The sequence below is a fragment of the Aythya marila genome (genome assembly GCF_965140915.1).
Source record: "Aythya marila genome assembly, chromosome: 5".
Lineage (NCBI taxonomy): Eukaryota > Metazoa > Chordata > Aves > Anseriformes > Anatidae > Aythya > Aythya marila.
The window spans coordinates 10,589,540-10,659,094 of NC_139046.1; the positions used below are offsets into that span (position 1 = coordinate 10,589,540).

General features: G+C 49.8%; 2 protein-coding genes across 5 annotated transcripts; both read right to left on the reverse strand.

Moving 5' to 3' along the window:
- Positions 1-6,414: 6,414 nt before the first annotated feature.
- On the reverse strand, positions 6,415-24,177 carry LOC309878734 (tumor necrosis factor alpha-induced protein 2-like). 2 transcript variants are annotated; one of them, XM_082761614.1, is made up of 12 exons: positions 23,943-24,177; positions 18,296-18,647; positions 15,589-16,216; positions 14,011-14,125; positions 12,640-12,765; positions 12,083-12,183; positions 11,897-11,995; positions 11,584-11,707; positions 10,509-10,631; positions 9,588-9,743; positions 8,859-8,980; positions 6,415-8,349 (listed from the first exon to the last, which is right to left on the reverse strand). In XM_082761614.1, exons 2-12 carry the CDS (start codon positions 18,633-18,635, stop codon positions 8,208-8,210), a joined length of 2,076 nt encoding a protein of 691 aa, XP_082617740.1. In that variant the 5' UTR covers positions 18,636-18,647; positions 23,943-24,177; the 3' UTR covers positions 6,415-8,207. The 2 variants fall into 2 exon arrangements, with proteins under 2 accessions (XP_082617740.1, XP_082617741.1); XM_082761615.1 differs by having other exon boundaries at positions 18,296-18,606; positions 23,943-24,175.
- Positions 24,178-31,882: 7,705 nt separating this feature from the next.
- EXOC3L4 (exocyst complex component 3 like 4) lies at positions 31,883-57,238 on the reverse strand. Of its 3 annotated transcripts, none has more exons than XM_082760453.1 (12): positions 56,877-57,238; positions 55,050-55,446; positions 50,812-51,457; positions 48,466-48,583; positions 47,101-47,226; positions 45,929-46,029; positions 44,273-44,368; positions 42,293-42,407; positions 40,911-41,033; positions 40,125-40,277; positions 39,409-39,530; positions 31,883-37,701 (listed from the first exon to the last, which is right to left on the reverse strand). In XM_082760453.1, exons 2-12 carry the CDS (start codon positions 55,399-55,401, stop codon positions 37,536-37,538), a joined length of 2,118 nt encoding a protein of 705 aa, XP_082616579.1. In that variant the 5' UTR covers positions 55,402-55,446; positions 56,877-57,238; the 3' UTR covers positions 31,883-37,535. The 3 variants fall into 3 exon arrangements, with proteins under 3 accessions (XP_082616579.1, XP_082616581.1, XP_082616580.1); XM_082760455.1 differs by lacking the exon at positions 56,877-57,238 and adding an exon at positions 55,604-55,838; XM_082760454.1 differs by lacking the exon at positions 56,877-57,238 and adding an exon at positions 55,542-55,838.
- Positions 57,239-69,555: the final 12,317 nt, after the last annotated feature.

Sequence of the window (69,555 nt, forward strand, 5' to 3'; positions counted from 1 at the left end):
AGGGCTGGGTAGGGATAAAAGTAGCTGCCCGTGGCTCCATCAGCTGGTGCTGCACATGCCTGATGGCCAACCCACGGATCAACACCCAGCTGGCCCCTGCTCAGTGCATTCCTGGCCTGGTGCAAGTCAGGGGCACTTCTGTCCCTTGGCTCCATCACTGTGCAAAGCTGGGTCAGCTCCCCATCCTCCCTGCCCTCCCTTTAACTGATCTGTGCGATACCCAGTATTTAGTCTGTCTACAGAAGACAACGAGTGATGTTTGATGACATTCAGTAATGGCATTTCTTGAGTTCAGCCGGATGAAGAAGGGGCAGTTAAGGGAGAGCAGACACAAGATAAGCAGCGCGCTCCCCTGCAAAACAACAGTGCCTCAATCTGGGCAGCTGGCAGCTGAAATAAGGGCTAGGAAAGAGCCCTGGCCATGCAGCTCAGGAAGGGCCTGTGTTTTCTGGAAGCTGTGGCTGAATGCAGGGTTGAGTTTAGGACAAGTTGCTGGTGCGTGTGAGACTGGTCATGCAGATTGGTCAAGGTGTGTCTGCAGGGCTTGACATAGTCCACTGTTGAAAGCTTCACTCCTGAAGGTGTTTTGGCCTCAGACAGCACCAAAGCTTCACAGATTGAGAAGGAAATTATAGCTGGAAAGAGTGTTTTTTTTTTTCCCTGTGGTGATTTTCCCCCCCCCTCAAGTGGTGGAAATACCGAAACATTCCTTGGCATGCTTGGTACTATACAGTGAAAGGGAAATTATCCGTTCTCTGCTCTTTTTTTCTTTTTTTTTTTTTTTTTTTTTTTTTTTCCAAGGGAGAAGTGAAACTACATTAAGAACTGTTGACTATGTGGAAACACAGGAGATTCATATGGTTGAACCTCCACAATGTACCATTTATCATTGACGGTGCTAATGTTACCTTTGGCAACGGTTGCCCTGCCTACAGATCAATGGAAAATGAGTATTTGCCTCTAGCTAATTGTGTCACTGACAAATACAGAGGCGGACGTGCAAAGCCAGTTGTCGTCTGACCTTGAAGGCTGTGTCTCGTGGGCTTTCAGCTGTGATGTCCGTCCCGTGTCCAAGTGCTTGCACCAGGCTTGTGCTGTGAACTAGAGAGCCCCTGAGACCACTGGGTCCCTGGAAGATGTCTCTGCTGTCCTTGCTAAATGCTTGCAGCTGGGATTGTTTGGGGGAGCCCTGTTATCGTGTCTCAGCCCCGGTTTATGGAACTGCTCTTTTTGGAGGAGGAGTGCTGTGGTCTGTTGGGGTGACCAGTTGTTGCCCGGTCACCTCACACAGCAGTTACCCCAAGCCAGGTTAAAGTAAGAGCACAAGCACAATGAGAGATGTGTCAGAGTCTCTGTTTGCACCGACACAACACCAGCGTGGCTCCTTGCCTCTTCCCACTCCTCTGCCCCATTAGGAGCCTCCAGCAGAGACTCATCTGCAGGAACATTTGAAGAGCTTTGCTTAGAGACCAGGTCGGGGTCCCTCCTTCTGGTGCCGATATCAGACCACCCGCCCCTCCCACAGCACAACCAGCATCCTCTGACATCGTCTCAAGGCATGTAGGCAGGTGTCATCTTCCTCCAGGGCTGCCAGGAGAGGTGAAACCCTAGTGAAACACAAAAACCCAACAGCTGCATATAGCTTGTCACTGGCCCTGAGACCAACCATACCTGGGGGCTGATGGCCACCTGTGTCCTTTTGGGCATACACCTTGTCTAACAAAAGCTTCAGAATTCAGGGAATTCAGAATTTGGGAACTCCAAAATTCCAGTCCTGAATGGTGGAAGTAGAGGTAAGATTGTAAAATTACACCTTATTTCGTGGTTATTAAATTATTTTGTACATTAGATGAGAATTGCATGACTGAAGTCTCACAAACCTACAGAAGATAGAGGAGTCCTCTAGATATTATTTGTGTTTGTTTCATAATGTGTCAATGCTCCTACAGTACTATCAACATGAATGGCCTGAAATTTCTGTTGTTTTCATTAAATAGAAAGTTACCAGAAGGAACAATGACCAAAACCCGGACTGACACTCATCTAAGCACACGCTGTGGCAGAGCATGGAAAGAGGAAGGAGGTTTTATGCTTCAATATGACCAATTCGTAGGTCCCACATGTTGTGACTTTGCCAAACTAAATACCCTGATTTGGCCCCTGTCCACGGAGAAAAAATGTTGAATTTCCAGAAGACAGTGTGATTTGGAGGGCTGAAACTGTGCAAAAGGCTGGATACTGAGTGTCTGTAAGAACAGCTCTTGTGGTAGCAGCATGTGTGGAGCACTGTGTGCAGAACCTCTCCTAACCCCCAGCCTGAACCTCCCCTGTCCCAGCTCCATGCCGTCCCCTCGGGTTCATCATACCTGGACAGAAATAGTGCTATTTTATACAGAAGTAGGTTTTTTTTGGTCAGAAATAGTGTTACACAGAGAGGTGAGCTGTTGCCTGTTGCCCACACTGGACGTGGACAAAGAGGTTTTGAGGCAGGTGGAAGGAGGGTGGAAAATTTTCTTTATTAAGCAGCAGTTTCTACCCAAGGAAAGGTGGCTTAAGACTTTGTTCTGGATGACAGATGAATCTTGTCTGTCTTTAAAAGCTGCTATTGATTTCATGCTGTACATGCTGATCTGACAAAATGTTCCCCAAGTAAATGCAATCTGAGCTCCTTGAGAGAGGCTTTATAGAGAAATCAAATCAAACAAAACTGAGAACATGGGTAGTTCATGCATTCCACAGTAATACTTTAGTCTTTATGATATTTTAATGGATCAGAAGGGGATCCTGAGCTGGACAGTTAAACAAAGGCCAACAAAAGACTTTTGAGCACAGCTAGAGACATGGCAGGTACTCGAAGGCTCCTCTCCCATCTTCACGTTCTCTATTTCTTGTTTCTCTAGGGCACCTCCTATGTTTTCCTTACTGCTATACAGCAAAGGTTATCTGGATTGCTGCTTGTGCTGGCTGTGGTTTGCCAGCTCCAGGATTAATGATTTTACCCATGAGATCTTTGAAAGCTGCCAAGGTTCCTCCAGGAGCAGGTCTAACCCTCCCAGAGTGTGTGAGAGTTACTCTGGTTCAGTTCCTCTCTATTTTCAATGACACTTATGGGTCTCTTTGCTCCTGTGAAATCTCAGGACCAGTCTGTGGGTCCTGCCTGCCTCTCCTGAGTTACTCTGAGCCCTGTGATCCCTTGGAGGTAGAGCAGGATGCCCCTTATGGAGCATCCTGGGCTGCCCAGATCTGTCTCTTTGTCCTTCCCCGCATGTTGAACACAGGGAGTGGGAAGCTGCAGCCGAGCTTTGAGGGTCTGCACAGCCCCATGTAGGTTATTGAAGGAGATGTGTGGCAACACACAACGTTGGGGCTGGGACCCTGTCATGAACAAGAGGTGAGTGAAGGCGACAGTCCCTGTGCCACATCTCAGGGGGCTGTCACTGCCTCTTGCGGCCATGGGGTAGGGTAGAGAGGATGGTAAGAAAACCAAAGGGCAGGAACAACCCTACATTAACTAGGACATTGCACCGTTACCCTTATCCTGACAGTTTATCTAATCTGTACACATGGTGTAGCTCTCAGGCTGTACCGCTCTTGCCAGGGGGGGCTTAGGGATTGGCTTCCAGCCTTTGGGATAGGACTCAAAAGCTCTTGAAGACTCCAGGACCAATATTGTTGTACCCGAGAGTTTGTTATCACCTCCTCCCTTTCAGAGTTAATATCTCCCCATCACAGCTGTTCCAACACTAATGAATACTTTTGAGGACTCAGCTTTTCTGCTAAATGATAACTTTTCCTCTTTTATTACTCCATTAGGAGAGTTACTACAGTTCAAGTGCTCTGTCCTGTTTGGATGAAAACTACTTAGATAAATAACAATGCATTCCTCCTTCTAAAATGATGGCCTTTCTGGGTGCTGTTACTTGACATGCCCTACTGGGTCCCAGCTGCTGAATTAAGGGTTGAAATGTTAGGAGGACGTGGTACCAGGCAGCATTTGGAGGGGAGCTGGGGGGGAAAATCTTCGACTCGTGGAGTGGTAAAGAAGTAAATGAAAACCTCCAAGGGGACAAGACACGGAGAAGAGACAAAAAATGGTTTTGTAGCAAAGGCTTTAAGCTGGTTAATTTAAAAGGACTTTATAAACTTGATTGCTAGAGAAGAAAGACCCAGGTAGCAAACAGAGATGGTGTCCAGCAGGTGGGAACACTCCACAGTAACATATTGCCTTAAAAAAATAAAGCAATTAACCCTCCTCCAGCAAGGTGCACCTGGACATCCTGATGTATGCAGCTGCTCCAGTGTATTCACTCTGGTTTTCCTGCAGGTGAGATGTGCTGGTCTCCGGGGTCATGTGGGGTTGCACCTTTGCTAAAGGGGAAATCTGTGGCTGCTGCACTGTTGAGTAATTCATAGAATTCTTCTGACATAAGCTGCTCTCTATTCCTGTGGCTACAGGAGAGCTATTTTGTGTTTTTAAGGTATCAGTGTGGGTGGTGTGGTCACATCCTCTTTTAAGTCATGCAGGAAGGCAGCAATTATTCTCATGGGTTTCAGCTTACAGTGTGACAGCGCTTTATGCAAGCAGGGTTTTGCTAGTGTCACACCCAAGCTTAACATCCAGCCTGCTTTTCAAATTTTCTTCCTCCTCGGAGCTTTCTTGTGCTTGTTCTTGCCCGTTTGCTCCCCAGTACTGGCTTTCGACCCAAGCTGCATGAAGCAGAGACAGGGTGATGGGCAGCTGTGCTGGGATGTGCCGGAGCCTGCAGCCTTTGTGCCCAAATTCACCTAGGGAAGGATGCTCAGCTGCTTACTGCAGCAGCTCCTTGCCTTCAGGAAGCTCTGTGCATTGCCAGCCTCCTCGGTCTGTTCCCTGTGGATTGCCATTCCCAGTTTTACTCCAATTAAAGTTCATACCAGCTAAGCTAAATACAAGGTTTTTAAATGGAGGTTGACAAATTGCTGCCAGATCCTTTGTAATTGCATTTACTCCTCCTGTTTTATGGATTACACTGTTACTCTGCAATTACCAAAGCATCAGGCACTTTGCTCTAGTGTCTCTCTTCAGACCTGTTGGTCAATGCATCCTACAGACTTTAGTCCAGTGCTGGCACCTCTCAGGGGACCCTGGGGAGAAGATCCAGCTCAAAGGGCAGGAACCGCAGGCTTTCTGGTTTCCTAACTCTCTCTCCAGGTCTGCAGCCCTCAAAGCTTCTTGGCTGGCTCTAGCAGGAGCTTTCGGCTTTATTTCACGATGTCAGCACTGCCTGCTTGGTTGCACGCTCCCACTCCTCTTTGCTTTCCCTTCAATGAAGGCCAAGGCGCCCTAACGGGGTCCCAGACAGCCCCTCAGTGCCGGGCTGGTGCTTGCTGCAGTGGTGGGTGATGCTGAGGGATGAAGGAAGCTTTCCCCCACTCCATGCCAGAGGGACAGGAGCTTTTTTGCTGTTTTGTCTTCCCTGCAGGATGGACGACGGTTTCCCAAGTGCCATCGGGGACCTTGCATGATACAGATGTAGAGGAGGAGCAATGACTTGGCCCACCCTTTGGTATGCTGTGGTGTGCATCCCTGGGTCCTTTGTGCTGCAAATTGCAAGCCTGCTGCCAGGTGATGGAAGTGCCTGCTGGGATGGAGGGACAGGGAGCAAGGAGCAGTGTGTGTCCCTGCCCGCTGCAGTGGCTGCTGCAGGCTGGTGTCCTGCATGGCACTGGTAACAAGTAAAATCACTGAGCTGAGACTGCCACAGCAACTCTGCTGAGGAACCAGCTGTTTTAGCTCTTTTATAAAGCTGATTTTATTTGCTTCATCCTGCCTATCTGCTCTGCCTCTAAAAAGGGGCAGAACAACATCAGCAGAGGCTGCATTGTAAAATCCAGCCACACTGACCACAGTCAATTTTGATTATTCAGTTCGCAGGAGTGCTATTTATCAGTATTAACCTCGCACTGTCATCAGAAGATGTTCCTGCAGCCCTCTGAAAGTACCTGGCCACGTGTAATGTGCCGCATACAAATAAATGCCATTGTAAATGTCGAGTCATACAGGAAGGTAAATAAATTGGCTTCCTGGGCTCATTAGAGCTGAAAGCTAAGGGTTTTGTAGCAGGATGAAGAGAATTGCACAACGTGGTTCCATATGGCTTATGAAATGTGTATGAAAACCATTTTCTCCTACCCATCCTAATTATGATATATAAATAGATTTACTATTTTCCTTTGAGTACTTACTTAGTTGAATTTATTTTTTTTAAAGGCCAATGTAATCACTTGTATGATGCATTTCTCTAGGCCCTTAATAGTTCTGTAAATCAAAATGTAATTATTTATAGCAATAACATGACCTTTCACTAATTGGGAAAGAAAATGTTGCACAATGGGTGACAGCTGTCATGAGTGCTCAGCACTGTTAGAAGTTATTTTGTCATTTGGCTTTAAGTCGTAGCTGGGATAGGTGTTTAAGTAATGTGTAATAAACTTTGAGATTGTTATGTATGTTTATGAGCTTTGGTGAGAATCTGAGTGTGCTCATGGAAGGAGAGCCATGCGTGTGGCTCGCACCTCAGCAGAAGGTCTGGCAGCAGACTGAAACCCAAGTGCTGTTTTAAATGATATATAAATAACAAGTGTTAAGAGAGCAGACATGGGCCAGCAGTGCCAGCTGGGGCCAAACTCTGTCTTTCCTAAAGTCTCATGCCAACAGGAGGAGAAACAGAGCTGGAGGAGGCAGTAAGGACAAGACACGTCTCAAATACAAATCTTTTTATTATTCAACATTGAGACCTCAGGGCTGATGTTTTGGACCTCCTTGTACCAGATACCACAGACGCAGCACATATGGCAGCCCTGGCTCTAGATAGTAAGAAGAGACAGGCCACAGGACCAACAGGCACCACAAACACAGGGTGCCCCTGCCCTCCCAACCTGCCAGCAGCAGGCTGGGAGCAGTGGAAGAACTGGAGTATGTGGGCCTACACGAGGCAACACAGTAAACAACAGCCAGAGACAGAATAAGTGAGTCACTCTCCTAGCGTATTTGAATACTGTTTAAATATAAACATTGCAAATGAATGTCTCTAACTGAGAAAAAAAAATAAAATTGGTTGCAAAAATACACCAATGGTATACTGTATATGCATATAAATACATCGCAGGGTCTGCACAGTCATTACATGTCTTCCTTCCAGACCGACTTTCTACAGGCTGATACAGAAGTTGAAATAAAGAAAAACAGAAGGGAAAGGTCTTCAATGAAACACATGTTGTTTTGGCAAATGATTAATTTCCGCCCCCCAAAATGGGCTGTAAAAACAGCGCACAGTTTCACAATAGACACATTTGTGTTTGCACATCTAAGCTACCCTACAGCAAGAGGGGAAAGAGCAAATGAGCACATGGTGATGCAGATGGGGACCCCAAGACATTTTGATGGCATTCAAGTCCAGATCCACCACCCACTCAGAGCTCACAATGTTAACAGGGTCTGGAGAAGTCCTTTCCTCCATAGGGAGGGCTTAAGCAATATCTAAAGTGCTTTACTAGAAGGTGGGACTCGGCCTACAAGCTCTACTGCAATGCAGTTTGATCCCAAGCCTCTGTTAGGGGGGTGCCACCCCAGCAGAGATGCACTGGATGGGGCCACTGAAAGGGACCAGTGGTTCCAAGTGCTCTCACCTCACGGAGGTGAATGAAGCCCGGGCCAGACTGCTGCTGTGGGGGCAGCTGGGGCTCCTAGGACTGGTTTGGAAACCCCGATGCCCCTGGGCAACACGGCTCCATGGGGCCAACCCAAACCTCTGGGGTTGCTGCAGCGTGGTGGGACGTCAGGAATCACAGACTGGGGGGAAACATGGGGCTCTCATGGGGCTTTTCCAACATCTCTGCATTTTAGCTTCAATTTTCCTTTCCTTCCCTTTCTTTAGCAGACAAGAAGCTAGATAGGAGGCACCTGCTCGGTGCGGGAAGTCAGCGACGTGGCCTTCACGGCGCCTGGTGAGGTAGGCAGAGGTCGGAGCACCAGGGCAATGTCCAGGCAGAGAATGTGGTGACACCAAGGAGACCTCGGAGAAGGTCCGTGTCTGGTGTGAGGAGCTTCCCTGGTGTTTTTTTTTGGGCACCTTGCCTTCCATGGCCATGCACGGTGGATGCTGCTTCCCACAGAGACGCTGAGCACCAGACCACTCAGTACATGCAGTGCTGAGGGGTGCCCCGGCCTAGGACAGGTTTATGCTGGAGAAGAGCAGGTTGCTTGGTGGTGTGGACACCGTGCTGTCTTCCAGGTAGCTCAGGATGCTTTTGAGCTCTCCACGCGACAAATTGGCTTTGATATACAGGAAAGCTTCCAGGTGCCTCCTCCTGTGGGAGAGAAACAGGCAGGTGTCAGCTCTGCACCAGGATGTGGCCCCAGCCCACGGCCAGGCACCCCCGGATGATGACAGCTTGGATCCTACATGGGACCCAGCACCACCAGGGAGGTTTGGGAAATCTCCAAAGCAAAGGAGGATATCACACCAGAATTTGGAATATATAAATAGTCCCTTTTTTTAATAGGTTCCTATTTTGTCCGATGGCATTGGGATGGCCACAACCTGGCAGCAACCTCCCACTATCTCTGCCCTGGGCAAGTTAGGGTTTTTGTAAAAAAACCTTCCGTTTAGGCAAGGAATATCTAGGGAAAATGCAGTTCAGGCTAGGTGAAAGGAGAGGTACCCAGCTAACCGGGCACCTTTTACCTGGATTATTTTTCTGATAGGGGTCAGCACTACCCAGGGCACATCAGCCTCACCCACGCTAATGTTTGGCTGCTTCATGGCTCAATTAAAATTCCACACGCACATCTGCAAACCTGTTTCAGCTTCTCTTACCGGATATCTGGGTATGCCGTGGCGAGCGTCGCAACTTCAATTTTAATAGCTCCTATATCCTGAAGTCGGATGATTTCAGCCAGTTTTGGGAGTGCCGAATTCAGCCAGGTGGCTTGAGAGCCCTGCAGAGAAGGAAGCAGTCAGCAGTGCGTGGCGGATGGCAGACCCCAGCCCAGACCCCCCCACACCGTGCCCCACAGTGAGCTGTGAGCAGCCCTGCCTCTACCTCCCCCAGGAACTGCCCAAATCCCTGCAAATGGAGAGATGTGGAAGGAGGGAGGTGACCCCAGAGGATGCAGAAGGGTGCTTCAGCCGTGCAGAAATTTGGCTGTGAAAGCCTGAGCATCTCTCAGTGGGAGCCCTCGTGCACCAGACCCCCTGGCTGCCCCTGCCAGCCCCTCCCTGACCCCATGGCAGGGGAGTGAGGGAGATCAGACTCCACGCAAGCCGTACTGCAGCCAGGGAAGCTCAGTGTTTAGCTCAATCTTTAGACCCTGTTGATATAAATCTTCAAAAGGAAACGATTGCTTGCAGTACAAAGGAGGGTGAGATCAGTGTTCTGATCTGGGGAGGGCAGGCTGGCACTTGGAAAGCTCTCCCTGCCTCAGGTCTTTCCAGAACTTTAAGCTGCCCTGGAAAGGCTAACAAGGGGCTGCAGAAAGGGCATGCTCCTGTTTCTCAGCGTGCCCATGCTCTGTGCTGGCACAGATGCAGCGAGTGCTCACGTACATTTTTGGTGCAGAAGGCTTCCAGCTCGGCAGCGTTCTTGGAGATGCTTTGGGCCAGGTTTTGTTGTTGCGCTGCACTTTTCAGGCCGACCTTCCTCTTCAGCAGCCTCACGATGTAATCCCTCACCAAGCGGACATGGATCTTCTCAATGGTGGCCTGTTGGGAAGAAGAGGAGGCATCACCCATCTGTCTTTTGCTTGGGGGCACAACAAACTGTGTGTGTGAATGGGGGACATAAACATCTCAGGTGCTATCAGCTGTGCCCCACCACGTGCCTGCTGCTGCTCGCACCCGAGAAGCCACGCTGGCTGCCAACTTCCCCGCAGCCTGCAACGCCACATCCTAGATGCTGAGAATCCATCTGTACTTAAACTAATTAGGTGTGGGAATTTCCAAGTGTTCCTTCCTTCTGGGAAGAGTTAGAAAAGATCTCTGCATCTTGGAAAAGAGAAGGCACTGCTACAGAGCAACAGGAATTCATGCTGCTCCTCCTGTTCCTCTCTCTAATAAACAAAACATCTTTTTTTTTTTTTCAAATACTAAAAAGACAAAGGCAGGAAATCAAAGTGGTTTTTTTTTTATATGGTGATGTATCATATGTACTCCAGCAGCACTGAGCACGTGGTTGTGGCTCTCATTTCTTTGGGATCCGTCCCAGCTGCACACGTCTCCTCCAGTCCTAGGGGCGATCAAGGGAGCCAGGAGACAACACCATGCATCGCAGCAGGGCTGCTAAACGAAGCCCACCCATGACCAAAGCCATATTTTGTGGGGTCCCTAGAGCTGGCACTTCCTCCATCAGCCCTCTGCTGCTGATGCCGCGGCAGCTTGCCAGATGATGGCAGGTCAGGGCAGCTTGAATTGCAGGCAAAGCCCAGCCTGGGCACCCCACAACCCCTCCACTTGTTCCCTTTGACTTACGTTGTAAAAAGGGTTCTTCAGGGCCTGTAACTCTGAAATGTGTTTGCTGGTGGTTTTAATGATCTCATCCATAATTTTATTGCTGCAGTCCCACTTGTTTTCTGTAAACTTCTTATAAATTGGCTGGGAAAAAAAAGGAAAAACCTGCTTAGTTTCTATGCAGACATATATTTGGCATTCCTATATGTACAGCATCCTATATAGCGACAGTGAGGTGTGAGGTCCCGTTCAGGGAAGGGTGAAGATGTCCGATGGCGAGAGGGGAGGAGGGGCTGTGTTGGGACTGTGCCCCCTTCTTGGTTCCTCATGGTGAAGGAGACAGAGGGCTTGAAGGGCTTGCATCAAAGATGCTTTTTTTTTTTTTTATTTCCACATTTTCAGTGTGTTGTCCATCACATCTTGTCTGATGAGAGAATGATGGCATCATCAGGGAAGGAAAGATGAATTGTTATGAGATGTTTTCAATCACATGTTGGCCACAGTAAATCAATATGAAAATAAAGGCTTTAACAGATAGCTTTCAAAAAGCAGGAGAGATTGTGGCTGACATTCCTGGCTTTTGTGCCTTCCCCTCCACCACACTTGCTTAATTTACGAAACAGAACAGAACAGAAAAAAAGAACAGAATGGAAGGGAAAAGAACAAGGGAAGGGAAGGGAAGGGAAGGGAAGGGAAGGGAAGGGAAGGGAAGGGAAGGGAAGGGAAGGGAAACCAAAAGTGCTTTTCAGGACACCTTTATGGAGAAGCCAAAAGCTGCGCAATTGCAGTTTTGTGCTTGCTTCCTACCGCCTGCAGTGTAAACACGTGCAGGTTCAGACTCTCTCCTCCACAGCACTTATCTCGATGCAGTCAGCACTTTCATTTCCCTGTGCCCAGGCATGCCTGCATGCTTAGCCTCGAGGAGCCACTCAAGGAGAGGTCATGATGGGTTTTCTGGCAGCAGCCCAAGTCAGGAGTGATGCTGAGGTGTGACCTGGCTCAGAGCCCTTCTGAACTGTGTCTGGCACAGATTTGGGTGGCACAGGGACATGTCGCCGCTTTCCCACCGATTAAAACCAACTCTCTGGTGCCGTACCTTCAGCTGGACAAACAGCTGCTGAAGCAGGACGTCACAGCCACTGGTCTCGATGTCCCCGAGGGTGCTAAGGATCCTGTCCTTGTTGTCATCATTTTCTGCCATGTTTTTCTCTACGTAGTCTCTGAAAGGAAACATCGTCAAGGTCAGAACAAGTTGTCCTCAGAAGAGAGAGGGGGAGATGTTTGGAGGTCCCCAGGCCTTCCCTTGATGGCAGACAGACCTTCCTCTTTGGGGACGACCTAACGTGTCCCATTATAGACCCCTATTACAGACCCTATTACCCGCTGCTGGCGGAGGAAGGGACCCTTACCTGAAATTCCCGCAGTTGTTAATGTTTGCAATCAGAATCGGCCTGTAGTGTCCTTGCTTCTTGCCTTTCTCCTTAAAGTCTTCAAAAGCATCCTTGTAGCTGGAGGGGAAACGGGAAGAGAGGCGGGTGAGTGGCTGCAGCAGGCTGCCCTGGAAGCTCGTGCTGCCCGCCAGAGCCTTACCGCACCTTCTCAGGAGGGCAGCCAGCTCCCGCGACAGGCGATGCGACAGCTCCTCGCCCAGCGCCGCGCTCACCTCCTTGGCTCGCTTCTGGCCATTGTAGATGCTCTAGAAAAAAAAAAAAAAGCAAAAAAATACTGGTTTCAGACACTGCTTGATCCAAAAAGTCCAGGTTCACTGAGTAAAAAGCCAGCAACTCCTCCTTGTGTTCTTTTGATTTTTGTTCAGTCAAAAGAATAAAGCGGCCACCTCCCCGCTTTCAAATGAGATGGAGAAGAAAGGAGCATTACAGACACAGCAAGCCTATAAAGTTGCTGAGGAAGTGGGAAAAGGCTTTCTTGCCTTTTTTTCTTTTTTTCTGAATGTGAGTAGGATTGTCCCCAGCACCTGCTGGACCACGACTACACCAGAGCATGGCTTTGGGCTCCCTTGTGCCACCCACTTCTGCCACAGCCCTAAACATGGGATTTGGCCTTTTGGCTTCCTGAATCAACTAAGGTTGGTCTCAAATCTTAAATACACTCAGGATGCTATTGTTTATTTTTAAACATATATCTGTATTACCTGGATAACGAATATTGCTAGTAGTTCACTCTGAAAATGTCCATTTAGTTTCTCTGGCTCTTTGTCTTCTTTCCATCTTTCGATTTCCTTTTCTAAACATTTGTTCAGTGAATTTTTGATGGTTGCCTGTAGGAAACAAAGAACAACAGCATTCACCACAAAGCGTCTGCAGCATCTGCTGGTGCAACTCTCCTCACCCACCTAGCCTTTGTCTGGCTCGGCAGACTTTGTCCTCTTCCCTGGCTGAGAAATAAAGGCTCTTTGTTACGAGACACCTCATGCACCACTTCACGGCAGCAAGGACAACTCCCTCACAGCATCCACTCACTCAGTACGGAGTGGAATATTCCAGGGAAGGAACTGGAGGCACCAAGATCAGGACCCACCACCTCTATACGCCAGCAGTGACGTCTGGGGTGGGGGGACAGTAGCAGGTCAGAGGCAGCTACACGTGCTGGAGCCCAAATTCCCCGAGCCATGTGCTGTTGGTGTGTAACACTCAGTACTACCCACTAGGGCTGTTTTGCAATCATTTTTCATAAGCACTTCTGACGTCTTATGAGCTCTGGTGTGAATCAGGATGTTCTCAGCTTTTCCCTGCCCCGACCCCCCTCGGTGCACGCTGTGCAGCAAGGCGTTTGAGGTGGTCAGTACAGGGGCTGGCGTACGTCTCTGCTCTCTGCCCTCTTCGTGCACCTCGCGGTCCATCTGCAAGCCATCACGCACTGCAGCTAAACCTGGAACTTATCTACTCATTTTCCAGGAACTCCAGCCCAAAGTGCCAAAAGCCCCGAGCTACGGGAGGGCTGTGAAAGTTGCTTCTTGTGTCTGCTAAGGCAAGAGTCATCCAAAAATCAGAGTGACTGTAATTTCCCGCAGACCATGTGATTCTCTATCAAAGAAGCAGACTTTTCAAGACCAGACCTGTGTGCTTTGTGCTCACCCAAGGTCTGGCACTGCTACAGGGACCAGACTAAGGCTGAAAGCATCACCTGCGAGTGGGAGTGCAGGCTCCTCCTTCTGGGGATTTAACACACAACTGGAAAGTTACCCGTAAAGATCTGTAGTTGGACTTTTTCCCACCTTCCTTACACCAGTTTTGCAAGAGCAGAGTGGCAATTTTGTGCTGACTCCCGGGGCAGAGGGTTGGGCTAACCAGAAGGCAGCAGGAAGTTTGCTCTGCATGTCCCAACCAGCAGCAGGCCCACCTGTCCTACAGGGAGCAACAAAAGCTTTCCTGCTTTTGCGTCTCTCTTGAAGGATGTGTGGCTTACATGGATGGCTGGGAAGGGAGCATTCAGGACAAGTCAGAGCTCCTCCAAGGAGTCATGGAGCGGTACAAGGCTGAGGAGGGACCGAGCAGATTCTCACCTCTTCACTCTTGAGGTATTTTCTTTCAAGCTCTTTGCTCAGGCTTGATGGCAAAAGGCTTCCAAGCTTAACTTTCTCCAGCTCCTCTGCTAAAACAGGATCTTTCCTCATATCTCTGGAACGAAGAAGCCAAACAATCACATTTTGCAAGGTCAGTGTAATTCAAGACAGCTGTTGATGCAAACCACTAACACTCCTTGAGGCCATCAGTGGGAAACCAGATGTAGATGTGCACAACCCTTAGTGCAGGCTGCTGCACTGCTGGGTTTGGGGTCCCAGAGCAGCAGGAGGACTAGCTCTGGAATATGGCCTCTTGCCATCGATACAGCAAGGCGATCTGATGAAGAGCTGGTGCTTTGTGGCTGGTCTGTGGGAGTGGAGCAGGATGTTCAATGCCTCCTGTATCTCCCCGCCACGTACCAGCTGAGCAGCTCCAGAGGGATGTGGTGGCACAGAGCCACCCAGCAGGGACCTGCCAGCCTGGGGGCCTTCTGCAGAGCTCAACGACGAGCATCGCCTGGTTCCCATGCTAGCATTAGGCCCAACTCCATGTGACTATTTTGCACGGGCTGCTTATGATATGAAGCTGGAACCTCAGCCCTGTTTTTATGCAGCCAGGCCCTTCCCTTTTTCTCCCTGCTCCTTGTGCTCCTGCTCACGAAGAGAGGAGCACCCTGCCAAGCGGCTGTTGCCCTGGCCAGCACCATTCCCACCACCCGGCTGCACTGCTTTTGCTGGGTCCTGCTCCTCACAGCTGCCAATTTCCAAACACGCAGTAGTTCAGGCTGCATGTCCTGACCTAGAGCACAGCAGCAGCTGCGGAAAGCTTCCAGGATCAGCAGTGACTCATTATATTCTGTCAAGGGGAGAACCAAGACGAGAAACAAGCAGAGGTGAAGGTGGAATAGTTTTAGCCTAGTCGAAGAAACACTGTTTGAAAATTTGCTGTTTTTCACCTAAGAAATGAGAACCCTCAATTCCCCACCCAGTACAATAAACCACAAGGAGGAATATGTTCAGTTTTATAACATACAGGGCTTGTGAGGCCGAAGAGTGACCCTTGACTCATGATGAGCTCCCACAGGGGTTCACCCTTTCGTCTCCTAACCCAGAGGAGATCACAGACTGTGGGCAATGCCTAGAAAACACCCTCCATGCTCAGGATAATTACATCCCAGGCTGTTCCATTTACTGGCTGCCCTCTGCTCCAAAGGCCAGAAGGCTGGAGTTCCCAAATTTTCCAAGAATGAGTTCAAGTCTGCAACTGGAGTAGAGATCAGGGCAAGGGGCCTGCCCAGTTTGTGCCAGAAGTGAAGTCCTAAATATCTGTGTAGACGTGTTGCCTAGAGGTGTGTAATGAGACTGGTTACAGACCAGTAGCCTTGTGGAATTGCCTTCAGGCTGTCCTGGCCAGCTGGCGTAAATCAGCACAATGCCAGTGACACCAAAACCTTGCTGTGGATCAGACTGCAGCCACGGTGACACTGATACATAAATCCAGCAAATCCCTGGTTTGGCAGCCAGGGAGCCTGATGGTCTCCAGTATTAAACATGTGTAAAAGCAAAAGCATCACTTACTTTGGGTAAATGTTGTGCACCCATGAGAGGAGAAGGTAGACGTCCTTGTCTTCCAGCTGGGACTCAGCAGCTTTCTTTGCCTCGGAGGCAAAGTGATGGTGATAGAGTTCTGCATATGTACCGAACACGTTAAACTCAGGGGGATAAAGCTGTCTAATGCATTTTGCAACTACTGTCAAATCTTCTTTCATTGTCTTCCCCATGTGCAGGAGGTTTTGGCCAACTGAAGAGAGGTTCTCAGTTCTGGGAGTATGACTTGTGTCTTTCATTCGAGTCTCTACTGACTCCTTCACTGTAGCCATCCAAAGCTCTTTCCATTTTCTGGGTCTAAATTGCACATTTTGGTCAGGCGAATTCTCCGACAGCCAATTCTGATCTTCTTTCTCCTGTTCTTTCAGTACCTCTACTGCTTGCTGCAGCAGTTCTGGGTTTGTTCTTGCTAGAAGTACAGAGTCTTTCAAGATGCTGAAAACTTTGTTTTTCAGGATTTCGCTGATGGACTCGATGTCTTGTTGCCTGGTGTTTAGTCCCTCCTCGCTTTTGCTGGATACGCTCTTCTCCAGGGCAATCAGAAGTAGGGCAGCATCAGAAAGCTTGTGCTTTTCAAGGAGATCCATGATTTGTTTGACTAAGGAAAAAAGAACAGCCTTCCTTTACCCAATGGCAAAAAAATAAATTTCTGTTTTGTATAAAAAGATGGCTCTGGAATACTATTTTAAAAGTGCTTTTATTTCTATAATGCTAGCTCTTAGGTTCCTTTACCACAGAGAAAATCTTTCTATTTATTTAAAGATCAGATTATTCCTGTTCTGCCACTGAATGTTATAATGTTAATTCCTGTGCTAACCATGATTTTTTTCCAAATTTAGATTTTTTTTTTTATCTGTTTGTGTTTGTTATCCCTTTGCTTGGGTTGCCAAGCAAGGCTCTGAGAGTCTTTTGAGTTTTTTGATAGCCCTGAAGATATTTTGCGAGTTTCCCAAGAAAGAATATGAAAGGGGGAGGATAAGCTCTATGTATGTAAATACCTAATTGTTCCTTGGAGAGGAAGAGTCTCAAAGGAACTGGCACTAGAGATGCTACCTGCATTTTTTCCTGTTCTGCACAACACGGTTGGTCAGCACATGGACTGGATGTGTAGACCAAAGGACTGTTGTAGTCTGGGGCCAAAGCAAGGAAATCAGAGCAAACGACTGGCATAGGTGTGCCTAATCCTGAAAGAAAAGTCAAATTCCTTAGGGTTTTCTAAGTGCAATCTTGACACAGAAGTCTGTTTTGTTGGGTTATAAGTAGAGAAATAGCTGGTTAGCACTGATAAACTGCAGTGTAATGTTGCAGTTGTGAGAACAGATTAAAAATTAGCCTTATCTTTAGTTATATTTCTGACATCCACCCAGTTAATCCCCTTAATTAATATGACCTTAAGTAAGGAGCATGGCTTTAGAAAAAATGTAGATGGAAAGATGTAGCTAAATAAGAAGTGCTAGAGGAAATACCACGTGGGTTTACCAGAAGTAGGCTGGCACGATCTGACCTGTGACATTTTTTGGATGACATATTTAGTCAGCAAAATAAGCACTATTGAGATATCCTATCTGAGCTACAGCCACTTACTTGATGTGGTGCAATCTGGGAAATTATTAAACTGAGGAAGTTGTATCCCAAAATAAGTTCTGCTAGGTGTGCAAGGTTTGTATTAAAAATTTTGGGTGGAGGAAGCTTCCACTAATCATGAACCTCATTTCAATTCGAGCACAAAAGCTGGGAGTGCCCTGTTGGCATCTGCTGATTACACAAAGGTCAGAGACGTTACTGAAACTGAGGGCTTGGTGCATGATACAGGAACAACGGGATAACTTCAGCAGTGAATGGGCTGAAGCTTAATAGCACAAGGTATAGGATACAAATCTAATAGAACAAAAGTTACTTAGCAACAAATAGGATTTTCTGCTGCAAGCTGCGTGTGCATCAGCTTGAAATGGAGGAGGAAGAGAGTTGCCTGAAGAATTTAAGTAAATTGCTGCTGTGTGATGATGGTGAAAATGTCAGACCTGATCCCAGGATGTATCTGGTGTGGATTTTCCATAAAGGACAGAAAAATGGGAATGTGTTGTACCAAGCCTTGGTCAGCTGGAGCATTTTCTGCAATTCTGAATGATTTATTTCAAAAGACATTGGAAATGGGGCCGTGCAGAGTTAAGACCAAAGCTACGAAGGGCCTGTTTCCAGTAAGCTATGCTCATTTAGCTGAACAAGTTGGAGGCTGAGAAGGGAAACCACCAGTTATGGAAAACAGATGACACATGAAGAAAGAGATGTGAATTTACCAGGAAAAGTTTTGCCTAGAAATGAGGTAATTTGCTCTAAAATGGTGAGACTTTGGAAGAGCCCCTCCAATAAAGGAGGTAGGACTAAAACACTGACTCATTTTAGAGTGCAGCTGGCTCAGTTTAGGGAGCAGGTAATGTGACACATCACCTGAGCTAGCAGGTGAGGTTGGAAGTGCCAAGCTCCTCACAGTCCTGGGTTTCTCTGAGCAGATATTTCCCGACTCTCTAACCACCCTGCAGGGCTGGAGCCTGGGCCTGGGGGACTTGCACATTCAGATACCACCCTGGGAAGACCCACAGCAGCTGCTCGCTGCTGTCCTGGGGAAAAGGAGATTTCACAGGGTGGTTGGTGATGGGGAAGGAGGGTGAGCACTTACTGCTGGGTGTCCTGGTCTTTATCATCTTCTTAAATGCAGTCGTAAACATTCCCTTGATTCCTTTCTTCCCCTTCTCCGGACTGTCCCCAGCAGAGGTGCAGCTCCCGGTGCTCGTGATGGAAGATGCCCGCGAAGTTCTGCCGTCTGCCTCTGGCCTTTCACTCATCTTCTCCTGGTTTCTGGACCAGATCTCCTCTCCAGAAGAATCAGGACAGGCAGGGGCTTGCTCAGCTACTGATGTTGCAGGGTTTTCCAGCTGCCCATTTACCTTGATGCAACCTGCTGATCCATTGCGTATTCCAAAGGGACCACTTTGGGAAAAAGGTAACATTTTCAGCATTTTCCTTCTAGCCTGCAAATTTCAGAAAGAACTGGTCAGACTATAACAGTTTGCATAAAAATCTACCATGGCACAATATGTCAGGATGAACTCCCGTCAAAAGAAAAGAGTTTCTGGGCTGTGTGGTGGAGTAGGACACGGGTCCTGTGACTGTTCAAAGCAACTCAACCCCCTCTTACATTTATACAGGAACGGGATCAATTTCAGCCTTCCTCAGGGCCTGTTTGAGCTGGTCCCTGCTCATCTGGCTGCAGGTCTGGTTGTGGAAGCCCCCATGTAGCTACTTGCACATGGAGTTTGCAAGTACAGCATGAAAATGAGGTGAAGCCTACCAAGCGTGGTACACAGCTGCTTTTGCTGAGGAATCAGTCCTCCTGTGCCAAACTTTTGCTGGTTTAATGCTTTTCCCACTTAAGTAAGTAAGAAAAGTCTTAGCTTTCCTGAGAAGCCTTTTCATTGAGAAGCTCTCCAAGAGTTCAGAAGTGTCGGGGGTCATGAAAAAATACAGGATGTGAAAAAACGTGGGAAGAACAACAGCACAGTGGAAGTAAAGCAACGTCTCCTGATATGAGCATAGCTAGGATTGTCATTGCAAGCCCCCAAATCCCAGCCAGATGTACGGCTTCAACACTCCGCTTGCCGCCCCCAGCCCTACAGTGACAGATGCAAACTCAGGGATGCATCCAGACCCTTCAAACCTGCTCACTGTGTGATCTCGTATTCAGAATGGTCTCAGGGTGACTACAGCAAAACAATGAGGCTGCAGCACAACTTGTTGGGTTTCTCCAGATGCCTGAGAGCAATTCCTGCCCCATCTGTTATGTGGAAGCGTGGAGGTGTAGCACGAGCCATGGCTTGTGCAGAAAGAAATTGTGGTGGCGGTCAGCTTCTGGCACTAGGGACTGATGAGTTTGGGCTTTTTCCACAGCTGTCACACGAAGCTAGTGCCAGTGAAATGAAAGACCAGAGCAGTCCTCTCCCAGCTGAGGGGGAAGAGGAAGGTGACACAGGGTCGGGGCAGCTGAGCCTGGTGTAAGCACGCTCTCCTGCCACAGTCCTGCTCCAGCACCAAGATCCTGGGTGCTCCTGCACTGTAAATAGCTTAACGAGAGATACATCTGTTATTGTAACAGTCTCTGCTAAAAACTTATATTTCATTGTTTTATTTACCTTTAACGTTTAGTATGCTGCTCTAGATTTGTTTACATCACGGTTAAATCATGGCAAGATTTATTATTATTAGCATTGATTATGAATAAATAAAGCGACTGAGAGTCTCCAGCCCCCATTCCAACAATGCTCTTTCTCAGTGGCTTTCCAGGAAACCGGAGCAATTCTGCATGAAGAAACATCAGGCAAATTTTGGCTTACACTTACCGAGTAAGAGCAGAGGAACTGGGATGTAAACGTAGGGGAAAAAAGAATGACTTCAGTTTTAAGACCACAACGGGGTCTTAAAATTCCCTTGTAAGTTTATGCTGTTACAAACCATCGTAGTTATTTCTGGGAACCTGGTTAGAAAACTGTAGCTTTTTGTTTAAAATGCAATTCCTCCTGCTGTCTCCCTGCAGCTTGGAGAGCTCTAAAGCACCAACTCAGAGGCAGCAAGCATGTGATATAAATTTTGGATCTAGCATCACTGAAAATCTTTCTTTCTCCATGCTTTAGCTGCTAGGTCGCATTCAGGGATCCTAATGCCTCTAAAGCGATCACACAGTGACGATGGGAACCCCTATGGGGAGGAGAGGAAGGGGTGCATCGGTTCACTGCTCAGCAGAGCCCTGTGCCCCAGGGACGTGGCACTGGTCCTGTGGGGCGAGCAGGAGGAACCTGAGCATCAGGGCTGCTGAGGAGGCAGCCAGCCAGGGCCCTTCCCTCTAGCAGAGATCCTGGGGGAGCGAGGGGGAAAGAACTGTCATGCTTCACTGGGGCCACTCGGGTCACCATGCTCCGATAGAATAATAAAATTAAAAAGGCAGAAAAGAGCTCTTTTTATTTTATTTATTTATTTACTTACTTTTCCCTTAGAAAGAGATCTCACGGTCACAGGGATTCTATTTCAGCGTTTCTATTTAAATGTTCGGGACTTTTCTAATTTTTATAAGGCTATTTTCCTAGCCTGCGTTTCCCAATACCACACTGTGTTTAGATTCATCCTGCCAAATTTCTTCCTTCCTGTTTGTGCAAGCACAAAAATCAACTGAGCCCTATTATTCCAAACAAAGCACTTTTTGTTTTTCTAAACAAATGAAGCACCTCTCCCTTTCGTATAGCAGAAGGTGACATTCAGGGAGCAGTCACTTCTGCCTTTTGTTTTGATGAATAATGATCATAAAGATGGATTTCAGGATGGTTTTGCTGCTTCTTGGATACAAAGAGGAATGCCATTTGTCTTAGAAAACCACATAAATGAGAGTACACATAAAAGAGTCTTTGAGGAAAAGATCAAGCTTGTTAAGAGCTTGGATTTTAATGGCCAGCAGAACTTTGTCCCATTAAGGCTCTGCAGGGGCTGGGCATGGGAACGTGGCAATGCTCGGAGCAAGGCTGGTGGCTTGGGGCGTGCTGTGGTGGCACATCACTGCTCCCAGTCCCACAGCCGAATTAGGAGAAAGATAAAACAGCTCCAGTGTGTTCAGCCAGGGGCTGCACATTGGCACCGAGAGAACTGCTGGCAGTATTCGCGTCTCAGGGTGTGCTTTGTCCACTTGAGCTAATAGATGCTGAAGCAGCTAAGCATCCAAGGAAGGCTGTAATTGCAATAGCACTAAGGTTTGTCCATCTTGAGTGCTTGTCCAGAGTTTATTAGTTTGCTGCTGCTGCTATTTTACACATCCTTCTGGCTGTAGCTCCTTGCACCCCTCCAGCAGCATCCTCCCTGGGCCACCACAGCAGACCACACCGTGGCTCAGGTGGCCGAGGGCTTTCATTCTGCTCACAAATCAAAGCCTGGTAAAAATGCAGCCGTCTCCTAATCATTTTAGCAGCTAGTACTTTGGGAAGTGCTGAATCATTTCCAGGACACAACACTCATAATTGTGTCTTGGGAAATTTAATGGTTTAAGATCCTGTCTCTACGTAGATCCCAACTCATCACTACTGTTAATTTACTATTAATAGTTTTTATTATCATCATCATCCTCATTATTGTTCTGTGGCAGTATGGTTTGAGGCAGGAGAGTTTCCAGCACTAATTATCTCTGCCACAGTGTGCTCAGCTTTACAATTCCTAACCGGAAGAGCAGCATAGCCTGCGCAGCATCCTGTGCTACCCCAGATCAAGGGTGGGCAGCAAGACGAGCAGGTGCCAAGGCAGCACTGGGAGCAGTGCTACGAAGCACAAGGACAAAACCTGGACTCTGGGCACAACGGGTTCCCATGTTCTCATTTCCCTCCTCAAACTAAACAGCCTCTGCAGAAGCCCTGCACTTTGGATGAGCTCACTGGCGAGGGGTGGCTGATGGCACGCCAGCAGAGATCTGCTAATTAACGCCATTCCAAAATTTTTGCTGATCTCTTTCTCAAGTGCTTTTTTCCTGAGCTGCTGCCATATGAACAGGCATCTGTTTGGATTTTCATTCCTTTCCTGTCTGCTGACGTTATCGGTCAGAGGGATTTATGTTTGGTTCCAGTGGAAAGCCCCACTGTCCCACAGCCTCTCCAAAGTTATTTAGCAGAGTTTGTTTTCTGTGTTTCCATCAGCTGCTCCTTCCCTCCCCTGCTCCCCCTGGAAGTGGGATCACTGCTGCCTACACAAGAAAGTTGCAGCAGACCAGACCTTCCCATCAAACCTGGTGTGAGGTGCCTTAAACTGCCTTTAAACCATCGCCTGTCCTGGGAGCAGCACAGGGAGAGCCACACAGAGCTACTTGGGCACTTCTAAAGCAGGGTTTGGGTTCCAGAAAGTGTAATCTGCTTCTTTTACTTCTCACTTCAAATGCCAGCAGTATAATTTTAAACTGCTGCGGCTGAAAGACAAACCAGCTGCTGCTGTCCAGGATTTTGTTTTCATATTTGCTATTCCTGAAGCCAAATCCTGCACCCACACTTGGAGCGTGCCAGGTTAGCTGGTAGAGATAAACAGACCACGAGGACACACAAAGTCTCCAGAGCCAGACCGACAGCTCCTGGAACTCCTCCTTTTACCATCATTTTCAGACTCTTTGGCTTTCCAGACCTCTTCTTACAGAAAGAGCCACTGAAGCATTAGCAAACTCAAACCCAGTTTCTCCAAAGGGCTCTGCCTGTTTCATCCCCTGCATCAGAAGTGGCAAACCCCGAAGTGCCTCGGCTGGGGCAGGCAGTTGGATACTTTGGAGAACGACTGTTCCTTCATGGGTTTGGCTCTGAACTTGGGTGTGATGGCAAGGGACCGTGCCTTCTAGGTCAGCCACACACTCCACTCACAGAAAGCCTCGTCCTCACTTCACAACAGCCCAAGGAAGTCCTACACTAAGCCCACCGAGGATCCTAGCCCTGAGGTTGAACCCAGCCTTCACCTTGGGGCTGGGGCAGTGATGTGGGATGGCTGCCCAAGGAAAAAAGGGAATTTCAGGCTGGTTCTTCAGTGCCATGGGGAAAGGTGGGTCCTAAGGGCACTGGCATTTCCCTGACTTGCACTTCTAGTCCCAAAGCTGCGAGCACAGCCATGCAGAAGTGTGCCAACTTGGCACATCATCCCAGCAGGGAGCAGGGCATGAGGGCAGTCTGGGACCAAACACAGTCCAGACACCGATAAGGATTTTTTTTCCAGTGCGGTTGGGATGAATAAATCATAATCCAATTGTTTTCCTGTGATATGGGAGGAAATCACATCCTTCTAAAAAGAAAGGAACGCAGGAGGGGTGGGAAGTGCCTTGCTGAATCTGGAGCCTGGTGCCTGATCGGGGTTGAGGATGCTTTGGTGCCCAAGATCCATGTTTGGATTTTGGGGAGAGGGGGTTAAAAGGAATCACTGCTGGCTGCCTGTGTTCATACCGTGAAGTCTGGAGGATGAGCAAGAGGAATCGGACCCAGCTGTCAGGACGGGATCACCAGACACGCAGTCCTGCGGCCCCCAGCCCTGGGATGCATCTGGAGCTGGGACAGCGCTGCGACTTTATCCCCGTTCTGGCCATCACGAAGCGGGACCAAAACCCGTCACCTCGTCGAGGAACCCCCCCTTTAGCACCTTCCTTTTAACTCTCCCCCTACCCCAGGCGCAAAGCAGAGCCCGTGCGCTCGCCAGCCCCGCACGGAGCGAGGCAGGAGGGAGGAGCGGGAGCGGCCCCGCGGGGAAAGGAGGCACGGAGAGCCCCGAGGACTTACTCTGCTGCGGCTCCCGGGCACCACGGCGAGGACGACGAGGGCGGCGGTGGCGCTGGCTGCGGAGCCCCGGGGCAGCCCGGCTATAAGGGGAGGGCGCGGAGGCGGAGACCCGGCCTCGCAGGGAGCCCCGAGCCGGGGAAACTCCGCCCGCAGCCTCCGCTCCCCAAAGGGGCTCGGACCAAAGGGAAACGAGAAATCCCCTCGGCTGGGGAAGAAGTCCCCTTCTGGGGAGCCGGCCGGGAGAGGGGGTCGGTGGTGGTGGCATCTGTCCCACGTCGGGACCGCGTAATGTCGCATCCCGATGCGATGGGGCAGCGGGGTGTAAATGTGTCGTGGCGGGTCCCCAGCTCAGTGCTGGGCGGGTCACTCCGAAATCCCTGTTCCTGCAGCCCTGGGTGGGCTGGCAGGATGAGGTGCTCAGGGGAACGCACAGCCGGGCACACCGGGACCTGCATCGCGCCCACGGCAAAGTGCCTCCTGCCTGGGACACCAACACCACTAAGGTCCTTTGGTGTGGTGGGGCACGTCCCTGCCTCAGGAAAGAGTAGGTTTAGATCAGCTATAAGGAAGAAATTCTTCACTCAGAGGGTGTTGAGGCACTGGCACAGGTCGCCCAGAGAAGCTGTGGATGCTCCATCCCTGGAGGTGCTCAAGGCCAGGCTGGATGGGGCTTTGGGCAACCTGGGCTGGTGGGAGGTGTCCCTGCCCATGGCAGGGGGGTGTCATCAGATAATCTTTAAGGTCCCTTCCAACCCAAACCACTCTATGATTCTATGAATGGGAGATGTGGTCCTCCTTCCACACCCCACCTGCATCTGCTGCTTGCAGAAGAGACATTTGCTTTCCTGATTTTTCTCCCTGATTTCATAGGAGCCCACATCCCTGGGCACGGAGGCGTGGTAAGCCTCCACTGGGGAAACCTGTATGCTGCCATAGCTGGGGGGTGTGGTGGCTGTGGGGGGTCACTGCAGATGGTCCAGGAAGCCCACGCTGTCCCCCACCTCAATGTGGAGCATCTTCTACATCCACCTAGGGGAGATCTTGGCTGTAGCAGCTGCCCTGCAGGCAGAAAATCAAAATATAGGCCTCTTGCAGAGGCTGACCTCACCGCTGGATTACTAATGTCACCTCCTTCCTCTCCTTGGAAGTTGCTGTGGGGCAGCCAGCGGACTCAGCACATGGTTACTGCACCTGGGATGAGTTCTGGTTCATCTACAGCCATGGTCTAATGCAAAGTGACAAAAATGGTACAGAGACATAAAGCTGAGCATGAGCCATGAGCTTGCATGGTGTTGCTGGAGCTCTCCCCTTCGGCCTGGCTGCTGACACCCACACTCAGTTTCAGGAGGGTAAAGGGGGGAGAGCCATGGAAACCCGGTGTGGGGGCATCCCCTGGTGGAAGATGTAGCTGAGGATTGATGTTTGTGCTGGAAGGAAGCTCTGGGCTGAGCAGGCATGGTGTCAAACTGCAGATCCTTCTTCTGGTCTGTGCCACTTTGGCATCCCACCCTCTGGGGCTGCTGCTTTCATCTCTGGGACTGCCTCCCCAAAAACGAGCACGGTAGCAGGAAAAGAAAATCCACCCCCATGATATCTGCCAAAACAGGAAGCAGAAGCAGGGGGGACACTCAGACCCATGATCTCTGGTCACTGGGAAACACTGATTCATCTCAGGGCAGCCTGCGGGCTGTGCTGCCACAGGGACCCCTCAGGAATTGCCTGAGCCTGGGTCACCTGCCTGGCAGTCTGTGGCATCGCCATGGGACCAAAACACAGGCTTGTGTGTCAGATTGAAAATCATGGGAAGGATGAAATGGTGCAAGACTTGGTTCTGAAGAGCAGCGACTGTGTGTGTCTGATGGCAATGTGCTGTTACAGCTGGTTTTCAGGGCAGCACGGTGCAGCTGGAGGCAAGCTTGGTGCTGTATTTGCTGACCCTTCTGTGCAGGAGGTTGGAGGATGTGGTTCCTGGGGGCTACACACACCCCTGGCTCGGGGCACGGCCATGCCGGTGGTGCTCCTGGCTGTCTGCAGGCAGAGGATGCTCTTCTGGACACGGCGGGACCCCAGGGCTGCGTTGCTTCCCCTGCCCTTGGTTGTGTGATCTTTGCAGGACACACAGGTGTCTGTCCCCAGGTACGCAGCAGATTTGCAGTGGGGACTCAGTGACACGTCTCAGGCCTGCTAAAACCTCTCTTTAAATATCTGGGGAGTCCCTGTAGCTCAGAAGCTTCCCTACTGGCTTCCGAGACCAGCGTCTCACCCTCAGCTTAACATAGGAGACTCCTGCAGCGAGCAACATGGGACAGACCAAGGGAGTCTGACGCTCAGCTTGTGTTACCAAATGTAGCTGCTGCAAATCTGCAGGCATCCTTGGTTTTCTTGGATAAATGTCTGTACAGAACAATTTATGTGAGCTACAAAGTAGATTCACATCATGGGGTCTGTTGCTGGGCCTCATCTTTCGCTACTGTAAATTAACTTCAGTGGGGCCAGGGTTATTCTGCCAGCATGCAGGGGAACAGGAAGCATCTTGTAATTGGGCCTTAAATTAACAACTCGGAGCTTAGGTGTCATCCTTCAGATGCTGCATTTACCCGAAACAAATCTATCACTTCAACCCCCTGCTGATCAGCAGGATCATTGCGTTGCTTGTCTGCGTAGTCTGCTCCCCGAGACGGGCATCTTGTATTGATGTATATGAAGCTGTCTAGTGGCTAACCAAGTTATTCCAGGCTGCATATATTTTGGTATTGCATGGAAATTTTTATGTGTTCTGTAACTACTACTCAGAATGCACTGCATAGGGCTACACTTTCTGTATTTACAGTTTGTGCTATCAAAGAAGTTATGTTAAATCTATGGTTCTGAGAATTCCCGGCTTTTGCAGTTTCTTTGTTAATATGCATGACAAATTTGTCAGCTGTAACCTGTTCTTAAAAGCAAGAGCTGCTTCAGAGATTTGTAATTTCATTTTGCAGTTGCTTCCACAAGTTTGAACAGCGAACTCACATGGGATCATTCACCTCTTCCCTGTTGAGCATTGAAGCCTTTCTTACTAGCAATCCTAACACCCAGATTTAGATGCACAGAAGACTACAAAAGGGATGTCTCTACCACAAAAATAAAAATGCTGTGAATCCTTTGCACTAGAGAATGAATAATTTGTTCTGCCTATGAAAATGAAGAGAATATAAACAAGAAGTATTCATGAGGGCATTATTCTGAAGAGAAGTTTGAATTTCCTCTTTCTGCATGCTGGAAAGCCAATATCCTTCTCTGTCAGCTAAAGGTGTGTCAAGAAGCAGATCATTACAAGGGTAAAGGTTTCCTTCCTGGAACCTGCTAATTCAATACATTTATACAGTGAATGGTATTGGAGAGTTTTGTTCAAGCTTGTTTTAATTACTTTTATTACCATACAGGGAAACTATTAATTTCCCTTTGGGATTTTCCATCAGCTGAGCTAATTTGTCCTAAGTAAATCCAGCTGTGCATGCTTCAATATTAAGGCAGCAAGAGGGCTGGGTACAGGTGGTTGGCAGTGGCCTTGGGGGTGAATGGGCATCACCTGGGCAAGTCAGAAATGCATCTTCTGGTTCTGCAACCTGCTGGGATATTTTGATAGAAGTGGTGTGTATGCAGACAGGGTTAATAAGAGAGAATTTGGGATGCTTGTTAAAATGTGGGGTGAAAAGCCAGGAGTTCACACTAGCCATCTCTCTCCAGCTCAGTTCAGGAGTTCATGTGGCTTGGGATCAGCAAAGGGCTGAAAGTCTGAATTCTGAAGACTTGCTTGGATCTGGAGCCCCAGCTCCTTGTCCTGAGTGGAGGGACATGGGGGGTCAGCAAGCTCTGCAGGCGCCTTTTTGGCTCCAAAGGCAGCATCTGCTCAACATTTGAGGCAAAGCAGCTGGTAACCAGAGGGAGGTCTGGAGGAGATTGTTCCAGCTCTCAAGATTGATGTGTATTTTAACTTAGACCACTCAGATAATAAAAGGATTGCTTGGATGATGTTCTCACCAAAATATGTTGCTTCTGATTGACTGGAGTGCCTTTGCTTCCAGTCCTGATGACTGCAAGCAATGTAAACGAGCTTTCTTTCTCCATCAGCAACCAAGCTCAGAAGATCTGTGGTGATACGCCCAAATATCAGTTGGAGCACAGCGACATGGAGGTTGTGGGCGTAGGAGTGGAGCAAAGGAACCGAGAGGTGAGGGTTACAAAGTAGATTGTTTCAGACTACTAACTACTGTGAGAAAATGTCCTGTGGTAGGTGATGATGCTTCCTGTAAAAGACATAAGCATTGGTAAGCAAAGCCCAGGACTTCTCCTTCTAGACAAATACATGAAATTACTGGGATGAAGTTTTCCTTCCTCTTGGGGCTCCTCTGTGTGTCAGTGAACTGAGAGCCTCCTTGGCTGCAGCTATCTGGACACCTAGATGTGCTAGGGGCCAGCTTCCGTCAGTGAAGAGTACCCCCTGGTGAGGGGTGTCCTGCTGGACCACCAGCCTGAAGTCTTTCAGGCTGACAAGACTGTTTGCTGACAGTTTGAGGACACTGTCTAACCATGGCAGCTGTGGGAAAGGGGTTTGTACAGCAAGCAGAAGTCAGTAGTAAGTTCACCTCAGTATTTAGAGAAACGTCTAGTTTTTTTCTTAAGTTCTTGTGTGAGATAGTAGGATGTAACCTCATTTTTCCTCTTATTTCATGAATTACTTCCCTGGCCTAACCTTGTTTTCATTTGCGTCCTGCAGCCCTTGAAAGCTAGGCGTTTGCAATGAGTTGTTTGTCCATAGACAAGTGCTAAGATATATCAATTTTAAGTATGACACTTCTCTTTCAAAACTATCACAGAAACACATTAAGGGGTGGACTCCTAACTTTAAAGCCTGCTTGTGGCCTTCTCTGAACTCCTTGTGTGGGTTATATTTTGCAGTAGACAAGAAGCAGACTCTTCCCTTACAGCTGTGATAGCTCAGCCTGAGATTAAAGGGGACCATGGAGTTGGCTAATCCCAGTAACATCTTACTGTTAAAAGGTATCACCTGAACTCAACATCTGATTTTTTAAAGTAGTTTTGCAGTATTGAAGGACTATGATTTAGCAGCTACAAAGGTGTGATCCCCTTTTGAGAGCATTGTAACCACTGACACAAGCCTCACAAGTTGGTAGTTCTGCTGTCTCCAGCCACATTTGAATTGAATCAGCTGTACAGAGCTTTCCTGATTTTGGTTTCTACTGGCATCAAAAATCCTATGTGTCTGAGTCATGGACCAGGAATTTGAATCTGACAGGAATGCCCTAAATCTCTGTTGAAGGAGGGGCTTACATGCAGTGTGGTCTGCATCCCCACCCTGATATTTCCGCTTGAGGAGCGGTCTGTAGCTGACGCCAATGACACCTCGGCTGTGATATTTCTGGCAGGGGAGGCATCCATGTCCGAGGCTGCCCTGAGAACACCCCGATGTTTGTGGGGGGCAGGTGTGCATTTCTGGGGTTGTCCTGCCTCCCTGCCCTGATGGGGCTGCAGGAGGGGTCCGTGCCTGAGGTTTCAGGGCCCAGCTGTCCCTGACATGCCCACAGCAGTGTGCTGGAGCAGGGCCTGCTCACCATGACATCCCTGCCAGCCACATGGTCCCTGCCTGTGTCCCCTCGGCCTGGGACAAATGCAAATCCCCGTGCAAGGAGCTGCTGTCAGACCGGCTGGCACCCTTATTGCGTGCTGTGGTGACCTGGCGAGCAGCAGCGGGCGGTGAGGAAGGGTGTAGCTCCTTCCCTTCACCAGCGTGAAGGCTGAAGGAAACTGGAAGTGCCTTTCACTGTTGTGAAAGCCCAGTCATCTCCGCACAGAAAGGGAACATGGGTTTCCTGCTGCCCAGCACCACTCAGGGATGTATGGCATACTGTGGGGCACAGCCACAAGTTCATGTCTGTGATGGGCTCAGTGAGGGGCTTGCAGGAGCCTGGGATCACCTCTGCTGCTACCACAGAGAGGATGGGACACACTGCTGCTTTGGGGAAGCCTCAGGTCCTCTGAGAGAAAAGCACTGTGTTTTTTATCACCCCATTTTTAAGGTACTTCAGCACTTTCTACCCCATAGTTCTTTATTATTATTTCAGCACTTCCTCTTTATGTCACACTGCTTCTCTATCAACGCCTTCTGAATGCCCACGGTGAACACAGGCAGCAGCATAACATGGCAATCAGCCCTCAGATGATGTGTGTGTGCTTGCAAGATGCACGTTGTTTTCCTCACCAGCAATGCCAAAACCCCTCTGCAGCAGCCAGGGCTCCTTCAGCCGTGCCAGTGGAGCTGCTGGAGTACCTGCTGCTGGTGGCTGTGGGGGGGAAATGCTTCCACTCGTGTCGAAATTTATCCTCACAGGCACTCAGCCCCTTGCTCCTCCCCAGATGCTGAGGGCTGTGCCTAATTTTAGGTCGGAGAATGGACGCTGATCCCAAAGGGCGCTGGGTGGCACCAGATTCTGCCTGGCCACCCCAGTGGTGGCAGCACCGTGTTTGGGCCTGGTAGGACTGAGCAGGGTGTCCCCAGCCCAGCTGCCTGTCCGCCCCATCACTTGCTGCCTTAGGTCCTCTTTTTGCACAAAGTCACCCCAAGGGGGAAAGTACAGGGTGGGAAACACATGAGAAACTGCAAAACAGTACCTCTTTTTGAGGTCTTGAAGGGAAGACATCAAGGAGTTCTTCTGTTTTAGGTTTCCTGTCGTGTACCCAAAGCTTGCCTGTTTCTATTCCCAGGCCCTCTCCTGCTGGGATCTCCTCTCATGTCCAAGCCAATTCAGGCTTGGCAAGTGCCACAGAGGGAAGTTTCCAGGGGAAATCCAAATGGCTGTGAGGACTCAGCAGCTGGCATATCAAACCCTCTGAGTCAGTGAGGAATAAATCCTGCACTGTTGAAATCGACAGTTTTTGCTACCCAGTTTACTGGCAGGAAGGCTCTTCATCTCTTCATAATTGCAGGCATATTCCTGAGTGGGGTCTGCACATCTCCTGAGGACTGAAATTCCCAACGACCTTTCAAAACATACTCCTGTTTCCTCAGCAAACATCTGAAGAACACTGCTAGATCTTCAGGATGATAATGGTTTTCTTCACCCCCACGTGCTTGGAGGAGCCCGTGCTGCTGCAGTGGGTAGGGTGCTTTGTGCATATTTGCTCTTGTGGGAGTTGTCCCAAGTAGTGCAGAGGCCAGATCTGGACTTTTCCTAAACCACCTTGGCATTAGCTGGGGTTGTCATAGTACTTCTAACGCTCCCCAGTGCAATAAGATTAGCAAACATTAGAGAAGGATAAGGAAAATAATATTCCAATGCCTACACAAGAGCAGTATTTTGGATGCAATATTGAGGTGTATCCTCCATGTGTGCACTTTTAACTCTTTCAGGCTTCTGTCTGCACTATGAAGAAGGAGCTTCACTCATGGGAGCTTAATAGGGCTGTTACTTATAGTGTTAAAGAAACATTTAATTTTTTATATTATTTTTATTTTTTTTACTATGGAAAAGAATATTCCTTAGAGGATTCTGCTCGGTACCTCCCATGCAAGCATTTTCCCAGAAAGAGAGCTGTAAAAGCAACAATGTGATTAATTTTTTCGTGTCGTGACTAAAACAATGGAATTTGAATCTATATACTGTGGCCCAAGGCTAACTGATTGTGGTGAAATAGCAGCTGTCATCTGTAATGGGTTGCAAATAACTCTGGCAAACTGAATGACATTGTTGTGAGTTTTGCTGCCTATCTGTAAACAGTTTTGTTAACTCAAGATTTTTCTCCTGCTATAGAAGTTTAATAGAGCAAAACTAGTTTAATAGAGCAACACCTATTCAAGTATTCTGGCCCTGTTGTGAGCAAAACAAGTCTTTTTTTCTTTTTTCTTTTTCTTTTTTAAATTTTTTTTCCTTTAATTACTCTGCTCAAGAAACACAACCTTGAGTTGTTTCAGTATTTAATCACTCGTAAAAGTCATTTACATGGAAATCAGGAACACCAGAACTGAGGGTCAGGGCCAAAAGCTGAGGGTTCAAATTCAAAGAGGGGAGGCAAGCAGCAGCCTCCTCCCCCTGAAACACCATGGTGGGACTGTGCAGTGGGGGCTATGTCACCATGATAGTGAATAAATGAGCAAAAGTAACTTGGTTTAAAATAAAATAAAATAAAATAAATTTATTTTCCCTGAGTAAAACAGCTGCAGGGATGTAATGCCACCAGGCTGTGCATCCACTTGTAGGACTGGGGTAGCTGCAGGCTTCCAAATCTGTAGGAGCTGTTGCTTCTTGATGGAGTTTGCTGGGGAAAAAAATAAAATACTTTTTATAGCAGACAAATTGAGCCTGGCCTTTGGACTGTTCCTGCTCCCCGTGCGTCTTGCTGAAGGCAGCACATGCATCATCCTGTCTTTGTTTCGCAGGGTGACTAACAGCTGCTTAGCAAGAGCACTGCATGGATTCAGCCTTGAGATCACTGAGGGAAAGAGGCATCGAGGGCTTTTGCTCGTGCTTTGAAGGGCCCAAGGCCTGTTGGTTTGAAGGGCTCTCCGGATGAAAGCGCGTGTAAGGTGTTCTTGCACTGTACTCAGGGAAGCGGATGGTCTATATGTGTAAGTGACGTGCTTTTGGAGACAAAAGCCATGTATTTTTTTGGCCTTGCTCCTCCTAATGATGATTAATTCCATGAAATCTGCTCAGGCACCTTCTGTTCACAACACAGGTCCTCCAGGAAGTATTTTTTACCAGGTTTTGGAAAAATTATTATGGATGTCATGAGCTTCCTCCCTCGGAGATGATCCCTGTCGTTTTGTCCCTTGCTCAGGATGCCAGACTGTTCTGGCAACTTTGTTTTTCCTTAGATTACCCATGATAAACTTCAGCAGAAAAAACTGCTTGATACATGCATGTGAGAGGCCTTGCTCTTGTTCACCATGTGCTATGACCCACGATGAGGCCACACCTCGAGCACTGTGTTCAGCTTTGGGCCCTCACTACAAGAAGGACATTGAGGCCCTGGAGCATGCCAAGAGCAGGGCTACGAAGCTGGTGAAGGGCCTGGACCACAAGTCCTGTGAGGAGCGGCTGAGGGAACTGGGGTTGTTTAGTCTGGAGAAGAGGAGGCCCAAGGCCATGAAGACCTTACCGTACTTCATGATTGCCTTAAAGGAGGCTATAGCAAGGTGGGGATGGGGCTCGTCTCTCAGAAATCTGCCTCGACGGCTGCTAAGTGCCACCAGTTCCAGTGATGCCACACTGGCCTCAGCCTCTCAGCAGCGCTTTTGGTGCCTCTAACTGGATCTCCTTTGCTGTAGCACAAAGTCCTTTCTCCACGTCTGATCCCCACAGAAAATGGAGGGAGCTTCTTCCTTCCCTTTTGCAGTCATTTTTTTAACTGATTGGAAGATTGTTTGTCCTCTGCCTTTCCTGAAAGCACTTTTTTAGTCCATAGACTGATGAAAGTTGAAGTCCCCTGCTCTACGAGCATTAAGCAACCCTGTGTTTCCCTGCAGATGCAGTTCTCTTGGCTTTCTGCTCATGACCAGCATTTTTCTCCCAGCCAAAGCCCTTCCAGGGGCTGTGAGCAGCCAGGGGATGGCTCGGCAGGTCACATAAATACCCTTTTCTGCCTTCAGGCTTGATTTGCTCTATCTGTAATTGTGTAATGCTGTTCACACAAAGGCAGTTCTTTCTCCCTCCATGCCAGTCTCCCTGCAGTCCTGGGAATCCAGGCATGACCCCTCATCCTGTGATGGAGCTCATGGCAGCTGCCCACCCCCAGAGAACTGACATGTACCCAGGTGGTGAAATACTACACCGGATTTTTTTATTTTTTTCTGGGGGTTTCCTGCTTTTGTTCTTTTAATTCATTTTCTGAGATAGCACATTTGAATGAATTCACATGAATTTATGAATATAAACATCCAGTGCTGCATTGGAAGCCTATCAGCGGGTACTTGCAGTGCTCTCTTCAACAGAGTTTAATACAGGGCATCAAAGTTCACGTTTGTTCAGTATCCTTCGGCAAGTAGTCACAGTCATGTGGCCATAGGATTAGAGGATTTTTTTCTTTATGAATTTTTGTCATTCCTTAAAACATAACTCATTTTTACCACACATTGGTTTACATCAGTCTTGACTTTTTCCCAATACTGTCTCGTACTTTAAATGCTACAGCAATCTGACTGATCTCTGGTACTTTTGGGGGGAGAGGTGGGCCAGCCCCAGTGCTAATTTTGTGTCATCGTTAGCAGCATTGCCTGAAAATGTCCTGAGGGATGGAAGTGCACAGTGGTGCTGAGCAGGGTGCTGCTGAGCCTGCTCAGACCGTGTGGTTAGTCACACCAGTACGGGGGACCCAAGTGACTGGCTTAGCAGCAGTGAATCCATCCATAACAAGATTTCCTGGAGAAATTTGCAAAACATACAAGATAAATATTTGTCAAACACCAGTGCTTTGGAGAACCGAGATACAGAATTTCCAAAGTCATTAAGTCTAAAACTTATACAACTTTACTTTTCACTTACCCCTGAGATAAGTGACTTTCTTCCCAGTCATGTTTGCTGGGAGGTGTTGGGTCCCATTTCCCTGCATGTGGAGGGGCAATCCACCTCTCAATGCTCATCCTGAATATATTAACCCAGCTGAGCTCCTTGCCAAAAGGCACCACCACGCTGCGGGGAGCTAAACATCACGGTGCTGCTGCACCGAAGGGCATTGCTGGAATATGTTGAGGCGTTACCTTTCACCATGTTATCTTGGTTTATTCCCTCCTTGCTTGGCAGGAGCCGGACTTTCCCAGCCTGGCCTTGCAGAGGCTGGCCTGTGACAAGCCACAGCCTGATGGCCACCCTGGCTGCTGGCTCTGGTGCCCGGGACAGAGAGGACTGAAGGCATTGCTTTTCACCCCAAACCAGAAACAAACAGTATTACAAAAGAGCTCCCAAACAAAAATATTTGTCACTACCCACACAGGGCTGTGAGTGTGCCAGATCTCTGCCTGAAATGCTGCGTGATATCCTGAGAAGCTAAACCTGGACAGAGATTGTGTCTTCTGATGCTTTTGAGGAAGACTTTTTCACCTTGGGCACATACAGGGCTGGAGCGAGCTGTGTCTCCCGGGGCAGGGAATGCAGCTGCCTACTGGGGTGAGGAGAGAACTGATGGGGAAAACACAGGGCAACCACAAACAGAGGGAGTGAGCAGGGTAACAACTGAGCTCCTTGGCATTTTCATACAAGAGCAATGTATTTCGTAATAAAAGCTCCAGGAGGCCTTTCTTCTGTTTTATTGGAATGTGAAATATGGTCCTAATGAAAAAGGGATGCTTTGCAGAACAGGGCTAGATAGCAGCAGCTTATTTCAGAAAGCGTAGACCAGACCGAGCATCCTCCTGCCTGGATATCACCCCCTGTCCACCCAGCAGCTCCCGTTCCTTTTGCATGGCTCTTGGGGACAGGGCAGAACCAAACCAAACCAAACCATGGGCTCACCCAGGTTTAGCCTTTGGCAGGTTTAATGCATGCAGGAAGCAGGCTGTGCTCCTGCGGCTTGCTCATCAGAAGTGTCCCAGGAAAGGCAGTGACAAAGTGCAGGTCACAGTGCCTGGCTTTCCTCTGAGACTTCAGGGTTGCAACTTGCCTTTATTAGAAAACAAGAGATGAGTTCCTGAGCTAATCCCAGGGCCAGCAGCTGGCTTCTGAGAAATGCAATAGCTTTGTGGAAAGACCTCCAGTAAAAAAAGAAGGTTGAAAATCTTGTGTACACCCAATGCCCTTGAGAACGTTTCTGTGCCCCAGCTGTCTTGACCCAGAGGTGCTTGGACCAGAGAGGCACACAGGACAGAGGGAAATTTCTGATGGACAAATCATCTCTAGATGTCCTCTGCAAAGGGCTTTCTTCCCTGGCTCTCTCCTGCCAGGAAGATTTTCTCTGAAGCTATGGACAGATGACACTTGTCAACAGAAGGGCTCTGCATATCTTCCAGGATATGATATATCACTTCTACAAATGATGTACCAGTTCTCCTCCTCCATAGCAAAAACAGAGTCCCAAAGCTGAGGATTTGCAGGAATCATCATGAGCTATGTAAAAAAAATGATGAAGGGCAGAAACTTCCTCCCAGGACTTCCTGCCTCAGACCCACAATTAATACCCAATTTTCAAAGCCATCTTTAGAAAAACACCTCATCTTTCCTGCAAAGTTAGCAAGTCTGCCTTGTACTATTATTATTATTTTTTTTCTTTCAAGGGATGATTGCAATTAAAGGTGCACTCTGAATCTCTTACCCTCTTACCCATCAGAGCACACTCTTGGCTTGTTACCAGGCCTGCTGCTCGCATGGGCTGAAGTTGATTCAGGTGAAAACAGGAGCAAGGGGAAAGAAAGAGGTTCAGCACTGGTGATCTAATCTCCCAGTGTCTGCAGCAGACAAATTAGTGCTCAAGGCTATGCCCTGTCCACATTTATCACATTAATTGATAGATCGTAAACATGTCTCCGTACAGAGTCTTGGATTAAGTCCTGCAGAAGGCAACCTAAAGGACAAATTGGATTAAATGAAATCAGATTTGTATGGCTGTAGGCTTCTGGCTGTTTCTTTCATTCTACCCTGCAGACACTGCGTGTAATGCTTTGAGTCCTTCGCAGAATAAATCGGTGTCGGTGCACCCTGTTCAGAGGGGTGATGCTGGTCCATGCCAGGAAGGATCCTGTCTGTAGCACTGTTCCTGTCCACCTCACGTAAAGTTCATACCGCAGTCAGATTGTACCAGATTTGATAAAATACATTTGAACCTGCAAGAAAACAGGCTAAGGACAGGGTGGCCCTTTTTACCCCGGGGCAAGGAGGACTCACAGCCTTGCTCCACATAGCATGTCTGATCCGGACATGTTTGCCCACACAGGGAGGGAGTGATGGCATGAATGTGTCTTGGGTCCAACACAAGATTTGCAGTGAGGAGAATCTGCTGAAACACCACGGGGCCCATCCTGGAGCTCAGTGCTCCACGCACTGCGTGTCTCAGCCCTCGGGGCCTGGTCACCCTCTAAGGCTGTGCTCCTCGGGCAGGCTGAGGTGTGTGGTGTCAGGTCACAACGTCACCCACCTCACGTCACGCCAGCGTGGGCAGCTTGTTCACAGGGCAGGATGTAAGGTTTGGGTGCTACCACATTCCTGCCCGAGCCCTGCTCCTGGGTTGCTCAGGGACACTAATTACGAAGGAGGCTGCTGCTCTCATGCTGCTGTGTAATTAGGCGTCACGCAGGCCAAGCCTTAATATAGCCCGGCGTGAACTCCTTTTGGTTCTCTCCTCTTCTCCAAAAAGAGACCCAAAATTGGACCAGACAAGTCTCCTAACAGTAATATCCGTATATTGAGTGTGGGGTGGACAGTGCTGCCCTTGCAGGAGGTCAGGTTCTTGGAGCATCCATGTCCTTTGGTTTCTGAACCCAGGGCACTTTTCCCACAGCGGTTCAAACATTGCGTTTGCAGAGCAAGGAGGGATAGCAGCTTCAGGATCATGCTGAAGACGCAGCATAGGAGAAGGGAGGATGCTAGCTGCTGTGCTGTCCGTGTTTCAGAAGCAGCTGATGACTGCCGACACGTCGATTTCATCGAAGAGTGTGTTTTCACCCCTGCTGTCAGGGCACTCAGGCGCGCGGTGAAAGCTCTGCCGAAAAATCGCCGCTCTCCTGGTGTACCCCAGGCCCCGCAGCATGAGGATGGCCAAGATGTGCTCCTTCCTGCAGAAACCAAGCAAAGACTCTCAGCCCTGAGGACAAAGCCACCTCAGAGTCCAGTGACCACCGTGCCATGGCAAAGCGCCAGGGAGGTGTCCCCTCGCCCTGCTGGGGGACCAAGTAAGGTGCCACCAGGACCCTCAGGATGAGGTCTGCATCCTCTGGTGCTCAGGGGAATTTCCTCCTCTGTCTCCTCCCACACGTGACGTCTTTTGAAAGCATTCCCAGGAGGCTGCAGACCTTTTATTTAATCATTATTTTGAGTTAAGCAATAGAAGTGCTAATATTTAGGAAGCTGACAAGCATTAATTAGATTACAGCTAGGAAAGTGAGTCTGGAAACATACCCTGTTCCAGTAAGCTCAGTACACACGGAATCAGAAACCTTTTCAAGAGCTCAGGGGAAGAATTAACAAAGGCACAAACAGGAAGGTCAGGCTGGTTCTGCCCAGTTTTCCAAATTTAATTGTTACAAATATAATTGCTCAATAACGGAAAGCCAGGAAATAAATCAACCAAGAGGACGAGCCTTAAAACCTGTCATGGCTCTAAAGCTAATGATGAAAAAGTACCACAAATCACAAGCCTGTAAATGGCTTTTCCACCAGGAAAGTTATTTTCAAATAGCTAATTCTGACCAGCCCTCATTTACCTTCCCATCCTTCCCAGAACAGGCACTGCCTCCTCCATCAGCATACTCGGGCCACCAGCATTAAGGCATCTGTAGAACAGGTGTGCTCACCAAGGAAATTACTTGGTTTCTATTTCAAGTCCTCTCCCTGAATATCCCCACTCAGATAAGCTCAAGGCATACCTGATCCATTCAGGTTGAATCTATCTGTGAAAAATGTTGACCCTCAGTTTTGGGGAGAGTGAAATAAATGTAATGTCTTTTTTTTTTTTTTTTTTTTTTTTTTTTTTTTTTTTTTCTGAATATTTGAGGGTCCACTTCAGTGTTTTGAGCAATCTGTTAAATTTATGGTTTAAAATGATTGCGTAAACATTATCCATCAGGAATGGCGTAACCCAGTACAAGCACTTTGGCTCTTTTTCTGAAATGACTCTGTTGAAATGGATTTTCTTTCTAGCTATAATAATCCTTCTCAATGGCTGCTAAAAGAGCTGTGGAAGAGGAGGTAACTTCTGATATGCCGCTGCCCATCCATGCACAGTGCTAGTGAGTTTGTTATCTTTTCCAGAAGTATTACATTTTGCAGATGCTGCTTTGGAACAGCAAATGGAAAGTACAAAAGAAAGAATTTGCAGTTTATTCCAAAAGTTAGTGGTTGCGTTGAGCCCTTTTCAGGACCTGCAGATGAACTGTGTCAATGTCTAGATCACTTGGAGGTCTGGGAACAGGAGACAAACCATTTGCAGCAAATTGGCGAGCTGCACAAATGCTGCCAAAAGCAACCTGGAGATTTTAGAGTGCAGCAAAATTCATTTGGGATGGTAAAATGAAAAGGTGCTGAGGGAACTTGTGTGTATTATAAGATCTATCAGACGGGAAAAAAGAGAAGGGATACAGCCACCAGAAAGAAAAATAACATGTGACTCTCCCTTTTGCTGGCAGCTTGGTTTCTAATTAGTTCTACAGCAGGAGAGAGATGCTGAGGAGCTTGGCCGAGGTACGGGGTGAGCAGCCACTATTTGGGATGGAGCCCGGCTCTTGGCTGCTGCATGCAGCTCTGGCTGCCACCATTTCTCCTACCTGATGTCTGGGTAATCCTGGCTCAGTTCCTTGACGTGCTCCTTGATCCTGTCTTTTTTCTTCTCCCCAATGATATTGGCGATGTGATGTAAGGCAGGAAGGAGCCAGTCGGAGTCAGAGCCCTGTAAGTAAGGAGATGCAAGGGGACATGGGTGAGAACGCCTTTGTCACCACTGAGAGGGACCTACCTTGGCCAGGAAACCACCCCAGTGGGATTTAACAGCCCCAGACACTTGACTTTCTGCAAAACCCAATAAATTCAACTTTGGCTTCCCCAAAAATCCCAGCCTGATGTTGCCTAGCCACAAACCTTGCAAAGAGCCACAAACTTCTCCCCATCACTCTCCTGTATGCAGGCTGTGCTGCAATGGACTCTCACTGGTGTCACCCCAACGAGCTACCCAAGTGGCACCCCATGGCCAAGGGAACACGAACAAGGTGCCACAGAATGAGTCTGGTCCCACAGCACAAGGACCAGCCTGTGCAAAGCTTTGAGATCTGTGAGCTAAGCTCAGAGTCACCTCCAGGATGGAAGTCCACAGTGCTGACCTGCAGCGACCACCTTGTTTGCTCTGGTTTAAGCTCTTTTACATTTCGTGGGGCTTGCCCTCCATGAGAGCTTGATGTCTTGGTGTCTTGGTTGCCTGGGGGCAAGCAGGGACATGGTGCCTCTGAGAAAGGGGCAGGCAGAGGATGCCAGGAGAGAGCTGACGTACCTGGTCAATGAACACTTTATTAAGGATTTTGGCTTCCTGGCTCATCCTTTCGCTAACTTGCTGCCGTGTCTCCCTGTTCATCTTCCTCCTGGGCTTGATCACCTGCACAATGTATTCCCTCACCACGTACTTATGAACATGACGTAGAAGCTCCTGTTTAAAGAAAACCAAACCTCATGGTTTTTTTTTCCGTGGTTTCTGTGCAAGGTCATGGCAATGAGAGAGGGCAGGGGAACCTTCGGGTCTTTCAGCAGCAGCTGAGGGGATACAGAAGATGCTCACAGCCCTGCCCTTGGCTGAAAGCTAAGGCAGTGCCCATGGGAATGCCATGAAAATACTCTTCACTACAAAAGAGTATGATTACGTGTTGGTAATTTGGCTCCTCTGTAGCAATGAGAGATATTTTGGATGGTTTTAAAAGTAGTTTTGGATGATGCTTGTAGATTTTAAATGTAGAGCTGTTGTTACATCCATTTCACAACCACATAGATGTGAAAGGAACATATGAAGACATATAAGCCATGGAGTTACAGTGCTCAGTGCTAATATTCACCAATGTTTTTTGTTCCTCTTTAAAAAAATCAGTTCCCATATTTAAACCATAGAAAGGAAAGATATTGCACATTCTCACATGAACGTTGATCGCCAAAATGCCCCGTATCAGCAGTTCCCACAGCTCTAAGCAGCCCCTGCTGCTGGGAAGAAGGCTGCAGGTTGGACCACAGCCTGCAAGAGAAATCAGGACCCCCCCAGCATCACTGTGCCCGGTGTGGGATGAGCCAGTACCTGCCCCAGGGGCTGCCTTGTGTGCTGCAGGTGCTTGGAGAACTGCGAGACCGCTGCAGCCAGTGAGTCCGGCTTTTCCGTTGCCAAAATCCAGTCCTTGGTCAGGATTTTCTTGAGGAGTGGCTGAAAGAAAACATCAGCTTGCTGACGTTACCAGGAATATTCAGATTAGCTGATGTACGATGATGCCCTTGCCCCAGAGTTAACGTGCCTCCACAGTGAGCCACGGCTGCTAGGGGCTTCTGGTGGCATCCGGAAAGTCCCCAGTGGGCCAAGTTCAAAATACCCCTTCCCTGGCATATCCCCTTTGTACTTTTCTCCACTTAGCTCTCAGGATCTCTGTCTTCAGACCTCCTGCTGGCACTCTCCTTCCCAATTATTTCCCAACTCGTGCCCTCCTGCTGTGCTCCCAGCCTGCTGAAAGGCTGCTCAGAAGTGCCCTGGCACTCTCCGTTCTCACAGCAGCTCTCTTGCTCAATGTCTTGGCTTGTCCCCTTTCTTGCCTGTCCCTAGGGCTCCGACATAAACCCTGCAGTCACTGGAAAGTCCCCTTGGCCAGACAGGCTTATCTGCAGTCAGAGGATGGCTCTTGATGTGTGACTGCCTTGGTTTCTGAAAGTTATGCTTGGTGTTTCAGAAAGTGAATTAAGATGAGTGGGAAGTGGTGGCACTAAAGGCTTAATTTCCCCAATCTCTCTTGTTATTCCAGCTAGAGCCAGCAGACCCCTGGCTAGCTGAGAGCAGAAAGCCCCATCTACAGCACCCGACAGGCACAAACTGCATCGCAGCACCTTGCATTTTAGGCCTTTTAACACGAGTTAGCCCAGAGCAGCAGAAACCAGAGCTCCATCATCTTGACAGTGAAAGAATTATCTTTTTCTTCACCATGGAAACTGACTGGAAAAATCACCCCAGCCAGAAAATAGCCTGGCCTGTCTGAAGAGGCCGTGATAGAGCTTATAGGCAGAGGTTGATAACAGAGCATGATAACAAATCTGAAGTCCTGACAAATCCAGATGTCTTGATAGAAGGAAAGATGCCCCATTGGTGTTGCCCAGCTGACTTCCCCGGTGCTCTACTATGGGTGAAGTTCCCACTCTGCTTTGCCCCAAAAGCTGAAAGCCACTGAACACCCTTTTCTTTTGGTTGCTCTTGTACTGAACAAATATATATGGTCATAATGAAAAGCTCCCAGGGTACTGGAAGGGTTACTCTGGATAAAGCAGGATTTGTACAAGTCAGGCATGACACATTTTGGAGAGACCCTAGCATCGTTTGCTGCACAATGAGGTCCAGTTGGACAGACAAGGAAAGGGCAAAGGCCCTCAGCTTCCGCACATACTCCTTATGTAGGGGGAATAGTGGGGCTGAGATCCTCTTACCTGTGTTTTTGTTCTCAATTTATTTAGAAACATGTTTCTGAAGTTCTTTGTCAGAGAAGCCAAGATCTTTTGCAGTTCCTCAGTGTTGACTTTAAACACTGTTTCCAAGCCTGACCTAAAGAGAATGAGAAACGCCAGGGCTTCAGTGTTAAAGTATAACCCATTACAACCCATTACATTGCCTTAAGCCTTTTAATCAGATCAGCATCTTCGGCATTTTTTTGTAACTTTCGTAACTCCTGCACTTCCTCTTGGAAACACTTAATGGGTCAGAATAATGTATCTTTTTGCACAATCTGAAAATTAATCACAAATGGGGAACTGTACTTGAAAATCACCTGTTTCCTCATCAGATGAAAGTCATTCAAACATGCTGAGCCATCGCTCGGGCCTTTTCCCTTTCACTTGAGCAACACTTCTGATAAATGATCTCCAGCTACCTGAGCAAGCACCAAGGGTCCTGGTGGCAGAGCGGCCGAGCTCCCCGTGCGGGGCCAGGCTGACTCAGCCCATGCCGTGACTGCAGGGGCTGGGACGGGGAATTACGGGGGGCGAAACCTGTGGAGGTTTTGAGGGAAAGCGTGTCGTTCTGGGAGGTTTCATGGTGTCTAATGAGGAAGAAGGCACAAGTTCTGAGAGGTAAATGAGATCTGCAGTGATATGCGTTGGCTCTAGGTTCACGGTGAGGCCCTGCCTTTCTCATCACTTTACATCGTTGCCCTGCTGTAACACGGTCCATGGGAACTGAGGCGGCCCTGACAAACTGCTCACGATCCTCTGCATTGGGTCCTTCCATGCAGGAGTTTGCATGGAAAACCAGCCAAACTGAGGGGATGGGAGCCCCCTTCTCTGAGGACCCAGAGGCTGAGCATTTGTGCCCCGGTTCCTGCTGTGCTGGGGCACACACGGCCCAGGCTGGAGCTTGTGTTTCCAGGGGTCCTTCCCGGTGCCACTTCCACTAATGCTTTTTCATGAAGCTTTGGGTTTTGAGAAACAGATATAGAAGAGCTTTATCGGGAAACCCCTACCCTGTATCACCTTTCCTGAGGAAAAGGAAAAGCTGATGATGAGAGAGCATTTCACCGGGAAGCACCACGCAGATGAGGGATGTTCAGACACTCAAATCTGTTCCCACCCTGCAGAGAAATGGCCTGGCCCTCTCCCAGCTGAAAAGCTGACTACAAAAAAAATTAACAGCAAACCCCTCTCCCCAGGGTGGTGCTCAGCTCTGTCACTGAAGCTGTGCTGGTGCTGAGCCCCTGAATTTTATATCCTCCCTACAACCTGGTGTCTCCTCACCCGCACTGCCCCTGATGCAGGCATGAAGCCAGCCCGTCACCTGCCGGCCCCGGACACCACATCTCCCATCCCATCCCATCCCATCCCATCCCATCCCATCCCATCCCATCCCATCCCAGGGGCCGGGGGAGGCAGGGCTGGAGGCTGGGCGCCGCCTGGAGCCGGCCGGCCGTACTGCGGGCAGCCGGGGGGCTCCTCCAGCCTCAGGGTGCCTTGCTGGGGCTAAGCTGCTAAACTCAAGAATATAAAAAAAATCAAACCCAATCTGTCCCCCCGACATCCTCCTCTGAGGATAAAATGCTGAAACTGAGCCGAACAGGCAAGCATCGGGAATCCCTGCTCTGCCTCCACGCCCGAAGGAGCTGTGCCTGCATCTCTTAGGGAACATCCCCCCCGTGAGGTGAAGCAAGGGCGAGAGGCGCTGCACCCTGTGCTGATGGGGCCGGACAGCCAGGCCATAAAGCTGCGGCACCCCGAGGCTGACACAGGGGCTCTGCCCTGCTCTTAGCCAAGATGTGGGCACGTCCCCCTGATCCGCCTGCACCCCTGCTGTAGCTCCAGCTCATCCCTACGGTACCCCAAGGACACCCTTTTCTGCTGACCCCATCCCCTGGGGGCATCGCTTGGTCCTTCATCGCCCTATGATGCCCTGGCTACATGATGGGGGGACGGAGGACTTACACCAGGTGGTGGAAGCTGTTGGTGTAGGCAGCGAAGTAGGGCACGAACACGGGGCTGTCGTGGGCTGCATTCCACTCCATGAACTCCTCCCCGAACCTGCAGGAGACACACAAGGGATGTTATCCTCGGGGAACGGGGCTGAGCCAGGCGAGGAGTGCGTGTGCTGGGTGTGCACGGGCTGTCAGCACACGCTCCTTGCTGGCCCCATCTCTCTCCTCTGCGTATGCGGACATTTTTTGTTCGGTTGTCTTAACATGCGAGTGCAGGAGAGGGGAATACATAGCAGATAATTACTGGTTTGGGGTACGCTTGCCTGAATGTGTAAGCAGTGCAGATTTGGAGCGATTCCAAGGATCTCTGCACATGAGAGCTCCTGGGTGAAATTCCTGACTTTTCGTCACTCTGAGGGGATCTCTGCAGCTGGGATATGCAGGTCAATCTGCCTCATCCTTTCTCTGTCCTTTTTGGGGCTGTGTAAACTGTGCCCTCCTGAGCATCCTTTCCAACAGGAGCTGAACATGAACAAGGCAGCACGCCTGCATTGCCCCCCTTTAATCTCAGCACGCTGTGCTGGGGATCTGCTTTCTGCATCCCACAGCTGTTAGGGCTTTGGCAGCCGGTCCACAGCCAGGTGCCCACAACGTGCAGGGGGCTGGGGCAGGATTAGTGTGGGTTCACCATGGCTCCGTTTCTTTGGCAGTTCAATGCAACCTGCTCGGAGCAACCTTAGCACTTGCTGCTTGCATTTGTTTAAGGAAAAGCTTCGGTTTTAGTGACCCTTTCATCTGGGAGCCTTTGCTGCCCCAGCTTGCACTTTACATCAATTTTGTTAAAAAGAAAAAAAAAAATAAAGAAAAGGAAAGGAACGTCAGTAAGCACTGCGTTTCTTCTAAAAAAGCAGGCAGACTTCAAAGCCAAACAGCTGGTTTGAACTGCCCTGCTCAGTCAAGGTACCAGAGACAAGTTGAGATGGCTGGGCAATGAGGGTTTAAAAGGGGAAGCCTTGCCTTTAGCATATTTTGAAAACTTGCCATGCCCCAGGTTCATGATTGAAGCAGGCAGCGCTTGGTCTCCCCCACACGCGCTCTGGCAAAGCGTCTATTAGCAAACTACCCACTCAGCGCCTGCCGGAGGTGTGAAACTCCAAAGGTTAATGCAGAATTATTTTTAGGCTCGCTTGGAGTTGATTCATGCTGAACGTCCTTTCTTCTCCGCTCCGGTGAGCGGCTGCAGCCCTCCCCAAAACACCCAGTCTCTACCCCATAGCTGTGCCAAGGGGATGGTGTGGCTTCATCTGCCAGACAAAACCTTCCCTGGGAGCATCCCCAGGGCCATAACTTGGGGATTACACTCATGTCCAATGTGGCAAGGGTCCTGGGTAGGTGGGACCATGCTCCCTTTCCAGGCTGAAGCTCTGGCCTCAGATTTTGGGACTCACAAGAGTCCCATCTTGGTCTGTTTATGACTCCCCTCCCAGTTGTTTTGCAGCTTGCCCATTACTGGGCTTATTGTGATCTCTATTTCTCCTAGGAACGGGCCCATGCCTGCTCTGTGCCAGCATTTGGCCCAGTGCATGGACCTTTATTATTATTATTATTATTTTTTACCAATCTGGTACTCATTTGAAAGGAATGCACTGCCCAGAGAGGTGATGACCTTGGTATGAATTCGTGCAATTCTGCCAGGCACAGCTCCAGTGTTTTTGCTTTCAGGCTTTTGCTGATGGCTCCAGAAATCTTCATGTGCTCCCCAATGATCTAGAAAAGGGCAAGAAGAAGTTCCAATGAATGGCACAGGCACGGAAGGGACATCCCTTGCAAGGATCTCGTGCAGCTTTGATTAATAAAAATGTTAACAGCCAGCCTAAGAGAGGGGAAAGCAGCCGACTTGGTGCCAGGCGGTTTTCATTATCCCTTGGTAGTTTCAAAAATAATAATCCATAATGGGCCGAGAGGCACAAACTTTTTTGTGTGCGGGCTGCAGCTCCCCAGTGCCGCCTGGATCCTTTTGGGGGGGTTGCAGCAGGGACCAAACCCCAGCACAGCACCCAGGGGAGCCAGGCTGTGCCCGCTCGCTGCTCCAGCTCTTCCTAATCCCCCTTGAAACAGCTCTCCTGCCTCTCTGGAGCTGGGCTGTGGCCCTGCTCGGGTGCTTTCTGAGCATTTTTCTCCCTCTGACCCAGCTCCGAGCTGCCTTCCTGGTGACCTAACAGCGTGCATCAGTCTGCTGTGGAAATGAGTCACGGCAACAGGCAAAAGTCTTTCATTTTCTTGCTGGCTTTCGTTCTTTCTCTTTCACTCTCTGTCTTTATTTTAAGGTATTATTTAATTGAAATGACTCAACCCTTTGAAAAGCAAGGAGAATGAATCCCAGCCCCTCCTGGATTTATTACCCCGTGGTCCCTAACGCTAGCAGGAGCTTTTGTTTTTTCGTGCTGTTTAAATTGGAGTGGCTGTCACTGCCTACAGCCCCTGCACGGCTGCCGCGGCCCCGGGACAAAGTCGCCCTTTCAGTGCAGGGGCTTTTCTACCAACCCTTTTCTTTCCACCTTCCTTTGCCCCCTCTTTTCTTCTTCCCAATCAAAGAGGTTTAAGAACTTTCAAATCAGCTGCCTATTATGCTGCTGACACAATTGACAGCGGGTTTAATTTGCAGCTAGGAGGCAAGCCGTAGAGCTAGGAGCTGTAATAAGCGGCGTTTTGGGCTGCAATGCATTCTGCGGGCGCGTGACTCGCACACGTTACAGCAGGAGGCAGTGCTGGGGGGCACTGGCTCTGTTCCCCGGGAGCCTCAGCACACCCAGAGCCCTGTCCGAGCTCGCCAAGTACCGTTTGTATGTCGAAGGAGAGCGAGGAGTGGTACAGGTTGTCCTCCACCTCTGGGTGAACCTCCTTCTCCCACTTCTCCGTCACCTCCAGTGTCAGGATGTTTCCGAAATAGCTCTTGATTTTCCCCTAAGTGTTAAACGTAGGAAGAAAGCATGCAGCTCAGGAGATAAAGCCAAGCATGGGTGAAGCAGCCAGTGGGGATGTGGGGATGGGCAGAGCCGAGGGCTCACAGGACCCCGTCCCCCACCAGGGCAGTGGTGACGGAGGGGACCGACATGGTGCAAGGCTGTCCCGAGCCTGTGCTCATCCAGGGCTTCTCCCTCCCTCTTTCCCCCCATGCCTGCTTTTGCAGGAGGCAAATGAGGGCCCCCAGCACCTTTTCTCATCCAAAGCTGTAAGTGCAGAGCTGGCATAATGACGTTGTGCTTAACTGGCACACGTGAGATGCACATGTGCAGGGCAAAAAGATAAGTGGAGTCAAAGGTCTTGCTCCAGATCCTGTCAATCTGCTCTGGAAAAACAGGGAAGAAAAACCCCGGGCACGGGGTACTTCCAAACTGAGGGGCAACAGCTCCCCTGGCAGGGAAATGCGTGCTATCCCTCCGCAGGAAAGATATGTGATCCTCCAGATCATTTACTTAGGGCAGTGGTATTTTCTTGGCCAAACACAGACTGCCTGCCATAGCTGCAGCTCAGTCAGCTGTTTTACTGCTCGTTGCAAAGTCCTCCTCCAGCATGTGCTGTGCACAAGGTCAGGACAAACGATCAGCCCGGTCCTTTCTGGCTACACAGTGCTTTTTTAAGTGGTCAGCCCTGGCTGATAACTCGGTGCTGTTGCTGCTGAAATGAAACAGTCCTTGCCAGCACCGTGGAACAATATTGATCTAATTTATCTGGGTACCTTGAGCTCACCTGGAGAAATTTCTGGAATGAAAACCATTTCAGGAATGGTTTGCAAGAAAATGTCTGAGCCCACCAAGAAGCTTCTGAGAAGGTGCTGGACATCTCCTGGTGGCAAGGTGCCCAGAGTTGCCTGTAGCACCCCTTGTGGTTCAGCAGTGCTGGGGGAGCTCACAGGCTGTAAAAGCAGCAGCTAGCATTCATTTATCTCTGGCTTTGCAATGATTTTTATCTGATGAAGCACAACCATGAACTTGCATTGTGGGTCTGGTACCGTCACATTGGACCTGCGTGCCTGCCATCATCCAGGCTCTGCCCTAACATTTAGGTGGCCTGCTTTGGTCCTAGCATTGGTCTCAAGGACTTTTTCTGCTTTTGATTAAAGGTTTCTCTGTGTGGTGCTGCCAGGACACAACATACACGGTCCTCCTGAGAGGCCCGTGAGGACAAGGTCTCAAACCTTACCTTCACAGAGGTGATGTAGTCATTTTTCAGCCTGTCCCAGTCCGCCGGTGTGAGCAGCAGGGACAGGTTTTCTGTCTTAACTTCTGGTTTGAGATCAGGGTGACCAAGAAAGAGTTCACTGGAAAGATTAAATGAACAAATGACGCTGCCTCAGAGCGTGAGTAAACCGATGGAATATTCATGGGGCATGAGCTGCGTAATTATTAAGCCGTGAGAAATATACTTAGAGCTTAAATTGTGATGCTTGTTTTCAAGCTTTAACAAGAAAATCTTTCCTCACCGTTCAAAATCCTAATTATTCAAAATCAAAATGATCTAAGGTTCCAGCCCACCTTAGAAATCATGAGACTTCTGAGTTGTTTGGACACGAACAGTGCTATGAGAATTTACTTTTTTTAAAATAAACAACATGAAGCTGATTCATTTGACTATGAGCTTGTGCAGTGCCTTTCGGGGTGATTCCTGCAGCAGTGTGCTGTGTGCTGTGGCTGATGTCCCCGGGGTCCCATCACAGCAGACACCAGCCCATCGTTTTTCCCCCTGTGTGACCCAAACCAAGGGGAGATGGCAGAGCAGGGCTGGTGGCAAAGGGCAGCCTCTGGAAAGCCCTCACATGCCCGGGACGTGGGCAATCTCAGCATCACGTGTCCTCCCTGTAAGGTGGTGGTGGGTGGACATTGAGCTCTGGTTTCTGAGTGCAAAGTGTGCCCAGCTGGCACGTGGCTCGGCCGCTTGCTTTCATCTTGTTTGGCGTCAGCAGGGCCAGCTGATGAGCAGGAGGCAGTGCCTGCCTTCCTGCCTGCATGGCAAGGAGCCTGCTACGAGCCCCTATAGCCAAAAGTGCTGCCCCTGCAACCTGCCAGTGGGCCACAGAGGCTTTGCGTCTATCGCTGTGATGAATGTGGGGAGAAAGAAGGAATTCAATTAATGTGGGGCATAAATTGCAAGAAGTCAGCTGGTTAGCAAAAAAAAGAGAGCTGCAAAGGCAGTGCCCTATACACTGCCTGCTCACTTGCCTGACCACCAAAAAGGGTTCCCATAGCCTTTTTTTTTTTTTCCATTTGTTTGAATTGTAACAATAACGGGCTTGGGCCAGGCAATTTATCCTGTTTTGGGATGGGCCCCGAAAGAGGATGGTGTTCTTTTAGCATGAGAAACTGAAATGGAAGCCATCCAACACAGCAAGGTGATTGCAAGCAGTACCCAAAACTGCTGCAAGCTCTCAACAAGCCTTTTCACAGCAAGACGGAAAAATAGGATGAGGGCACTTTTCTGGGGTGCAGAACCTGGCTGCTGATGCTCTTTTCTTCCCCCCACTCCTGCAGGGGTTGTTCCCATAGTGATCCTGCCATAGTGCTGCTCAGCCAGTGCCCTGCTGCTGAAGGGGTCACACATCATAAATGGGGTTTTAGGAGCAAATAACATGACTTTGCTCCGACATGGCTGCACTTAGGAAGTTATTAACAGACTTGTCTCCTGTGGATGGTGCCTCTCTCTCCTCCTCCCCACCACGCTGTGTGTTCCTGTTGGGTTTTACTCAGTGACTCTTTGAGGCTGGGGTGATGGGCTGAGATCTGTGCCAGTGAGCAACTGAGGGCATGCAATGCCATGACCTTTTGTGGGTACCTGTCCTAGATATCTCCTCCGGCTTTAAAAGGAGGCAGTGCCCAACAGCACAGCTTTTACTGCTCTTGTAAAGTATTCCTGCCTTTATCCCACAAATCCAGGGTGCCATAAGGATGGTGTTTGATGTCTACGCAGCTTCTGGAATAGTTTAGTCACCACTGAAGTACAGAGACCTTTAAGAGGTCCCAAAATCATGGACCTCCCATTCAAATAGCAGACACATCTGAGCCACGGCCTTTGTTTGAATGTATCTAATTCCCCACACTGATATCTTGGCACCTCCTCAAGATGAACATGACCCCTGAGCACAGGGGTGAAGTGGATTGCTTCCAAATGCATCACGCTTTTAATTAAACAGGAAGAAGGCAGAGCTCCCCCACAGGTCCCTCCCTGTGCCTGGAAAAGTCACTGAGCAGCTGCTGGACGTGGCAAAACATTACCAGAAAGGGAGGAGGTTTTTCAGAGCTGCAAGGGGGAGCTTCCTGCTCAGTGAGAGCAGCGAACTGGAGAGGGAGGGGGGAGCAGGGAAACTGAGCTCTGCGAAAAGCAGCGAGCATTTTATCCACAAACCTTTGTCCCCGTCTTTGGTAGATCAGTTATCTGCTTCTACTGTATAAGCGATTATCTCTCTGCTTGCTCGGGGAACTGAAAGCAGCTACGTGGGTTTGAAGCAGCTCCGCTGCCCTGCTGCTCTCCGGGGAGGTGACGGCAGCAGCTTACCTGCGGTAGGTGTTGGCCACCCAGTCCAGCAAGGAGTAAAGCTCATTGAACTCCAGCACCCGCTGGGAGAGATCCTGCAAGTGCGAGGCGATGGCCTTGTGGAAAGCCTCCACGTAGATGTCACACACCTGGTACTCCTCTGGGTAGCACTTTTTTACCGACAGCTTGATCTTCAGCAAGTCTTCACTCAGGTGTTTCTGGAGGAAACACAAGTGGATGTCAAGCCAGGAACTCTCTTCTTCCTTCGAGGCCAGGGGTACCCTCAGGACTCTCTTTCTGGCGCTCTCGTTGATAGCTTCCCTCCACTCCTCCCTCCACCTTCTGGGGGAGCCGAGCAAGTCCGACCCCGGAGCACTGCCCGCGTTGGGGTGCGCGGCCTCCTCACGGGCAATTAGAGTCACCAGCGAGGACAACGTGGCCTCCTCGACGGTGGGATGCTCCAGTGTTCCCACCACGATGGACTGGATCATGTCCTTGATGGAGTTGTAAAGCAAATCCACGTCCTTGGTTTTCCTCACAAACTCCTGGGGGTTGTCCTTGTATTTGTCCGCATCCCGCTCAGCTATCGTCTCGTCTTCCATGTACTTGATGCTTGCAAATGCTTCCAGAAGTTTCTGCTTCTGAATGAGTTCGTTTATCTCCATTACTGCAGAAAGAAGGGGGAAAGGGGTCAGGAAAGGCAGGTGTTAGGTGATGGGCAGGTGACTAGCAGGACGGGATATCCCATAGGACTGCTCTGGGTAACCAGATCCCAGTGGTGCATGTGGGGCTGCTCCCTCCTTGAGAGGAAAGAATCACTTCACAGAGACTGCACAGTCAGGGCCATATCTCTAAAACACTGTTTTCAGACACGGGAAATGCCAAAAAAATGGATCATAGCCCTGCAGGAGAACCCCAAGCAGTGGCTAACAAGGCTGCACAGGGGGCACTGTGATCTCGGGTTGTGTAAGACCGCCTCGGGCTCTGCCCCTCTGCTGATTTGGAGCCAAAGTGGGACTGGCAGCGGGGACAGTTCTTGATATGACCTCCCAGTAATGCTGCTAGCAGAGGCACCCTTGTTTCCCAGCATATCAAGGCCCTGTCGTGGGGGAAGCTCCTGATATTTTGGGAATATCCCAGTTAAGATCTAACCTTGGGCTAACCCCGGGCTCCCCTCCTGTCCTGATTTTGTGTCTCCCACAATATTTAGGTTTTCCTGAGAGACATCCCCGACTGACATCATGGCTAAACTGCCTCCTGCATTTCTGAGAGCTGAGCGAAATGCTAACACATCCTGCAGAGCTTGTCGCTCGTGATTTGCATTGCGAGGACTCCCTGAGACACAGGGACTGAGGTAACAAGCCAGAGACCGGCCCATCTGCGGCTCACTGCCTTTTCCAGACTGTGCATTACACAGCAGACAGCTTCTGAGAGATGCCCCTTACCCTTTCCAGACATTTAGATATTCTATCAATACCTGTGGTCTTCAGCCACTCAAAAAAAAGCGGGATCAGAGGGCCAGAAGCCACAATCTCAGCTCTGTGGTTTTTGAAACCTGCAATAACCCTCTGAGCAGAGAGGGAGAAGGGTCACTGGGATGCTGCCCAGGCACATCCTTGCCTGGAGTAGCAGTGAGCATGGCATAAAGGGGCTGTGGGAGGGCCTGGAAAGAAGGAAGAGGGAGAGGTGGGAACAGAAAAGCAGTCTGTGCCCTAGGAAGCCCGAGGAGTGGCAGCAATGCAGCTCCAGGGGAGCCAGCAGGAGGAGATGAGAAACAGCAGAGTACACCTGGTATGTGGAGATCGCCCTCCTGGAGAGGTGCAGGGGGAACCTGGCCAGGGATAGGCCTCCTCCGCCTCCCACCAGCAGCATTTGTTTCCCTGGAGGTGAGCACTGCTGTCCCTGGCTGCCTGGGGAGGCTGTGTGCATTGAGAGGGGCACCCCAACATGTGGGTTTGTCCTCCTGCAGCTCAGGTCTCACCTGGCTTTTCCACATCTCTTTGGCTTTTGGAAGCTGCCACCAGTGCTGGCTGGTGTTGGCTGAGGCTGGAGGAAAAACATCAAATACTGTTTCCCCCAAAGTGCCTGAGGGCTTTTGGGTTTTCCATTTATTTTTCAAAACCTTGACGGAGCAAGAGCCACGACCTATCTGCCAGCAATGCAAGGGGTGCTGGCCGTGGGCTGGGGAGACCCAAGAGCACTGCTGAGAGGCCTTGGGAAGCCCACACCACCTCCAACATCGTAACAGGTGCTCTGCACAGGAGATCCCACTGAGATATTGGACACAAGGCAAATTTTAGAGAGGAGGAGGGAAAGGCTGTTATTTAGGCATGTGTGGCCACTGCTTTTGCTGTGCACTCATATAAAGTGAGATGGAGAAACTGAAGAGCACTCACAGAAGAGATGAAGGACTGGCTCTTAATCCATGATTTATGCTCCAGGGCTTTTCTACACACAGATTTTACACCAAATGCACCAAATAACCTGCACAGTGTGGAGCTATCTGCATGAAGACAGAACATGCCGAATAACCCAACTGCTGCCTACAGTACATGGAGCTTTGAGTGCCTGTATGGAGCTCCAGCAGCTTCTGGACTCAGAAGGAAGGAAGATTGTGCCAATTAACTTAGTCTCTTCTATATAAATTAATATAAAACCTGTGTTTGCACAAGTTCTTGCAGAGAGAGACTAGAGGAATACATTTTGTTCTGTTTATCAAAGTGAGAAAACACCATTTAATCACCATCTAGGATAATTATTCAGGGAGGTGATGTTGGGTGCTAAATGGATCTTTAATTTAGCAATACAAGATCAGCCAGCTGGTAATTGGAGGAAGACAATTGAAAGGCAATTAACCATTATGCAGCTTAATGGTGCACATGGTGGAGTCTCCATCACTTGCCATATTTATCTCAGGATGGGATGCGCTTCTGACAGAGCTGCTCCAGTCCAGGCTAATCATGAGTTATTGGGCACAGGACGGGTCTTATTTGTGCAATTCCTCAACTTGTGGATTGCAGGACTTGAAAAGGGTTTTAGCTGGGTAACATTTCCTGTAACACCTCCTCTGTGACCCTTTGGGAACAGACTGGCGCAGCTTATGGCATGGGCTCAGATCCAGCTCACCAGCCTCACAGTGTATCAGAGCATAGCAGTAAATAACTCCATAGCACTGCAGAGCACGCTATAGCAGTGAGACAGCTTCAGTCCTTCTTGCTGATACCCATGGCATCTGATGTAGCGGGACAAGAATTTATTTCTAGAAATTTAAGCTGAGGAAAGGTCAAACTACGTTGACCCACCTCAGTCCATCTCCTGGAAGTGCTGTTGTATTTCTGCCTTGGAAATGTGGAAGAGAACAGTGCAAAAGATAAAAGTCATTGCAGTCTATCCACACTTGGGGAATTAAAATTTGACCAAGACCTCTCTATATAATGCTGACAAAATGTGTAAGAGAAACCAGCCTGGGGAAAACAAACCAAGCACATACTTGCAGCACCACAGTTGTGAGAATAGATGGAAAGTCAGCATAAGGGAGCAAAAACCTCTGTGGAAGTCCCCTTGCAAGGCTGTAAGATTGAGAACCAAGGTGGAGGTGCCAGCCCAGACCATATCCAAACCACCTTTTTCCCCACCACGGAGGAAGGAGCCTTTCCTCCCAGCCCCAAATGGACTAACCAACAATAACACTTGTTTCTGAATTGCTCTGCATTCAGCAAGAGTGAAAAAAACTGGGGTCTGCGAATGTGGCTGACTCACTGCATTTCTCATTGCCAGCCACATGTGCCTCTCATCCAAATATTTTATTTTAGGACTTTACTTAATGGGACTATTTATCAAAGCCTTGTAGAAACCAATCGAGTGCAGGCTGGGGATCATCAGTCTGAGAGCTGCCGAGCAGAAATTATCCAAAAGTGCAACACAGGCAACAGTGTAGGAAGAGCCCACACTGTGCTTGTAGATGCTGTCAGACAAGCAGTTCCCAAACCGTGCTCGGCAGATTGGTGACTGATATGTGTGGTGTGTGCTATGGCCACTGACACATGAACCACTGGGTCGGTGCACTGATCCTACAAAGGTGGTTGGTAAGGTTATCACAGCACAGTGCAGGCTGCAGGTGACCTGCCCCGATGAGTTTGTGCAAGGGGAAATGGTTATCCCTACCCCATAATGGGGTACCTCTTTCTTTAGCATCTCTGTAGAGCCCAAGGCTTGCAAAGTGTTAGTTGCTTGAAGGTTATATATATTTTGCTTCTTACCTGAAAGAGGCTTTCCTTCAATGGGCTCCGTTTCTATTGTATCAACAACCTCCTCCAAATCATTAGGGACCGTGGTTTTGTTCTCTTCATTGCTCTTGGAGGACAGAAAAGAAAGTCTTTTTTTCCTCAAAGTGCCAGTGCCTTCCTGTTCTTTCTCTTTCTTCAGGCTTCGCTTGGATTTCCGGATGCTTAGCATTGTTTTAAGACCTCTTTCAAGGAGTCCTATGTTCTCGCCATGCAAAGTCGGGCTGTCCAGTTCTGAAGCGACCTCCATCTCCTTCCCTTCACTCTTTGTTGGAGAGGCTGGTTCTGAGGCCACTGTTGTTGGACTCAGTTTCATTTTTATACTCATCTTGTCTTTCAACAGCAGGTTTTCCAAAAAGGTCGACAGTAGTCCCTGAAATAAACAAAACCACAGGGTGAGATGAGAGGATCCTTGTGGCCTTGCAGTGTTTCCAAAGCTGGTCCTGGACTGGAAAATCTGGTCCGTACCTAATCCAAGGACAGAGAAAGCGGTTCTAGCCTGTCACCACCAAAACAGCCTTTCTACCTACATGGTGCACATGCTGGCCTGCACGTAGCCCTGCAAGGCTCCAGCTAACTCCTTAGGTCAGGCACGTGGCAGCTATTCCTCCAGCACCAAGAAATCACTGAATGCCAAGGATGAAATCTGCCGGGCACACCATTTCAGCTGGTAACAAGGCATGTTCTCACTTCCCTTTCTCCAGGTGGATTTCCAGCCCTGTAGTCTTTACAGGAATTACCTGAGGGTAATTCCCACTTTCTGACGTGGATGGAGCGAGTGTGGGCTGTGCCACTGCCCCTGCCCTGCTGCAGCCCCAGGTGGCTGCTGCTGGGGGTGCCCAGGGGAAGGGGGCTGAGCAGATCTCTCCTCTCTGCTCCTGCCCCTTCCATCCCAACCACCGCAAGCTGGCCTCCCCAGATTGTCATGGTTACAGCACGGCAGGCTTTATGATGCCCTAAAGGTTCACATCACTCATCTGCCTCATGTGGTGCTGAGGCTGGGTGTCTCAACCGAGCTCCTGCTTGAGCTGAGGGGGGTGATGTGGGGTGCTGTGCCTCCAGGAGCCCAGGGCATCCAGATCTCAGCAGCAATACCCCTGCCAGTGCTCCCGGGCAGCAGTGGCACCCCTGCACTTGCTTGGCTCCCACCCTGCAGCACAGAGACCAGCTCCTCTCTGCCTGCTGAGGGCTGCCTGGAAAGGGGCGGTGGGAGAGGCTGTGCCCTCCTTTCCATCCCCATCTGCCACCAGGTCACTGCCAGCACGGCCAGGCCACGGGGACGTTGTGCACTGCAGGTCTGAGGATGGTAAAAGCCACTTTCTCCCAGAGCAGACTCAGGCAATCAGTTTAAATCATTAGAAGCAGCTATTCTTTGAGGTCACCCTGGCCTGTCTCAGGTCTGTCAAGCTCACAGGAGCCAGAGATTGAAATACGATTACAGAGAACAGACCTGCTGGGACTCTGAAAATACTTCTCAGCCCTCCCTGATCCTAGCCTGGCCAGATTTCCTCTCCCTCGTGCGCAATTATTGCCCAGGTTATGAGCTGCAAGGTCTGCATCTTCCCGTGGGTGGGCTGAGCTCCTGGCACAGTGGGGCTCAGACCCTGCCTTGATCTTTTTTCGGAGGAAATATTTGGTCAGGGGAAGGGAAGAAGAGAAGGAGGGGGTGTACCCCGTTCCCGGGGGTTCAGCGGGAAGGGAACAATTCCTGGCTCACACCCCGCATCATGGTGGAAGGGGCAGGGAGACAGGGCAGCAGGACCTGGAGCAAACCCGCGGGCAGGGGAAGGGAAGGAAACACACCCCGGCACCGATCCTCTCCGCTGGGATAACCTGGATGTGGTCCACGGGACTGGCGAGCAGCTCTGCGCAGGGGACGTGGGGCTGGCTGTCAGGGCGAGCTCATCTGCCTCCATCCGCCTGCGTGGCCGGTGGGCTCGCTGCGGGCACGGCGCCTCTCTCCATCGGGCTCTGCCCTCTGCAGAAGGGCTCCTGCGGGTGGTAGGGGGTCCCGGCCCTTCCTGCCCAGCACCTCCGTCAGCTTCACCTGCCTGCTTCCAGGGAGAGCCTCGGGCTTTCACTCTTTCACTTTCATTAGATAGGAATTAAAAAGAAAAGAAGGTAAAAATTCTCCAGGGTTAATATTTACCCAAGGGGTGGGGATGGAGAGGCAGCCTCTGTGCTGAAGGTGAAACAGGGATTGAACGGGGTAGGGGGGAGCAGGAATCCAGCCCCTGGCCCTGCCTTCAGTGGGGTGAAGCCCTGCGGGGTTTGGGTACAAGGGCTCAGAAGCTGGTGCGTGGGCACAGCTGCCTGTTTCTCCTCGTTCTGCCCCATTTCTGGAGGTCACAGCCAGCCCCAAGTAATGATTGACAGGAGTGGGTGAGAGACCGGGAGTGCTGTGACCCGTGGTTATACATTTCCACATCCACCCTCCTGCTCCTACCTTGCCGTGGGCACTTATTTCCATGGGGATGCTGGCACTGGTTCTTCCTTCCCGGCAGTGTTTGGGCACGTCAGAGGGAGCGCAACGTGGCGCAACAAGGACGTGAGGGTGTCTGGGGTTTTCAGCTGCATTAAACAGCCTCAGGGCTTGCCACCGAGGGGTGGAGGTGACCATCAAACCTCATCCACACAGCCCAGCACTGAGCTTTTTGTCCCCAGCCCCTTCAAAGTCTGGTTGAAGCAGGAGGTGCTCGGTCCCCTGCTGCGCTGGGGAAAGCTGCGAGGGGCGACACTTCTGCTCTGGCACGGTGACAACAGGGACAAAGGGAGGCAGCTGTTTGAACAGTGCATGCCCAGGTGTGGAAAGCCCCTTCTGACACAGAGTCCAAACAGCTTTCCATCCGGGTTGGTGATTTCTTCCCCCTCCAGGCACCTACAGGGTGCTGCTTTGCATAGGCAGCTTTGCTCCCACCAGCGTGCAGCGCCTGTTTGAGGGGCAGGACCTCCCCAGGAGCTGCCAGCTACTCCAGAACACATCCAGCTGCAGGACCTGCAGGGCTGCTGCTGAACCCAGCCCCGGGGAGATCAGCAGACTTGGTTTAGGTCATCCTGCTCCCCATGGCTCTCTGCGATGCTCTGACCACTGCTGGCTGCTCTTGGGCATGCCCTCAGGGCAGCACTGACTCCGAGTCTGCCCCAGAAGCTCATGAGATTTTAAAAATTTACAGTGTTATGGAGTTGTTTGCCATTTTCCTTCGATTTTGCTGAAGGGTCATAACCCTCAAGCTATCTGTGAGGGGTCATTTTCTTTAAAAAAAAAAAAGAAGTCTCGAGGTCTACCTGTGGCAGGAAGGGGCTTCAAAGAAAGAAAAAAAAGTGCTCATTGTCATGAAGTTTGATGACATGGTGAAGCTGGGTAGTGCTATAATACACGTAACCCTTCCTGCTCCTGGGGAGTGAAGTTTTCAAGAAATCCTGCTCCCTTACAAGCCACCCTTAGCAGCCCTTCATTATCAGCAGGATGTTTTCTCAGCCAAGAAACACCGGTGAGCACTCAGAGGACTTTGCACTAAAACCCTTATGGTCCCTGGTGCCATGAGCACCACATCCCAGCTGTCCCCAGAGAGCTGTGGGCCAGCCCTGCCAGGCATCATCGCGACCTTGTGAGGCTATTCCTTCCCTCCCAGCCCTCTGAGGCTAACCCACAGCCTCAAAGTGAACTGGGAAAGGAAAGAAAATCCTTGTGGAGGATGTCCTGCTTTTCCCTAGCAGTGTTTTGGGATGCCTCCTGCTCAGCCCTCAGCGCAGCAGCAGCCACGCAGTGTCCTGGCTGTGCCAGCCCTGGTGCCCAGCCGGCACGCTCGGTGCTGTTGTTCAGCCCTGCCATCAGCAGGAACGCGTGTTCCCAACAAGATTTTGCCATCTGGAGGAAGCTTTGTGAAATTACCTTCCACCCAGCAGCACCAGCCTGGTTTCTTTCCGGGCCCACAGGCACAGCGGTGAGAGAGGATTAACCTGAGTGTGGTGGACCAGGCGAGGCTGGGACCTTCCCATCAGGACGAGTCAACAGGGAGAAGAAAACAGAAAAAGAGGCAGAAAAGAATTGGGAAATAAGGAAGAGAGAGCCCAGTAAATTCAGGTGACAGCACCAGTGCCACAGGGCTATGGTTGGGGATTTTATGGCAAGCAATTGCTGCAATTCAGTAGCCAATTCTTGTAAACTATGGATCAACGAGAGATTTGTAGCCTGGCTTTAATGGAAAACCAGGTTTGTTCTCAGCTGCTTGGCTGCGTGGACCTGGCTCCTTTTTCTGACTCCTAATGCACCATGTGGTGATATTTGTATGTATGGTATATATATATGGTATATATGGTGTGTGGTGTATATATGGTATATATATGGTTTATATATACATTGTATATATACATATGGTGTGTATGTGTATATGTATGGTATATGTATATGTGTGGTGTATATATATATGGTATTTATGGTATTTATATTTATAGTGTTTTCACTCTGCCTTACAAAGGTCAGCCCAATTAATACTAGGTGCTAATGGTGAGGAGGTGCTGAGGTCCCGATGCCGGGCTGATGGGGATGCAGAGGTGGTGGGGGCAATCTATAGGCACGATGTAAAGCTTAGGAAATGACATCCGAGCACCGTGTCCCTAAATACCTGGATATTTCTGGAAACGTTGGCAGAGGAGGGAGCCAGGACTGGGGCAGAGCGAAGGCTCTCTGTGTGCTCTCTGCAAGGCTGTGCAGGCGCAGCCCGAGCTCCCACTTCACAGGCTCTCCAGCACTTCTGGCTCTCCCCTCGCAAAGTATGGTGCCATTGCAAAAAGTGACAACCGAGCCGGCCTCGGGGGTTTCCATGGCGACCCAGCCTGATTACCCATCCAATTTGTGCAGTCGGAGAGAAAAGTGATTTTTCTTTTTGCCTCCTCGAGGTGAATCCGTGCTCAAGTCCAACCCATTTCTCCCTGGTTCCCAGGCAAGTGCTCTTGCATCCCCACTACCCCTGGGCTCCTGTGCCATTTCCCATTTCCCTCCCATCCATAGTATTTGGAGTTTTTTCAGGTGCAGTCACATTCAGACATAAAAATACGGCTCACAAGCATATGGAAGCCTCGATTCCTTCAGAAATTATGTTGAAAACTGCTGGGAACACCACTTCCTACCTTTCCTCTCCCTCTGCTTTTTAAGGCTCCCAGGCCACATTGCCGCGCTTCTCCCTGGAAGTGCAGAGCGATTCAGGAGGGAAAGCTCATGGCTTTATCCCATCAGCTGCCTCCCAGAGCTGGAACTTGGGAAAAAAAGAAACCCCAACCCACACTGCAGGAGTCGTGGTAAGCACCAGGGCTTGCAGCCAGCCTCGGATGCGATGCTGCCCTGGGAAATCCAAGCACAGGCAATGCTGCAACCCCAAAAGATAGCAGAGTATGTACTTGAAGCCAGTCCTGCACAAAAAATGAAAAAACACCCATCAGGTGCTGCCAAGTCCCCTGGCCCGCAGTGCGTGGCGGGGCAGCTGCCCTGGGAGGAGGTCGCCTTTCCCTGCAGTGAGGGGTGCCAGCAGAGGAGACTTATTGCAGCCTGGATGTTTTTAGCAGCCTTGGCAGCGATGGATGAGGCAAAGGCACGCATGGAGGCTGCGTGCGCCTGTGTGGGTATCACCTCCTGAAATGCATTGCTCCACCTGCAGCATTTTTCTTCCTGATCACAGGGCGTGTGGGGAGGTGTGGGAGGGCCAACCCTTAAGCCAAAAAACCCAGCATGATCTGTGCAGCCTCTGCTGGGGGGCACCAGCCTGTGAAGCCAGTGGCAGAGCCCCCAACCCTTGGAGCAGCCTCGGGATTGCAGTGCCACAGCTCATCGCCCCCAGGAAGAAGCTGCCGTCCTTTAATTTGTGCTTTAATTTGACCTGCCGAGTTATTGCAGCCTTGTGCTTCCCTTCACAACCCTCCCTAGGCGTTTGCAAAAATATTGGCTTGACAATCAGCACAGGACCAGCCCCATGCTTGTCTCCAGACAACGAGGGCACTCCATACCTCATTTAGGGGATGAAGAGCAAACCCCTGCTGGAGCACGGGCCTCTACCATGCCACCACAGCCCCATGTTGGGTGCTGCAAACGTGTCAGCAAGGCCAAGGGCTGAGCTGGGGCCTTGGGGCCATCTCTGCCACAGGGGACGGGGATGTCAGTGCTGGCAAGAGCTTGCAAAGGTCTGCCTCACTGCACCTCCAGCCCACCATGCTCCAAAATTTTACCCGTGCCTGGTTAATAGTTTTTGTATCCCTGGGCTGAAGCTCTGGAAGGATGGATTTTCCTTACCTTCGTGCCTGGGAACAACTGAGAGCTAGCTCTTTATTTAAATATATATTTCTGTACTTTTTTTTTTTTTTTTAAATAAGTGTTTTTGAAGTCTCATTGAAGATGTTGTCACTGGAATCATTATATTTCTATAGAGATCATAATGACTCCTTTTGAAGAGTTAGTCTCAGTCAGTCAGTGCTTAATTCACATATCAATGACTCCATAAACCCTAAATCCACAAATCTGAAACTGCTCCGATCCGCTGTGGCACGGCGCACCTGCAGGGGCTCCTTGGTGTGGGGCCGTCCCCGCAGAGCTGTTGGCTGACCAGAGTCCATTTAATTATGCCATTATAAACAGGCCCTGGTGGTTCATCCTTCATTTCTGTTAAAGCATAATCCCCATGGAAAACTGGATACCAGGAGACAAAGGTCCTGGGACCCCTGGAGCAGCTCCTGGGGAGGTCGGTGGCAACGGCTCTTGTTTGCACCCCACTCATTGCCTCTTCTGCACCAAGCAGCTCAGGTGTGCAGCCCCGAGATCCCAGCCCCGAGCAATGTCTGTCGGCTGTGTGCCCACAGCCTTCCCCAAGAGGACTATCCGGCTGGCATTTTGGCTTTTATACTCAGAGGGTATTTATACAGCCATATTTTGAGACCTCCTAACGTGTGGGGCTGTAAAGGAACTCTAATCGCAGTAGCATAACAGGTGCTGCTATAGAAATGCAGCTTTCTTTTTTTCACAGAGTTTAATTTGATTTAAATCACTGACAGGGACACAATGAATCGTGCACACACTGGTGGGTTTTGCCCCTCCTCCCTGTGTCCCCGGGGTACAAAACTGGCACAGGCATTGCTCAGATGGCAGGCATGCTGCAAACCCTCTGGCTGTCCTTGCACCCCTCATCCTGCCTCTGCATCCCTGGCCCTGCCTTTCTCCAATGATGTGGAGGCTGCAGACCCATCCTGGCACAGCAGCACTGGTGAAATTTCTGCTGCTGTGCCACGATGGATGCCCAGGTGTTTCGGTGCTACCACACAAAACCCAGTTCCCAGTGATGTTTGCAAGCTCCATGTGGCCCTTTAAGAAAGCCCCTATATCAGCTTTCCCCGGGGGATAAGGAAAAAACAAAAAGCTTGATATAACCAAGGGAAAAAAAAAATCTTTGTAAAAAGCTTGTAAAAGCTTTGATGTCAACCAAAGAGCTGGATGTAACCACCAACTGTGCGTGTCCATGTGCCAGCAAAAGCATGCAGAGGAGGGAGCCAGGAGGAGGGAAGCCCTGGCATGATGGCCTGGTGGGGTGTCCCCTCCCTGGGACCACCACTCTGTCACCCTGCTGTAATTTAACCTGTCTGCATGGACGGGCAGGTGTATTCACATGTGTGCATGTGTAGGGTATGGCAGATTTTCTCCCTTCCTACAAAGCCTTGCAGAGGTTTCATCCTCCTCTAGTGTTTCCCTCTCATTCCTTCTGCAAGGCTCTAGTGCTGGCAAGTTGAGGAGGATTAAAGCACACAATCATTTCTATTTTACTCCCTGAGTCATGTTGGTGAGAAATCATCTACTGCTGGGTCTGAAACTCAGGCTGGCCCTGCCCAGCAAACCTTGCAGGCGTGGAAGTGAACGATGGTGCAGACTGCAGACCCAGCTTTCCTCCCTGCCCAGCTGGAAGGGGAGGAACCCAGCGCTCACAGAGACAAGGTGGAGGTCTCAGAGGGCCGTCTGCCCCTGTCCCTGTGTCCTGCCAGCCCACAGCAGACCCTGCTGCCATCCTGGTCCACAGGCGTGAGGATCTCTCACCAGGGTGAGGTCTGGGACCCTCACCACGTCTTGATGCAGCCATCACCAGACGGGCTTCCCTCTGCTGCTGCAGGGACAGGAAGGGAAGGAAAATAAAAACAATTAATGGTGAAATCAGCAGATGGGAGTGAGCTGAGCTTCCTGCCTGTTTCTATGGAGCCTGCCCCAGCTCTGGGTGGCTCTGAGTGCCGTCCCTTCCTGGAGGGACACCTTTCCCTGCAGGGAGCCACAGCGCCGATGGCAGGTGGGCACCACACCATGGGGCAGCCCGCTCGCCTGGCTGCCCAGCAAGAAATTTGGGAAAAAAATCCATTTGTGGCTCAATCAGATTGAAAATTTTCATTTGATCTTTTTTTTTTTTTTTTTTTTTTTTTTTTTTTTTTTTTTTAATAATAATGTTCCTGTGCCTCTCTGTTCTGCTCTCAGCTACCTGTGGGCAGAAGTGGAGGGCAGGAGGGGAGGTGACGGGCTATGATGAAATCGGAGAGACAATTAAAATGCAGGAGACAACTTCACCAAGCCCAGCCCTAAAACATGATTGTTTTTTCCCTGGCTGAAGCTATTTGGAGAATCCAGCCCCCATCTGCAATCCGACTGGGGTGGTGAGGATCACCTCCCCATGGGGTGCTGTCCTGGCAGCAGCACATACACAAGTGGCATTCCCATTCTGCATCTCTTGGTTTGCTGCTCTGCAAAGAGTCAGGTTTTGCAGGAATCTATAGGTGCTGTTACCAAGCAGCTCCAGTCGACTCAGGCTTCAGCCCTCTTTACACAGCAACCTGAATTTTAGGCCATTTCTAGCTTTTCTCCAGAAAAGCAAACTTAGATGTGCTTGAATTAACGAAGCTCCAAGGACATTCCTCCATCTTTCTGCATTCCTTGTTTTCTAATCAGCCCTTTGGGAGTCCTTCACTTGGAAGGGGAGAATGAGGATGAGAGAACATGACACTGAGGGGGAAAGGTGTATAAATCCTCCCCCTCTCTGGCTGCAAAGCAGCAATCAGACCGACGTCTCTCATTTTAAATCCAAACACAAATTTCATCCCCAGCCTGCTAAAGAATCAAGGGATAAACAACAAAGCCAAATTTGTATTGCTTCTGTGGCTATTGCACATTTTGTCTCCTGCATTTTAATTTTCTCTCTGGCTTCATCTGCTAAACTGATGCTGAAGTGTGTTTGGCTTGGTGGTAATTATCTTTGCACCACATCACAGAGGAACATCAGTCGTTTCCTCTTCTTTGACCTATTAAGCACTTCTTTCTAGTGTTTTATTGACTTTGATCAGATTGAAAGAATACAGCCAGGAAGCCTGTTCAAATTTCTGTATATAAACTTTTCTGGGCTTTTGTTGTTTTCTTTTCAGCACTGTACTCCAAAACACATTCACTCCCTTCTCCAGCTGCGATGACTCCACGTTAGTCAGCGCAGGGGCAGCTCGGTTTCAGATTTGCTACACACTGCCTATTACTTTCCAACCCACCACACTGGGGCACTGTGAGGGGGTGAAAATAACCCCAGCCCACCCCCAGGCTGTGATTCAGGTCACTGTATGCAAACCAGTAACTGTGCTTGTGTAATTCCTCAGATCCCTCCATCCAGCAGCATTGCTGTGTGGAGACAGTCATTCCTGTGAGCAAACTCAGTAATGCCTGAGGATTGCTCCTGCTTGAGCCTGATACTTCTAAAATATCCCTTGTATTCTGGTGTGAAGTCGAGGTGTATTTATTGCAGGCCCACCAGCCCCAGGGGGAGCAGAGCTAGTGGCCACTGGGCCCTTTGGAGAAGCCCCGTTAGGGGTTGTTAATTCAGACTTCCATGCATTGTGGGGTCTTCTAGTAACAGCAAAGGTCAATTGGATGTGGGAAAGCTGATCACAAAAAGCCAAGCTTCAGCATACATCGCATGATATTAGAACTTAATAAATTAGAATTTAATTTTGTCCATGGAAAGCCGAGGAACACCTCTGGGTGGCCTGGCTGTACCGCGCCTGGCTGTGTCTGAATACAGTGGTCAGCAGCCAAGATTGTTAGCAAGATAAGACACAAGACCTGGCCTTGGATGTTGACCAGGACAAATTAATGTATCCTGTTTGGTGCTGGCCGCAGCCAGCTGCTGAGTCACAACCCATATCACAGCCTTGACCCGAGCTGACCAGGGCTGTGGACAGATAAGGGGCTAAAAAGCTGCAAGGTAAGTCCTGAGAGAACCTCTGCTTGGTACAAATGTCTGCGTGAAGTGTTTGGGATCCTGGAGGATGAAGCTAACTCCTGGATCTGAGCATCTTCCTGCAGCCAGGGGTGTGAGTTTTGGAGCAAGACGGGAAGGTGGTGGCAGTGCTCCCTGCCCACCACGGCCACCGGAGCAGTGAGCACCTGGGACCACGTCCTTCCACTGCTCCCCTGCGGGCACACAGCCTCTGCCAGCTGTCCTCACCCCCTTGCCACCCTGGTGAGGACCTGTGTCACCCAAACAAGCTGTGTGTCACCCAAACAAGTGGCAGTGCTGACACCACCAGCCGTCGGTGTATGGGCACAAGTGGTTTCTGTGCTGCTCCAGCCGAGCACCGTGCCAGGCATGCATAGCCTGGTGCCGGGAGGCCGTGCCAGCAGTGGCAGCATTTCACTCAACACACCTTTTGTTTTACTTCCATAACCTCTCATGAACCATGATCCTCAACAAACAAACCCGTACGCAGGTTCCCAGACGTGTAGGACGCAACCACCAACATCCTCGTCACACAGGGTCCCCATCCTGGCTGTAGTGGCATCTCCTGCACGCACAGGGTGGACACGGAGCCACCTGATGTCCTGGGGATGGGAAGAGGCAGCCATCCACTGCTGGCACATGCCTTGGCACTGCCCTGTCCCCATCCCACCACAAATCCCATTGTATTCCAGTCCCATGGCAGGAGTAAGCCGAGGCAATGTTCGGCTGGCATGCAGGTCTGGCTGCGGAGGGACCCCCAGGGACACAACCATCATGGAGGGCAGCGGGGCCAGCCCTCTGCCCCGCAGCCTCCTCCTGCAGCCCCTCTCTGTCCTGACATCCTTCACAGCCCCAGCTCCCCAGGAGAGGCTGCAGCACCACGCTTCCTGGAGACGGGGGCTCTTAGTCCCAAGGGAGAAAGCAAAGTGCATGAAATTCAGTCAGGCTTTCAGCTCTGAAACATAATCCATTCTGGGAGGGAAAACAAGTAAAGATAGAACAGAAAAAAAAAAATAATGAAGGCAAATGGCAGAAAGAAGGATCTTCCCAGCAGAGGAAAAGAAGACAAATGGGAAGACAGGAAAGAGAATGAAGGAAGGAAGAAGTGCAGAGAAGTCGAGGAGGGGCTGGGGGAAGGCTGTGCAATCATTTGGCACCGGCTCTTTGCATTAGTTCCCTGAAAACGGTGCAAAGCGGGGGCAGAGAGCTGTGCATTGCTGAAGTGTAGCACCACAATACAGTGGGCTGGCCTCTAAATTACCATTCGGAGAGTCTCTTGGCTTAGCCTCACTGCTGCCATGAGGAGGAGAGGGATGTGTGCTGAAAAACAGATCTATGGGGAAGAGGGCTGAGACTAGAAATTCCATTATATTCTTGGCACTTTGACATTTTTCCTCCCCTTTTGTGAAATCTCAAGGGAGTGCTGCCTACTCTTGCAATAATAATAATAAAAAAAAAGGGGTAGTATATGAGTTGGCATGGTAACTTCATCTACTAAGTAACTAACACGTAGGATTTGCTTCTTGATCTAGAATAATAATGTCAACAGCCCCCAGGAAGATGCTTTCTTGTGACTGACTGCCTGTTGCTGGCTGGATTTCGTGCTTTGCTCACGCTTGGTGGCCTTGGTGGGACTCACCACGGTGCAGGGACAGACCTGTGCCACTCTGCCACAGGGGTGAGCATTGGCTGGCTTCCTCCACTACACCCTTCAGATCAGCACGACTCAATTGATCACGTCCAGGCAGTGGTTTGCAATAATTACTGCTGTTCCTTGGGTTTTCTGAAAGATGTTGAGAGAGGATCAAAGGTCTGAGGACCGAGCAAGCTGTCCCTGATGTGCCCATGCTCAAACACCATGCTCTTTTCGTGCCATCAGATGGGCACAGTGCTCTGCTGCCTCGGGGGGCTGGGAGAGCTTGGCTGTGCAGGGCAGCACATGGGACAGCAGTAGAAACTTTCTGATGGTGCTGTTTTTAAAACACAGGGGGAAAAAAGCATCCTGAAGCTGTATTTTGTCAGTGTTATGGGTGGGAATTAGCTGCATGGTTGGACTCTGCATCTGCCCACCCCCTGCTCCTCCACCCGGGCTGCTGCTCCAAGAGAAATGGGTGAGAAAGGCTCTGTGCACACACACGGGGCTCCCATCAGGAGGGGTCAGCAGGCCCTCAGCCCCAGCAGCATCTGGTCCTTTCCCATCTCCATTCCTACGTCCCCACAGATGGGTCTCCTCCTGGGACAGTGTCCCTCCTGGTGCAGGAGCTGGCCAGCTGCAGCCATCCCCATGGGGGTGCAGGGGCAAAGGGGTGGGCAGGGATCATGCAGAGAGTCACAGAAATACAGAATCAGAGAATAACGTTGCTCTCCGTGGCATGGCTTCTCCAGGGAGCTGGCTTCTCTGTTCGCTCCTCGTTTTAAATTCCTGCCTTCCTCAGCCTTTCCTTTACACGGGTCCCACGTAGTTTATTTTGGTCCCAATGAACAGACACTGTCATGCTGGTGTAAAGATGATTTGGATCAGTTTGGCTTGTTTTAAAGGAGCATAAATGTGGCTACAGAGGATCTGACCATAGGCCCATCTAGCGAGCATCCTGTCCCTGAGAGCCATCATGAAGGGATGTGCAGGGAAGAGAGCATGAAGAAAGCTTCAGATATTCTCCAGCCCCCAACCATTTTCTGCTCAGGGGCTTCCTGAGATAACTGGGGCGTGTAGTGAGCATGCAGCAATCCCCAGCAGGTTTCTTTTCTAGGAATGTCTCCAGGCTCCTCTTGAATGCATCCAAAACATGCAGCAAGGAGTCCCACACAGTCACCTGGTGTCTGAAGATCCCCTTTCTTTTCCTTGTTTTGAAGCTGGGTGCTGCAATCTTTGTTTCCTGCCTTTAATTCCTGTACTGGAAGAGACAGAGAATATTTCCTTCAGTCTACAGGAAAAAAAAAAAACAAAAAAAAAAAACAAAAAAAAAACCTATTCCAAAAGACAGCTTTTAATGACTGTGTGGCCCGACAAGTGAGCTCTCCTGTTGCAGCAGCCATGTGATGGAGCGCAGCTCAGCAGAGCCCATCAGATCGGACAGCAGCAATTCATGCTCTCCGCAGCCTCTGCAGGCTCCATCCCTGTGAGACAAATGAGCACAATCACAGAAGACAGACAGAGCCCTTCCAGGCCTGGGTTTGTCTTCTCCTTCCAACACATCAGCTGCTGCAGTAAGGATGTATCTTCCTGCGCTGCTTACCTCTCCGGCAGCGTTACCCCGCTGTTGGCTCAGTGCAACTGCTCCTTGCAGAGGATGCAGTGGTCCAAGAGCTCAGCACAGCCAGATCCAGCATCCCCGAGCCACCACGCTGCAGCTCCCAGCCCCACCGAGAAACTGGGGACTGGTTGGGGACCATGACGCTGAGCCTCACAGTGAGGAGGGGCTCATCAGTGAGAGCTTTTCCAACCCAAACGCCCCCCTTTCTCTGTGCAGGCGTCTTCTAGACGCCAGCGGTGCCTGGGTTAAAGATTTTTGTATCACACAAAGTTATTTAAAGCAGCCGAGTGATAGGCTCCTCAAAGGAAAATTTATAAATGTTAGCACGCATTCCTCAGTGGCACAATAAAAATATGTTGTACTTTAGGTAGCTGTTTTGCCTAGGGGAGTCCCAATAAAATCAATGATCCTTTTTCTTTCTTTAAAGTGAGCAAGATGCTCCAAGGCCCTTTATTTCCTTCACTGATCAGTGACTCAGAAATATTCTTCAGCGCAAATCTCTTCCCCATAGAGCTCCCTTTATCTTTGCTGCCAGTGCTGGAGAAATGGGCTATCAAAAGGGAAAAGCAGTGACTGCATGAATTTTCTTCTTGCTTTATCTGTTCTCTAAAGAAAGTCTGGGGCTAACAGGGTCCCTCCATGCCACAAGTCAAAGCAGTGGCCAGGGGAGGCCAACAAAAGGAAGCTTGGCCCTGTTTGCTGAGTTATTCCCTAACACAGGGCAGGGAACAGGGCATGGGCAACCCAGCTCTTGTCCAAAGCTGAGAGGCGAGTGAGGGATCCCCTGAGATGGAGATGCAGGGTGTGATCTGTGGTGGGTGATCTGCTGGGTGGGTAACCCATGAAACAGCCCTGCCAAGGGACCCCTTTGTTTTCTCCCAGCAAGAAATCATTATTCTAGGATTATCCTCATTGCATGGGGAACCCGTGAAACAGCACAGTGGGAACCCACAG

What these genes read in the sequence shown, in the direction of transcription:
- EXOC3L4 (XM_082760453.1), bottom strand. Translation starts at nt 55,401, where the DNA reads ATGAGTATAAAAATGAAACTGAGTCCAACAACAGTGGCCTCAGAACCA. An exon ending in TTGCACGAATTCATACCAAG is followed by an intron (nt 44,369 to 45,928) that starts GTCATCACCTCT and finishes TGTCTCCTGCAG; the next exon opens with GTTCGGGGAGGAGTTCATGG. An exon ending in CAAGGCAGCCCCTGGGGCAG is followed by an intron (nt 40,278 to 40,910) that starts GTACTGGCTCAT and finishes TTCTTTAAACAG; the next exon opens with GAGCTTCTACGTCATGTTCA.
- LOC309878734 (XM_082761614.1), bottom strand. Translation starts at nt 18,635, where the DNA reads ATGCTGAAAATGTTACCTTTTTCCCAAAGTGGTCCCTTTGGAATACGC. An exon ending in TAGCAATATTCGTTATCCAG is followed by an intron (nt 12,184 to 12,639) that starts GTAATACAGATA and finishes TTTTTTTTCTAG; the next exon opens with AGCATCTACAATGGCCAGAA. An exon ending in AGCTGTTTGTCCAGCTGAAG is followed by an intron (nt 10,632 to 11,583) that starts GTACGGCACCAG and finishes TTTTTTTCCCAG; the next exon opens with CCAATTTATAAGAAGTTTAC.